At 38.0% G+C, this 52,303-nt stretch overlaps 5 protein-coding genes across 7 annotated transcripts; 3 read left to right on the top strand and 2 right to left on the bottom strand.

Annotated features, from left to right (window-relative positions):
- Positions 1-8,288: 8,288 nt before the first annotated feature.
- On the bottom strand, positions 8,289-8,804 carry LOC138902138 (uncharacterized). The gene is made up of 2 exons (XM_070189960.1): positions 8,697-8,804; positions 8,289-8,516 (listed from the first exon to the last, which is right to left on the bottom strand). Exons 1-2 carry the CDS (start codon positions 8,802-8,804, stop codon positions 8,289-8,291), a joined length of 336 nt encoding a protein of 111 aa, XP_070046061.1.
- A 5,762-nt stretch (positions 8,805-14,566) lies between these two features.
- LOC138902139 (uncharacterized) lies at positions 14,567-18,131 on the bottom strand. The gene is made up of 2 exons (XM_070189961.1): positions 18,050-18,131; positions 14,567-15,105 (listed from the first exon to the last, which is right to left on the bottom strand). The coding sequence occupies exons 1-2, from the start codon at positions 18,129-18,131 to the stop codon at positions 14,567-14,569; spliced, it is 621 nt and encodes a 206-aa protein (XP_070046062.1).
- Positions 18,132-22,667: 4,536 nt separating this feature from the next.
- LOC104107350 (uncharacterized) lies at positions 22,668-32,629 on the top strand. Of its 2 annotated transcripts, XM_009616122.4 has the most exons (20): positions 22,668-23,915; positions 24,153-24,353; positions 24,861-24,965; positions 25,067-25,132; positions 25,219-25,383; positions 25,752-25,829; positions 25,907-26,013; positions 27,959-28,070; positions 28,168-28,234; positions 28,327-28,454; positions 28,579-28,635; positions 29,471-29,659; positions 29,775-29,867; positions 29,962-30,047; positions 30,120-30,186; positions 30,266-30,332; positions 30,443-30,579; positions 30,917-31,008; positions 31,620-31,686; positions 32,096-32,629. In XM_009616122.4, exons 1-20 carry the CDS (start codon positions 22,734-22,736, stop codon positions 32,288-32,290), a joined length of 3,261 nt encoding a protein of 1,086 aa, XP_009614417.1. In that variant the 5' UTR covers positions 22,668-22,733; the 3' UTR covers positions 32,291-32,629. The 2 variants fall into 2 exon arrangements, with proteins under 2 accessions (XP_009614417.1, XP_033514865.1); XM_033658974.2 differs by lacking the exon at positions 24,861-24,965.
- Positions 32,630-34,384: 1,755 nt separating this feature from the next.
- LOC104107351 (ethylene-responsive transcription factor ERN1-like) lies at positions 34,385-35,633 on the top strand. Its single transcript, XM_009616123.4, has one exon. The coding sequence runs from the start codon at positions 34,595-34,597 to the stop codon at positions 35,411-35,413; it is 819 nt and encodes a 272-aa protein (XP_009614418.1). The 5' UTR covers positions 34,385-34,594; the 3' UTR covers positions 35,414-35,633.
- Positions 35,634-36,932: 1,299 nt separating this feature from the next.
- LOC104107352 (uncharacterized) lies at positions 36,933-48,014 on the top strand. 2 transcript variants are annotated; one of them, XM_009616125.4, is made up of 8 exons: positions 36,933-37,023; positions 38,192-38,371; positions 38,928-39,033; positions 40,898-41,077; positions 43,526-44,014; positions 44,162-44,230; positions 44,311-44,385; positions 47,715-48,014. In XM_009616125.4, the coding sequence occupies exons 2-7, from the start codon at positions 38,324-38,326 to the stop codon at positions 44,373-44,375; spliced, it is 957 nt and encodes a 318-aa protein (XP_009614420.1). In that variant the 5' UTR covers positions 36,933-37,023; positions 38,192-38,323; the 3' UTR covers positions 44,376-44,385; positions 47,715-48,014. The 2 variants fall into 2 exon arrangements, with proteins under 2 accessions (XP_009614420.1, XP_033514866.1); XM_033658975.2 differs by lacking the exons at positions 36,933-37,023; positions 43,526-44,014; positions 44,162-44,230; positions 44,311-44,385; positions 47,715-48,014 and adding an exon at positions 42,089-42,728 and having other exon boundaries at positions 38,193-38,371.
- Positions 48,015-52,303: the final 4,289 nt, after the last annotated feature.

Genomic DNA, 52,303 nt, shown 5'->3' on the forward strand with positions numbered 1-52,303 from the left:
GTTAGGACATAATTGGAAAGAAAAATAGGAAACAATCACACCACATCAAATCGGTTGTTTCAAAAATAAGACTTTTAATTGTTCTGAAACAATGGATTTAACAATACAATACAACCAATTTTAATGAAACAATCAAAACAAACATTATTTTGGGATAACAAAATAATACGACACAATGAGTAACAACCATCCAAACAAGCTGTTAGCGAAGAACTGTCTCTCTTGTTGTCTCTCTATCGCTAGTATTATATACTATATAGTAATTAATAATTTTGAAGGAGGTGCAAATACCGATTTCAATATTCATGGTCCATGTCAGAGTCAGATATTATAGTACTGAACTGCTCCAAAAATGGTGGTGCCTGCGGCTCTCTCCATGTTTAGCCCACATGATGCGGTCAGAGGCGGAGCCGTGATTTGAAATTTATGGGTTGGGGAATCTAATCGGCAAGTTACTGAGCTCTAAATTAATAAATCGTACTTATTCGATGAATTTCTTAAAATAAATATACGGTTTGGACAAAAGTTACTGGGTTCGGCAGAACCCGTGCACCGCTCCGCCGCCACACCTATTAATATTCCGCAATTCCAGCGACAACGTGACTTACCCGAGCCCAAATCTTGGGCAGCCATCAGTGGAAAAATACTTGGGGCCTCACAAAAATCATGAGATGCCATCAAAAGGCACCTTTGGCAGAAAGTTAGCAGACTAAGGGACAAGTAGCCGAAAGTGGGAGAATATTTTTGACATTCTGGGCCATGGTTGACAACAGGGTCCCTCTAGGCTGCCTTTCCAGCTTTGCCATGCTGGAATGCACCAGGCTGCTGGACAGCCTTGCCAGCCCTACCAACCATCCCCTTTGTATAGCCATTTTGACTTGTATAAATAGGCTTTAGACTCATTCTTTGTAATCAACAGATAATTGATAATTAAAAAGGGCACTTGCCTCCCAAATCTTGGTCTCTTTCTTTCATAGCTTTCTTACTTGTTTCGTGTGATTGTCATCGCTTTAGCACGATTGTGTTGTTTATTGTTTAGGACTGAAACTAAGTAGCAGTCAAGCTAACTTCGTTGTCCTCACAGAACCCTCAGAAAAACGGTTTCGTGACAATTGGCATCAGAGCCTAGGTTCTTGCATGGCTAAGAACTCACATCACAACATAGAAAAAACCCATATTGAAGAAAACCTATAAGCACAGAGAGGTATGGGCCGAAAGCGCGACAAAATTAGGGCCAGAGACGCATCTCCTGCTGATAGCGAGTTGCTGCCCTATGTGGAACCTGAAACTTCTGAAGCTAGAACTCTCGATGAGAGGCTTTGTCTGCCCTACAGGCAGAAGTTGAGGCATTAAAACTACGTATAGAGAAGACCGCAGAACCCAGTGGGCGTGGTCTCGTCACTGTCCGAGAAACACGTATTGAGGCTCCTAAACCCAAAAACTTCCGGGGTGAAAGAAACGCTCAAGACATGGAAAACTTCTTGTGGCAACTAGATGCTTATTTTGAATATATGAGCATAGCCAGCGATGCTGCCAAAATCCGAATGGCAGCCATGTACCTGGCTGAGACCGCCATACTTTGGTGGCGCAGGAAGAAGGCAGAAATGGAGAAAGGAACATGCTCGATTGACACATGGAAGCAGTTCAAAGAGGAGCTAAAATGGCAGTTTTACCCTCAAAATGTTGTGCACGAGGCTTGCCGGCAGTTGAGGGAGCTTAGGCAAACATCCTCCATCCGTGAGTACATGAAGGATTTCACAAAACTCACCCTTCACTTCCCAACTTGATCAGTGAGGATCTACTGTTCCACTTCTTGGATGGCTTGCAGAATTGGGCCAAACAAGAATTGCAAAGGTGACAAATCAACATCATCGATGAGGCTATTGTAATAGCCGAATCATTGTCAGATTTTCGGACCGGAACGTCTAAGGGAAATAATAATCGAAGCCAAGTTGTTGCTGCTCCAAAGACGGACACCCACCGAGGTAAAGGCAAATTTGTTCCCAACTGGAACAACGAGAATAGAGGCAACCACAACCACTCTTCTCACTTCCGCAAGAATTATGATGAGAAGAGGAAATGAGGTGCTCAACATAATGTTTGCTACCTTTGCGGAGACCCTTCTCATGCTGCTCGATTTTTCCCTACACTGAGCAAACTAGGAGCAATAGTCGCAGCGCACCAGCAGCAAGGACAAACAGTTATGCCAACCAGCAACCAACCCGAGGAGCATGGAGCTCCAACTGATGGTGCAGGACAAGGGAAGAACAAAGTTGTGGGATTGTTCAGTCATATGGCCTTGTTCAACCACATGACCCCTGCCGCTATTGCTGCCCAACTGCTTCGTGTGAGGCCCCGCAAGTCATTATTGGTCGATGCCAAGTTGAACGGCAAAGACGTGTGCATCATGGTAGATACTGGTGCGACACATAATTTTGTGACAGAGGAATGTGCTAGGGAGCTTGGACTTGTCTTTGTATCCAGCGACACACTGTTGAAGACCGTAAATGCCATTCCCACTATCGTTCATGGCTTTGCTCCTAACGTGCATATTGCTTTAGGAGGCTGGCAGGGATTGGCGGACTTCAGCGTTGCCCCCATGGACGTCTTTAACATCATACTGGGATTAGATTTTTGGTACAAGATCAACACACTTATCACGCCACGTATCAACCATCTTCACATAAGCGATCCCGGAGGCTCGTGCATTGTGCCCCTTGTTCGGGTACCACAAAATAGAATGCATCTATCTGCGATGCAACTTGTGAAAGGTTTCAAGAAAGGGGAACCAACATTTCATGCAACCTTGATGGGAATCGTTGAGAATTTCCTTGAGGTAGTAGCATTGCCTCCATGCATTGAGCAAGTCCTTGAAGACAATAAGGACGTGATGCCGGAAGAACTTCCCAAACAATTGCCACCACGAAGGGAAGTTGATCATCAGATCGAGCTTGTTCCAGGGGCAAAGCCACCTTCCATGTCACCTTATCGCATGGCTCCCCCAGAATTAGAGGAATTGATGAAGCAACTCAAGGAGTTGCTAGAGGCTGGCCACATCCGTCCATCCAAAGCACCTTACGGAGCCCCTGTCTTATTTCAAAATAAGAAGGAGGGAACCATGAGCTTATGTATTGATTATCGATCCCTTAACAAGGTCACTGTGAAGAACAAGTACCCAATCCCTCTGATTGATGATTTATTTGACCGCCTGGGGCAGGCCAAGGTATTCACCAAGATGGACCTGAGGAAATGCTACTATCAAGTGCGGATTGCCGACGGAGACAAGCCCAAAACAACTTGTGTTACACGCTTTGGGGCTTTTGAGTGGTTGGTCATGCCATTTGGATTGATCAACGCTCCTGCAACATTCTGCACATTGATGAACAAATTGTTCCATCCCTTTTTGGATCAGTTTGTTGCCATCTATTTAGATGACATTGTGGTTTACAGCAACAACCTAGATGACCATACGAAGCACCTTCTAAAGGTATTCAAGGTACTAAGGGAGAATGATTTATGCATAAAACATGAAAAATGCAGCTTCGCACAGCCCATAGTATAGTTCCTCGGGCATACAATCAGCCATGGAGAAATCCGGATTGATAGGGACAAGGTGGAAGCTATCCAGAACTAGGAAGCTCTAACGAAGGTATCGGAACTTCAGTCCTTCCTAGGCTTAGCCAACTATTATCGGAGATTCATCTTTGGTTACTCAGCTATTGTATCCCCACTCACCGACTTGTTGAAGAAGGACATGCAGTGGAAATGGAGCGACATATGCCAGGAGGCATTTGAGAAACTCAAGGCAGCAATCACCATGGAACCTGTATTGGCCCTGCCTGATTTCTCTAAAGTTTTTGAATTCAGACTGATGCGTCTGACCTTGTTATAGGAGGCGTATTGATGTAAGAGGGTCATCCTACAACCTTTGAGAGTCAAAAGCTGAATGACGCCGAGAGGCGTTACACTGTCCAGGAAAAGGAAATGACGGTTATAGTCCACTGCCTAAGGACATGACGTCATTACTTGTTGGGGGCTCATTTTGTTGTCAAGACTGACAACATCGTAATAAGCTACTTCCAGACCCAAAATAAGTTATCTGCCAAGAAGGCCTGTTGGCAAGATTTCCTGGCCGAGTTCGACTACACCCTGGAATACAAACCAGGGAAAGCTAATGTGGTAGCCGACGCTTTAAGTCGCACAACTGTACTTGCAACCATTGTTAGCTCAGCAAGCAGTGGAATTATCGAGACCATCAAAGAGGGCATGTAACATGACCCCGTGGCAAAGCAACTTCTTGTCTTGGCCAGTCAAGGTAAGACCCAAAGATTTTGAGAGGAAGACGGTCTCCTATACACCACTGGAAAAAGAGTGTATGTACCCAAGTGGGCAAATCTCAGGCGTACACTGCTGAAAGAGGGTCATGACACTGCCTGGGCATGTCATCCAGGGCAAAAGAGCACATTGGCCCTAATTGAGTCTTTATATTACTGGCCTCGGATGCGGGACAACATCGAGGTATACGTGCGCACTTGTCTAGTTTGTCAACAAGACAAGGTGGAATCCAAACTCCCTGGGGGTTTACTTGAGCCGCTGCCAGTTGCGGAAAAGCCATGGGATAGCATCACCACGGACTTCATTACATGTCTGCCAAATTCAGAAGGGTTCAAAACTATCATGGTTGTTGTCGACAGATTCACCAAGTATGCAACATTTTCGGCCACCGCGGCCAGTTGCAAGGCTAAAGAGGTAGCGCATCTATTCTTGAGGGACATCGTGAAACATTGGGGTGTGCCGAGGCACATCATTAGCGATAGAGACCCTCGATTTACGGGCGCATTCTGGAAGGAGTTGTTCAGCTTGCTGGGAACTGAACTGCACTTCTCAACAAGTTTCCATCCGCAAACCGATGGACAAACTGAAAGGATTAATGCCCTCCTCGAGTGCTATCTGAGACATTATGTCAGCGCCAATCAAAGAGACTGGGCTAAGCTACATGATATAGCCTAATTCTCTTACAATTTGCAACGCAGCGAAGCGACCGGGAAGAGTCCCTTTGAGCTTGCAACTGGGTAACAGCCCAACACTCCTCAATCATTTCCCGCCAACGTCGGATTAAAGAATCAGGGTGCTTATCACATGGCCAAATTTTTGGAGGAACAAGCTTATCTAGCCAGGTCGTATCTTGACAAGGTTGCCCGCAAAATGAAGAAATTTGCGGACCGGAAGCGTCGTCCAGTCAACTATAGGATTGCCAAGGTGGGTACAATCCCTTACTTACTGAACTTGCCGCTTCATCTGAAAATCTACCATGTCTTCCATGCTAGCCAACTGAAACCATATTTCTAAGACATGGAAGACAAGGATCAGGTGCAGTCCAGCCGAAGTCAGGTTTTTATTTCTCCACCAGTAACAGACAGGCAAGTATAGGCCATCATAGATCATCAGTTGGTCCGTGGGAAAGGATGGGGAAATTCGAGTGCACAATTCCTTGTTCACTGGAAAGGAACTTTACCAGAGGAGGCATCATGGGAGAAAGTCAGCAGACCAAGTATCACACCCCAAAATCGAGGAGCGCGACCTGCGCTCAACCGAGTGAACCCGACCGAGCAAGCCTATTAGACTTCCTTTTACCCAAACTCATCCACGAATGGAGATAATACATATTTTTATTAATTAGACAAAACATGACCATGTCTACAATACCAGTTCATTACCAATAGTTTTCATCATTTTTAAAGTCTCAAATGGGATAAGTAATACAACCACAACATAACATAGTTTGTCTTTCCCAACACCAATACACAACCCACACTATGTCTACGGAGCCTCTATAGATAAAGAAAAGTACAATGATAATGCCGATAACAAGGTCCCGGCTATATCTCAAACAGAATATACAAAGAACAAAAGATACATGACCCCGGAATGAAGTGGGGCTCACCAAGTCAGCTGGGAAGAAGGCGTGCTGCTATCACTGATCAATACCTCCTGCTGTGGAACCACCTGTATCTATTTAAAGATACAGCACCCCCGGAAAAAGGGACGTTAGTACCGTCGAATAGTACTAGTATGAAAACCAATCACCAATTTAAGAATATAGAAACACAATATAAATATGATGAATTAGGGCGACAATAGAATAATATAGATAACCGTTTATACCAGATCAAGCTTATTAAGATCTATCAAAAACATTTATAGGATTTAAGATGAGATCCTCTATAACCATCTTCACACAAAGAGGCCCCGCCGCCTCACCCAATGTATGTAGGTGGAGGTGTAAGTACAATACCACAAGTCTACTCAAGCGCCCCCGCAGCCTCACCCCAATGTATGCGGGTGGATGTATAACCACAGTACCAAGAAACTACAAAAAGCGACTATGCCGCCTCACCCCAATGTATGCGGGTGGAAATGTATCAACGATACCAATACTAACACAAAGCGGCTATGCCGCCTCACCCCAATGTATGCAGGTGGAAATGCGTCAACGATACCAATACCAACATAAAGCGTCTATGCTGCCTCACCCTAATATATATATATATATGGGTGGTGGTGCCACAACAATACCAAAACTATACACAAAGCGGCCATCCCACCTCGCCCCAATATATGCGTGTGGAGGTGCAATCCCACAATATCATAATCCCCACACAAAGCGGTCATGCCGCCTCACCCCAATATATACAGGTGGAGGTGTATCACAATCACAATCTCTACACAACTTGGCATAATAACCTTCACATAATTCACGACTTGAAATTATAACATGTGGATACACAATCCATAGTTTGGGACACATCCTCAATTTATAATGCAATATGATAAGAGCATTCGAAATACGAATTGAACATATATCTTCATCACAAAACTTATCGGAATACTTGATTTGTAATCAACATCTTGGAACTTACAAGGATAATGGGAATTCCAATTCTTAAAGAAGAGTTTAGCCAACATACCTCACTTGAGTTTCCTTATACTCTAAATGTTCCGAAATTCTTAGCAACTTTAATCTATTTTAGAAATATAACAAATTGAACCAAAATTAGAAAGATGATCATGGTTCTAGCTCATTTGAGCATTTTATCAAACACTAGGTGTGCACAAGGTTTCAAGGTCCTTTTATGGAGGATTCCATCATCCCACAACCCGATCTTTACCATGATTAGTTCAAAAATCTTCCTACACCCCTTGATATCACATGCATGTAAAATAAATAGCTCTCATGCCCAACAATTATCTTGTTAATTACCCATTTCTAGACAAAATTCGAAATTGAGGGTTAGGGTATAGAATCTTACCTCTAGGATGAAGACCTAGTGAGTTTCCCTTCTTAATCTTCCAAAACTTGAGCAAGAATTGAAGAATCAATTATTGAGGAACACCTTTTCACTCTAGGACACTCTCTCTCACTCTAAAATATCAGATTATAGCTCAAAAATGGCCCAAAATGTGTATTTAACAAAGTAGGGTCTGCTTTTAAAAACCTAAAAATGAAGCTTCGGAACAAGTTCTGCGGTCGCATATGCGACTGCAAAAAGGTTATGCAGACAGCATATCGGTCGCATAATCGGTGCCCAAAATGACCAAAAATTTGTCTGTGTCTGCGGTCATTATGTGGTCCGCATAACTATTATGCGGTCGCCTAGTTGACCACATAATTGCTTCCAGACTGAACCTCTCCTGCCTCACTTCTGCGGCCATTATGCGGCCCGCAGAGTGATTCTGCGGTCGCATAATGGACCGCAGAAACACACTTTTCTACCAAAATTTTTCCTTTACTTTCTGATGCATTGTTTAACCCAAAAAGTCTGAGCTACAGATTTATACAATCCTCATACACGTAAGCCTAGTCCGGCACCATGAAACATTATTTTTATTTTCCTTTGCAAAAATTCACGAGGCCTTACATGCTCCCCCACTTAGGATCATTTGTCCTCGAATGAGGGTCAAAATCTGTTATTAGCATCTTATGTAACTCAGTTTTTCATACCACTCACCAGCAACCCCAAATTTGACTAACTCCCTAAATTTCCAAAACTTTCGGCTGAGTATCCCTTGTAACTAGGCCTATCCACCTGTCAGAGAGCCCCAGAAACACATCCTAACAACATATACATAATCCAACGATGTAACATAATACAAAACAACACCAATTATGGCCTCACAAGCAATGTATTACCAGAAAGGAACACCTTAACATCAAATGTACAAATCATACATAATTTATGGAAAGTATCTCTTAGAATTTTCATAAGGCACAATTCATAAATACATGGTCATTCAAACAAATAAGGATACTTTTTCTTCATTTCTTCCTCGGCCTCCCAAGTAGCCTCTTCAATCTTTTGGTTTCGCCATAGAACTTTCACAGATACAATTTCCTTGTTTCTCAACTTTCTGACTTGCCAATCAATAATAGAAACTGGAATCTCTTCATAAGTCAATTCTTCATTAACCTCAATAGTCTCAACGGGAACAATGACTGTCGGGTCTCCAACTACTTTCTTTAACATAGACACACGAAACATCGGGTGTACTAATGACATCTCAGGTGGTAGCTCGAGCCTGTACGCCACCTCACCGATCCTCTGAATGATTTTGTACGGTCCGACATACCTCATACTCAATTTCCCTTTCTTACCAAATCGTATTACACCCTTCATGGGGGAAACTTTCAAGAATACCCAATCATCTTCTTTGAACTCCAAATCCCTACGACGAACATCTAAATAGGATTTCTGATGATTCTGAGCAGTATTCAACCGCTCCTTAATGATTTTAACTTTTTCCATAGCCTGATGTACGAGGTATGACCCTATCAACTCTACCTCCCCAATTTCGAACCACCCAATGGGAGATCTACATCTCCTACCATATAAAGCCTCGAACAGTGCCATCCGAATGCTAGCATGATAGCTATTGTTATATGCAAATTCTATGAGTGGTAAATGATCATCCCAGCTACCTTTGAAGTCTAGTACATAAGCACGCAACATATCCTTAAGCATTTGAATAGTTCGCTCTGCCTGCCCGTCAGTTTGCGGGTGAAAGGTTGTACTAAGATTCACCTGAGTACCTAAACCTTGCTGAAATTTCTACTAACAATTAACAGTGAATTGTGCTCCCCGATCAGAAATGATGGAAACTGGGGTGCCATGCAACTTGACTATTTCTTTGATATACAACAGAGCATATTGTTCTACTGTGTCGGTAGACTTAACCGGCAAAAAGTGTGCTGATTTCGTGAGTCGATCCACAATCACCCAAATCGAGTAAAACTTACGCGGAGTGCGTGGTAATCCTACCACAAAGTCCATATTAATCATTTCCCACTTCCACATTGGAATTTCTATGTTTTGTGCCAACCCACCGGGCCGTTGGTGTTCGGCCTTCACTTGTTGACAATTCGGACATCTTGCCACAAAGTCCGTCACATTCCTCTTCATATCATTCCACGAATAGACTTTCTTAAGATCATAATACATTTTTGTAGAACCTGGGTGCACGGAATACCTAGATGTGTGAGCTTCAGTCATAATTCTTTCATGGAGACTATCCACGTTTGGAACACATAGTCGCCATTGGTACCTTAGTGTACCATCATCCATGCCAAGAGAAAAGGCTGTGGTCTTATGTTTATGAATCCCCTCTTTCAATTACACCAACAATGGATCATTGTATTGCTTCTCTTTGACTTCCATTACAAGCGATGATTCAGCCCTATTTTGCACAATTACCCCTCCTTCACTATAGTCCGCAAGACAAACTTCCAGACTAGTCAATTGGTGGACTTCTTTGGCCAACGTCCTTTGATATGCCTCCGAGTGAGCCAAACTACCCATAAATTTCCGGCTAAGAGCATCTGCCACAACATTGGCCTTTCCCAGATGATATAGAATATCAATGTTATAGTCCTTGAGTAACTCAAGCCATCTTCTCTGCCTCAGGTTCAATTCCTTCTGCTTGAAATTATATTGAAGGCTCTTATGGTCCGTGAATATATCCACATGGACCCCATATAAATAATTACGCCAAATTTTCAATGCAAATACCACTGCCGCAAGTTCTAAATTATGTGTTGGATAGTTCTTTTCATGATTCTTGAGTTGCCTAAAAGCATAAGCTATAACCTTGCCATGTTGCATTAATACACATCTAAGCCCGATTATCGAAGCATCACAATATACCACAAATCCATCTACACCCTCTGGTAGAGTCAACACCGATGCCGTAGTCAATCTTGCTTTCAATTCCTAGAAACTCTTTTCACAAACATCTGACCATTGGAACTTAATTCCCTTTTGCATCAATTTAGTCAATGGAAAGGCAAGAGTAGAAAACCCCTCCACAAACTTTCTGTAATATCTAGCTAAGCCTAAGAAACTGCGAATCTCTGTTGGAGTTGTAGGCCTTGGCCAATTCCTCACAGCTGAAATTTTCTGAGGATCAACCTTAATTCCCTCACTAGAGACTACATGGCCCAAGAATGTAACAGATTCAAGCCAAAATTCACATTTCAAAAATTTTGCATATAACTCGTGCTGATATAGGGTTTATAGAACTACCTTGAGATGATCAGCATGGTCCTCCCGACTCCGCAAATAAACAAGAATATCGTCAATAAACACTATCACAAAGGAGTCGAGGAAAGGTTTGAAAACCTGATTCATAAGATCCATAAAAGCTTCTGGGGCATTTGTTAGCCCAAAAGATATCACTAGAAACTCAAAATGCCCATACCGGGTCCTGAAAGCCTTTTCGAAATATCCCACTCCCTGATCTTCAATTGGTGATACCCGAATCTTAAATCAATCTTGGAGAGCTACCTGGCACCTTACAATTGATCAAACAAGTCATCTATCCTTGGCAGTGGGTACTTATTCTTGATTGTGACCTTATTAAGCGGCCGATAGTCAATACACATTCTCAGTGACCCATCTTTCTTTCTTACAAAAAGGACTGGTGCGCCCAAAAGCGACACACTCGGCCGGATAAAACTGTCATACCCCAAAATCGAGGAGTACGACCGGCGCTCAACCGAGTGAACTTGACCGAGCAAGCCTATTAGATTTTCTTCTACCCAAACTCATCCACGAATGGAGATAATACATATTTTCATTAATTAGACAAAACGGTGTTCACGTCTACAATACCAATTCATTTTCAATAGTTTCATCATTTTTAAAGTCTCAAATGGACAAGTAATACAACCACAACATAATATATTTTGACTTTCTCATCACCAATACACAACCCACACTATGTCTACGGAGTCTCTATAGATAAAGAAGAGTACAATGATAATATCGGTAATAAGGCCTCGGCTATACCTCAAACAGAATACACAAAAAACAAAATATACATGACCCCGGAATGAAGTGGGGCTCACCAAGTCAGCTGGGAAGAAGATATACTGCTATCACTGATCAATATCTCCTGTTGTGGAACCACCTGCATCCATTTAAAGATACAGTGCCCCCGGCAAAAGGGACGTTAGTACTGTCAAATAGCACTAGTATGTATAACTAAACACCCTCTTAATAGAATGACAAATAATACAAACAAGATTATCATAATATCAATGGAAGCCTTAATCAACATCAAACCTCAATTTAGGATCAAGACAGTGTTCAAATTAATTTCCATATCTCACGTTGGGAGATTTTTAATATCGATATACCATTGTCCACAATACCATTATTCACAAAACCAGTACCACCGTACTCTCAGCACGGAGTCCGATCATGACCCGATCGGCTAGGCTATCTCATTAGTGACATCAACCATAATTACTCTCAATATCAATACCACCGTCTTTAACACGGAGTCCGATCATGACCCGATCGACTAGGCTATCCATTAGGGACATCGACTATAATCACAATTTCAATTATAAATTCCAGCACAATCACCACTGTGTGCGGCATGGTGTCCGATCACGACCCGATCGGCTAAGTTGTCTTATTCGAGACATCAACCTTTTTATATCAATCATCGCATTTCATATTACTTTCACATCTTTCCATTGGCCATAATTATAAGAATATTCTTGGCACATTGGCCATAATCAGTATTTCATGCTCACCTTTTCAATTTCAAATATCATCATCATCATCAACAACAAATACAATTCAAATCAAGGTGTGTGGTACACATGTGAGCAATTTAGAGTCTAAGGCATATAGAGATATTTCACAAAATTTGGCATAATAGCCTTCGTTTGAACTTGACTTGAAGTCGAACATTTCTAATGCCGAACCCATATTGTTTTACACATCCTCAATTGATAACTTAACACAAATAAAGCATTTGGAATACTTGTTGAACATATATCTTTCAACCCAATCTTACTCAGAATAGCCAATTTTTATATTGACCACTCGGGACTTACACAATTTTCATGAATATCATGGGATCCAATTCTTAAGAGAAGAGTTTAGCTAACATACCTCACTTGAGTTTTCTTACACTCTAAATGTTCCGGAATTCTTAGCAACTTTAATCTATTGTAGAAATATAACAAATTGAATCAAATTTAGGATGATGATCATAGTTCTAGCTCATTTGAGCATTTTATTAAACACTAGGTGTGCATAAGGTTTTCAAGGTCCTTTTATGGAGAATTCCATCATCCCACAACCCAATCTTTACCATGCTTTGTTCAACAATCTTCCTACACCCCTTGATATCATATGCATGTAAAATAAACAACTCTCATGCCCAACAATTATCTTGCTAATTACCCATTTCTAGACAAAATTCAAAATTGAGGGTTAGGGTGTAGAATCTTACCTCTAGGATGAAGACCTAGTGAGTTTCCCTTCTTAATCTTCCAAAACTTGAGCAAGAATTGAAGAATCAATTATTGAGGAACACCTTCTCACTCTAGGTCACTCTCTCTCACTCTAAAATATCATATTATATCTCAAAAATGGCCCAAACGTGTATTTAATGAAGTAGGGTCGGGTTTTAAAAACCCAAAAATAAAGCTCAGGAACAGGTTCTGTGGTCGCATGTGCGACCGCATAATGGTTATACGGACCGCATATCTGTCGCATAATTGGTGGCCAAAACGACCAAAAATCTGCCTGTGTCTGCGGTCACTATGCGGTCCGCATACCTGTTCTACGGTCGCATAGTGCACCGCATAACAGTTATGTAGTCGCATAGTCAATCGCATAATTGCTTCCAACTGTCTCAATTAACTGCCTCAATCTGCTGCCATAATACGGTCCGCAGAGTGATTCTGCAGTCGCATAATGGACCGAAGAAACGCATTTCATTGCCAAATATTTTTTTTTACTTTCCGGTGCATTGTTCAACCCAAAAGGTCCAAGTCGCGGCTCACAAGCTCGCCAAGAAGAATTTATAAAATCCTCAAACACGTAAGCCTATTTCGGCACCATGAAACATTATTTTCTTTTGCAAATTTTACCGGGCTTTACACTTAAGTACTTCAAAATTTTTCGGGGTGTTACAAAAATCCTTTTCTAACAAATCTCTCAATTGTTCCTTTAGCTCTTTCAATTCTGCCGATGCCATTCGGTAAGGTGGAATAGATATAGCATGTGTGTCTGGCATCACATCAATCCCAAAATAAATCTTTCTGTCTAGTGGGATCCCAAGGAGTTCATCCGGAAAGACTCCCGGAAATTCTTTCACAACAAACACAGACTCAAGTGTAGGTGCCTCAGCATCGGTGTCTGTAATATGGACCAAATGGTAAATACACCCTTTGTATCATCTTTGTGGCCTTAAGGTAGGAAATAAACCTACCATTTGGCACCACATCATCACCCTTCCACTCAATAACTGGCTCATTTGGAAATTCGAACCTAACAGTTCTAGTTCGGCAATCCAGATTGGAAAAATAAGAATAAAGCCAGTCCATCCCCATTATCACATCAAAATTGGACATTCTCAATTCAATAAGATCGGCCATGGTATCCCGGCCATGCAACATGACAACACAACCCCTATAAACTCGCACGACCAAAATAGACTCACCAACCGGAGTAGATACAGAGAACGGCTCATGAAGCTGTTCTGGTTCTATCCCAAATTTCATAGCAACATAAGGTGTGACATATGACAAAGTGGAACCGGGATCAATAAGAGCATACACGTCATGATATTGGACATACAATATACCCGTGACAACATCTGGAGAAGTCTCTGATAACTGACGCCTCCGCATAGCATAAAATCTGTTGGGTCCTCCTGAATTCTGTGCACCACCCCTAGCTGCATCATGCCCTGCGGGCGCTGGGGTGCCTCGAGCTGGAGGTACTGTGGATATAGTAGCTGCAGAATTAGCTGGTTGCGCCGCACCTCTGCCCATGTTTCGGCGGGACGAGCGGCAATCCGTCTGAATGTGACCCCTCACACCACACCCATAGCATACTGGTAGGTCCATGAAGTAGGACCCAAAGTGTATCCTCCCACACTTAGGGCATGGAAGTCTCCGCTGCTGAAACCTTCTATCGGGCCGATCCTACTGGTTGGGTCCCCTGTTGCCCTTACTGGATCTAGATGACTATGCACCCATCGAAGACTAGGCGAATGATTGGGATGGTCCTGATGACCCTCCCCTGAATATCGACCTACCACCACCACCACAGGAAGAACCACCAAAGTTGCCCGTGGATCGGGCCTTGCTGCTACTCTTACGCTCCATTTTATTCTTCAATTTGCGGGTCTCTGTGGCTTGAGCAAATGCCACCATCTTACCATAGCTCATATCGGAATTTAAGGCAGCTATAGAGGCCTCATTAATAACCAAGGGGCTAAGGCCTTGTACAAAACGATGCACTCTAACCTCCATAGTGGGCAACATATGAATAGAATACTTGGACAAGCGCGCAAACTCCATATGATACTCCCACATATTCATACTACCCTGCTTCAGGCTTTTAAACTCAACGGCACGGGCTGCCTTAGTTTCGGCAGGCAAGAAATGATCCATAAAAGCATTTGTGAATTCACTCCACCTTGCCGGAGGGCTTCTCTCCTCACAGGATTCCTCCCATAACTCAAACCAAGAATAAGCCACCCCTTTCAGGCGGTAGGAGGCCAACTCTACTCCCTCTGTCTCTGTAGCATGCATAACCCGGAGAGTTTTGTGCATCTCATCAATGAAGTCCTGGGGGTCCTCTTCGGGATCAGTACCCGTAAACACTGGAGGGTCTAACTTAAGAAAATTGTTCACCCTGGAACTAGCAGATTCCCCTGGTTGACTAGAAGAAATAGGTCCAACACTCGATATCTGGGCCTGAGAAGCCACTATCTATGTCAACATCTGTATGGCTCCCCTAATATCAACATCAAGCACACCAGAATCGGAAGCTGGGGCTGGAGGTGGAACTGGAATATCAGTTGGAGGAACTATTGCACCTTCAGTAGGTGTAGGGACATGTGCGGTCTAATCAATTATAATAGAGTCAGACAGTGTAGTAACTGGTAGAATATTCTCACTCCTCGGGTTCTCACCCGTATCATCAATTATAGGATCAACTGTCACTCCTGGGGTGACATTGGCTCTTTAGCCAGTTCTTGCCTTCTTCTTAGGTGTCATGTACTGAAAATTAGAGCAACTTAGGAGTTAAAAGAGGAACAATCTTACAACCAGCTTTATCGTACGATTAAGAACATGAAAGAAGGGTATTATTCCTAAATCCCAATGTAGCATCCTAATTATAGATGTGGTCGACAACACACAGATAATAAGGACTCTACTAGACACGGTTCCGAGACATCCTAGGATACTTTAAAACCTTAGGCTTTGATACCAAGTTTGTCACACCCCAAAACCGAAGAGCGCGATCGACGCTCAACCGAGTGAACCCGACCGAGCAAGCCTGTTAGATTTCCTTCTACCCAAACTCATCCACGAATGGAGATAATACATATTTTCATTAATTAGACAAAACATGACCATGTCTATAATACCAATTCATTACCAATAGTTTTTATCATATTTAAAGTCTCAAATAGGACAAGTAATATAACTACAACATAACATAATTTGTCTTTCCCAGCACCAATACACAACCTACACTATGTCTACGGAGCCTCTATAGATAAAGTAGAGTACAATGATAATGCCAGCAATAAGGCCCAGGCTATACCTCAAACAGAATACACAAAGAACAAAAGATACATGACCTCGGAATGAAGTGGGGCTCACCAAGTCAGCTGGGAAGAAGGTGTGCTGCTATCACTGATCAATACCTCCTGCTGTGGAACCACCTACATTCATTTAAAGATGTAGCGCCCCCGGCAAAAGGGACGTTAGTGCCGTCGAATAGTACTAGTATGAAAACCAATCACCAATTTAAGAATTTAGAAACACAATATGAATATAATGAATCATGGAGACAATAGAATAATATAGATAACCGTTTAAACCAGAGCAAGCTTATTAAGAGCTATCAAAAATATTTATAGGATTTAAGATGAGATCCTCTATAACCATCTTCACACAAAGCGGCCCCGCCACCTCACCCGATGTATGTAGGTGGAGGTGTAAGTACAATACCACAACTCTACTCAAGCGCCCCTACCGCCCCACCCTAATGTATGCGGGTGGATGTATAACCACAGTACCAAGAAACTACAAAAAGCGACTATGCCGCCTCACCCCAATGTATGCGGGTGGAAATGTATCAACGATACCAATACTAACACAAAGCGCCTATGCCGCCTCACCCCAATGTATGCAGGTGGAAATGCATCAACGATACCAATACCAACATAAAGCGTCTATGCTGCCTCACCCTAATATATATATATGGGTGGTGGTGCCACAACAATACCAAAACTATACACAAAGCGGTCATCCCACCTCGCCCCAATATATGCGTGTGGAGGTGCAATCCCACAATATCATAATCCCCACACAAAGCGGCCATGCCGCCTCACCCCAATATATGCAGGTGGAGGTGTATCACAATCACAATCTCTACACAACTTGGCATAATAACCTTCACATAATTCACGACTTGAAATTATAACATGTGGATACACAATCCATAGTTTGGGACACATCCTCAATTTATAATGCAATATGATAAGAGCATTCGAAATACGAATTGAACATATATCTTCATCAAAAAACTTATCGGAATACTTGATTTGTAATCAACATCTTGGAACTTACAAGGATAATGGGAATTTCAATTCTTAAAGAAGAGTTTAGCCAACATACCTCACTTGAGTTTCCTTACACTCTACATGTTCTGAAATTCTTAGTAACTTCAATCTATTTTAGAAATATAACAAATTGAACCAAAATTAGAAAGATGATCATGGTTCTAGCTCATTTGAGCATTTTATCAAACACTAGGTGTGCACAAGGTTTCAAGTTCCTTTTATGGAGGATTCCATCATCCCACAACCCGATCTTTACCATGCTTAGTTCAAAAATCTTCCTACACCCCTTGATATCACATGCATGTAAAATAAACAGCTCTCATGCCAAACAATTATCTTGCTAATTACCCATTTCTAGACAAAATTCGAAATTGAGGGTTAGGGTGTAGAATCTTATCTCTAGGATGAAGATCACATTTAACGCCGCCTGGGCACTCACCTCGTAGGCTAAAACTCAATATTTTCCTCACAATTATGGATAAATATGTACTGAAACACATAAAAGAATTATCAAATAAGCCTAACAGGCATGACTCCTTATTAATACTATAGTTCAAATTTTAATTTCACAAAAGGAGAATTTAAACTCATAAGTTTTTCACCACAAGGACCTCGTCCTTATATAATTTCCACCGGCTTATAGCCCAGTTTAAATATTTCACACAATATAAAAAAAAATGCAAGGATCTCGTCCTCAACTCCGAATCACAAGTATTTTGCACATTGTGCCAACTGAAATTTTCAATTTTCTTTCTTTCTTCTTTTCAATAAATTTCGTAAATAATTTTCACAACACATAATGAACCCCCATACCGGTAGGGCATATAATTCATAAAGACAGCAGGTTCCCTTTAGGCTACCTTTCCAGCTTTGCCATGAAATGTACCAGGCAGCTTTCCAAGCTGGAATGCACCAGGCTGCTGGATAGCCTTGCCAGCCTTGCCAACTACCCCCTTTTGTGTAGCCATTTTGATTTCTATAAATAGGCTTTAGACTCATTCTTTGTAATCAGCAGATAATTGATAATACAATAGAAAAGGGCGCTTGCCTCCCAAATCTTGATCTCTTTCTTTCATAGCTTTCTTACTTATTTCGTGTGATTGTCATCGCTTTAGAACGATTGTACTGTTTATTGTTTAGGACTGAAGCTAAGTAGCAGTCAAGCTAACTTCTCTGTCCTCACAGAACCCTCAGAAAAACAGGGTCGAGTTTAGAGAACAAGTCTACAATTATCTTCAGTTGTGCGGCGTCGGGGTCGTCGCCATTTTAAGTGGGGGAGAGTGCAACACCCGCCGTCACACCTATTAATTTTCCGTAATTCCAGCAATGGCGTGGCTTACCCGAGCCCAAATCTCGGATAACCATCAGTGGGAAAACACTTGGGGCCTCACATAAATTATGAGATACCATCAAAAGGCACCTTTGGCAGAAAGTCAGCAGACCAAGGGACAAGCAGCCGAAAGTGGGAGAGCATCTTTAACATTCTGGGCCATGGTTGACAACAGGGTCCCTCTAGGCTGCCTTTCCAGCTTTGCCATGCTGGAATGCACTAGGCAACTTTCCAAGTTGGAATTCTAGCTCCGCCCCTGACTGCAGTGGACATGGCTATTAATGAATATCCCACATCGTTCAGGATGAAAGTATTAGACTCCTGATCTTGGTCAGCCTCATAAATTAACTTTTGGGATTGAGCTAGCAAATGATTCTTCTTCCATGTGAAAAACAGATCTTAGGCTACATTTTTTTATTTTCAATCATTTACATTTGGTCGGCCATGTGAAGTTTATCAATTTATTAGACTTCTTTCATCACAAAAAGAATTTGCTTTTACAAGACTTTTTCTAATAGTCAAGATTTAGAACCATATAGTATTGGAACTAAATAATTGAGGAAGAAAACCACTATTAACCAAGATTTGGACACGATTATATTTTTCATATATTGGATCCAAAGATGCGTGTAATTAAAATATGACTTTTGTATGACTATGGAGTCACCTAGGGTGTCAAATAGACGGGTTGGGTTAATTTTGGATGGGTCAAAACGGATAGAATCAATAAATAAGCGTGTCTATGACTCGCCCAAAAGTAACTTGGGCCGAGATAGGCTAGGTCAAGTTAGGCTAAAATTTGGGTCATAGCACAACCTGCCCAACTCTTACTAAGTTTAATTAATATATATTGTTTTCTTATGAATTGTTTAATTATCGAATACGACTTTTTTTCTGTTTTTATTGGAAACAGAAAAATCTATATTTCTCTACCCCGATATCGTATGAATAAATGGGTTAGACCATTGGAAACTAGGTTCAAATACCTTTATTTTAGTATGATATATGTCCCAAAATGACATCATAAAGCTTACGAAATAATTTCTTAAAATGGCTCGTTACAAGACAAATCTTAGCTCGATTTTTTCGCAACTTAAATCCGATTTTTCCCAAACTTTATATTTCACATCCAAACATCATACATAGTCATATCATGATTTTAAACTCATTTAAATCATGATTAATAAGTCTCACATTCATCTTAACTTACTTAAGACTTCGTTAAACCTTTCTTATCCTTGTAGAAGGATTTCGTCCTTTTTGAGCTTACATTAGATAATCCTATAATGACAGTGACGTCTGAAATACGGGGTGTAACAACATGTACCCTTAGAAACATTTGTCCCTGAATGATAACTCTTAAAGGCTTACGAAAATGGGTCGTAACATTATTAAATCACTTTATATACTTTCAAAGAGGATCTCATTTTCAAGCTTATATCAATTGACTTACGACGTACTTTCACGTATAAAAACATGGGGTATAACATATATTCATAAATGCTCGTTCCGTATTGAGCACCAAACTCAGCTCTAAGGGTTGCCATAGCGTGTGGACAAGGTATTTCGTCTAGGTCGAACTCTCTACAATAACATGTTCTATTGCGTAGATCAACCTTTGCAACTGCACCATGACCAGTGATGTTGAACACATGTTGCCTTATTGGATGGACCAATAGCATGTTGTCCAAAGTTGTATTTTTATTAATCTTCTTTTCAAATAAAGAGACACAAATGGTTGGAGTGTCGAGGAATTGTATACGCCTCCCATGGAATTTTTGGGCAAACCTCCTATTAATAGCATCGAATAAGACAGTGATAGGGAATTCTCTTTCAAGTAGAAACATTAAGTTAACAGACTCGGCAATATTTGTGGTCAATACTTCATGCCTGAAATAATAATATATAAGACTTTTTTAGAATCTGGAATATAAGCAACAAGGTTCAAACATCTTGCAGACGTTTCAAACGTCATGAGAGATAGATGTTGGGAACAGTACTGTGTAAATATTAAGGACATGATGTCCTTAACTTCATAAATACTGTGTAAATATTAAGGACAAAGTGTCTTGTATTTGTACATTCCATTGTTAAACTTTAGGACATCATGTCCTTAACTTCATATGTTCAGTGTAAATATTAAGGACACGACGTCCTTAACTTCATGTGTGCAATATAAATATTAAGGACATAATGTCCTTAACTTGTATTTGCACCTTCTGTTGTTAAACTTTAGGATCTCATGCCCTTAACTTCATATGTATAGTATAAATATTAAGGACATAGTGTCCTTAACTTTATGAGTGTTGTATAAATATTAAGGGCATGATGTCCTTAACTTCATAAATGCTATGTAAATATTAAGGACAAAGTGTCTTGTATTTGCACCTTCCGTTGTTAAACTTTAGGACATCATGTCCTTAACTTCATATGTTCAGCGTAAATGTTAAGGACGCGACGTCCTTAACTTCATGTGTGTAGTGTAAATATTAAGGACATAATGTCCTTAACTTGTATTTGCACCTTCTGTTGTAAAACTTTAGCATCTCATGTCCTTAACTTCATATGTGGAGTATAAATATTAAGGACATGGTGTCCTTAACTTCATGTGTGCAGTGTAAATATTAAGGACATAATGTCCTTAACTTTATGAGTGTTGTGTAAATATTAAGGACATGATGTCCTTAACTTCATAAATACTATGTAAATATTAAGGACAAAGTGTCTTGTATTTGCATATTCCGTTGTTAAACTTTAGGACATCATGTCCTTAACTTCAAATATTCAGTGTAAATGTTAAGGACACGACGTCCTTAACTTCATGTGTGCAGTGTAAATGTTAAGGACATAATGTCCTTAACTTGTATTTGCACCTTCTGTTGTTAAACTTTAGGACCTCATGTCCTTAACTTCATATGTGTAGTGTAAATGTTAAGGACATGGTATCCTTAACTTCATATGTGCAGTGTAAATGTTAAGGACATAGTGTCCTTAATTTTATGAGTGTTGTGTAAATATTAAGGACATGATGTCCTTAACTTCATAAATACTATGTAAATATTAAGGACAAAGTGTCTTGTATTTGCATATTCCGTTGTTAAACTTAAGGATAGCATGTCCTTAACTTCATATGTTCAGTAAATGTTAAGGACACGACGTCCTTAACTTCATGTGTGCAGTGTAAATGTTAAGGACATAATGTCCTTAACTTGTATTTGCACCTTATGTTGTTAAACTTTAGGATCTCATGTCCTTAACTTCATATGTATAGTGTAAATGTTAAGGACATAGTGTCTTTAACTTTATGAGTGTTGTGTAAATATTAAGGGCATGATGTCCTTAACTTCATATGTGTAGTGTAAATGTTAAGGACACGGCGTCCTTAACTTTATGTGTGTAGTGTAAAATGTTAAGGACACTATGTTCTTAATATTTACACAACACTCATGAAGAAAGGGTAACAACGTCTTTTCGTATTAATTTTAATAGAGTAGTGGCTATTTGTGCTCAGTATTAAAAATACTGGATAAAAACTAAATACCATGTTAAAAAGTGGTTATCCCACGCCATTTCTTCACTTTTGTATGACTATGGAGTCACATCGGGTGTAAAATGGGCGAGTTGGGTTAATTTTGGACGTGTCAAAATGGGTTGAGTCAATAAATAAGTGTGTCTATGAGTCGCGCAAAAGTAACTTGGGCCGAGATAGAATAAGACAAATTTGACTAAAATTTGGGTCATAGCCCAACTTGACCAACTCTTACCAAGCTTTAGTTAATATGTATTGTTTTCTTATGAATTGTTTAATTATCGAATACGATTTTTTTTTGTTATGGTGATATATAAGGTATCAAACAAAAAAAAGTTATTTTAAAGATATTTTATTTAAGTTACTCATGAATCAATTTGAGCTAAAAAATAATCCAATTTTAAATATGCTAAAATGGTTTAAGTCAAGATGGTCTGAATTCAACAAATGAACCAGCTCAATCTTGCACGGGTCAAATGAGTTTTGGATCAAATTGACACCTCTAGAGTCACTTATGAATTTTAGGCCAAAAATCCTTTAAAATAAAATAGGAATTTGATGCTTGTTGAAATATGAGTATTTAAAAACAATATTAAGTTTTCTGTCATATATAAATTTCATTCATGACACATACTGAATGAAATCTCTAGAGTTAATTAATAAACACAACATCGTCTCTCCCAACTCTCTCAGTCTCTCTCTCTCTCTCTCATGGATACGGAATCGACTGAGTTCCAGAGGGCCGAAATGGAGGCAATTCTCGTGACCGACTCAGAAGAGGCATTTGAAACTTTAATTTCCGATGAAATGTGGAACTCAGAGGAAAAACATCTGGAGGCTAAGTCAATGTTCAACCTGATGAAGCACAAGGATCCTGAGTCTCTTGCTAATAATCTTATTGACTTTCTCTGCTATTCCGATAACCTTGATTCCCCTCTAAGGTGCGCTGTACTCCTCTGCGAGTTTCTTAGTGATCAGGATGATGACATTGACTGGTCCACTTGGGGCAATCTAAGTGAGGGGACTCAATCAAGCATTAAGCATGTTCTTCTTAGTCATATGAAGATTGAAGAATCACAATCTGTTATATTAAAGCTTTGCGACACCGTTTCAAAGTTGGCTGCTTCACTTCTCCCTGATAACAACTGGCCTGGTTTCTTTTTTAACCTTGCAGTTGTCGGGAACGAACCAATATTCCGCTGGGTGACAAATATGCACTCGTTATTCCTAAGTTTACTAAATGATGATACTTTTAATGTTGAATTGAGGATGGATGCCCTGAGTGCTGTGACTAGCCTCATTCAGTTCATACCGAATTCAAATGAAAAACAGCGTTTTCAGGATCTATTACCAGGTATGATGAGGACGCTGACGTTGGCTGACGCATCGAGCAACGGTGAGGCAGCCCGGAAAACGCTTGAATCCCTTTTAGAATTGGCCAAGTATGACCCTGGTTTTTTCAGGCTGCAACTAGTTGTTGTTGTGGGTTCAATATTGGAGATAGCTGAGGAGGAGAAATTGGAACAAGGGACAAGGTACTTAGCAATTGAATTTTTGATAACTTTGGTTGAGACGAGAAAGAGGGCCCCAGGAATGATGAAGAGGCTGCCGTTGTTCATTAACAGATGCTTTGCTATGTTATTAAAGTTAACACTAGATACTAAGGATGACCCAGCTTGGCATACTGCCGAGACTGTGTATGATGAGACAGGGGCAACAATTAACTACCACGTTGGTATGAAGTGTTTAAATCGGTTTTCTGCTGCATTAGGAGGTAACGCTGTTGCTCATATTGCTATAGAGCAGATATCTGCTTACTTGGCTGCCCCAGAGTGGGAGAAACGACATGCAGCTCTCATTGCACTTGCTCATATTGCCAAAGGTTGCTTAAAGGTACACCAGTGTTGTCTAGTTAGTTGTGTATTTAATAATTATGGCTGTATTTGGTTTTATTATAACACATACTATTATTTTAACTCATAGCATTTAAGAGGGACTTTTTGCTGGCAAACTGCTTAAATTTATAAGATAGTTTGCCCCCATGCGCACATTACTATACCAGAATGCTGTATACTACTCTGTCTTCTCTTAGGTGATTACCTTGGAATCATGGCTTCTTTGCTATTACAGGTGATGATTAAGAATCTGGAGCAAGTGGTCGATATGGTCCTAAATTGTTTCCAAGATCCTCATCCTCGAGTCAGATATGCCGCTTGCTATGCAATTGGCCAGTTGTTGGCTGAGTTCTCTCCACATTTGCAAGAACAATTCCATACCCAAGTATTGCTTGCATTGTCAGCAGCTCTGGATGATTTTCATTCACGAGTGCAGGTTTGTCCTATGTGATATATCCTGTACTGTGGGAGTTGGCTCTTCATGTGATATCTTGACATAATCTTTGGGATACTCTGAGAAGTCTCTTGGCTATATATGTTTTCATTTGTTTAGTCACACAGTCACTTGTGCTTTTCTGCAGCATGAGGCAAATGAAGGATGTATCGTGTAACATCCCTTCTAGAACCTTTCAAAATTAGTATTATAATTTTATCTAATTTATTAGATTCAACGTGTGTGTTTCTGGAAAATTTTATGTTACAACTTTATTTTGGTTGCATTAATAGCTCTCTTGCTGACTTACAAGAACGTTAAGTGATTGTAATTTATTGGATTATAGAGGAAGTAATAATTGCTAAATGTCTGGGGAGGTGTCTAAAGTATACCCTTAAATAAAGTTTCCAGAACAATCATAAGCCTAAACTTTTTGTAGATGTGCTACACCTCCATTCAGTTGTTGATGCCAACTAATCTGGTCCTTTCTTCTTTCGGCAATTTTCATAGGCATGTGCAATGACAGCTCTCGTGGACTTCGGTGTGCCTGACAAGCCAGAAACTTTGATACCTTACCTAGATGATTTTGTTAACAAACTGCTTGTACTAATGCAGGTGTGGAAATATAGAGGCCGACAAATTACAAAAGTATGTCACTGCTGACAAGTGCAAGAGACTAATGATGGTTTTTCGCCTTTTTGTTGCTTGAAATGTAGAATGGCAAGCAACTAGTCCAACAAGAAGCATTAAGGGCATTGGCTTCTATAGCTGAATCTGTTGAGGTATTAACTGGTTCATTTTTTCGTGACTCAGTTTTATTTCCACTTATATTATGAATCATGAAGGCTAATATATTCTACGTCAACAGGGGCACTTCCGAACGTACTATGACACTGTTATGCCGCACTTGAAAACTGTCCTGAGAAACACAGATCTTAAATCTAATCTCATTCTTCGTGCCAGAGCAATAAAGTGCATAAGCTCTGTTGGGCTTGCTGGTGGAAAAGAGAAATTTAGAGATGATGAAAAACAGGTCTTCTATCAATTATGCCCAGTGGATCCACTACATTCTTTTTCAGTTCCATACTCATGGGATGCTTAACACTATATTGATCCCATTGATTGGGATGGCTTCTTTCTTTTTCCGTTTGTTATGCTTTGTCAAATGACTGTACCATAGTCAAACCGTAGTGTAGATTACTCTTGTTTGAGTTACTACTACTTTCAATAATAATGAGCAACAAAATAATGACAGGGATATCTTTCCTCTTACCAATTCCATTTTGGCTTCCCTCCTTTCTGCTTGTCTTGGCATTCTCATTCTTGTCTTATTTTCCCATGGCCATTTCTCAACATGGAGCTCACTTTTTATGTGTTTCCTTTTTGTTGTTGTCATTGAAGGTTATGGAAGAGCTTATGTCATTACTAGGAATATTACAAATGAAGGCGGTTGATCCTGTTACTTATTACATGCTAAGCGTATGTTTATCACTTGATTTTAAGATTAATATTTCTGTCTAGATTGGCATGTCTTTATTTTCTTTATTACATTGCAGGCATGTAGTAACATTTGCAAGTGCCTGGAGCAGGAGTTTCTTCCGTATATGAATGTAGTCATGCCCTTTTGTATTCAATGTGCTCAACTTAAATTAGATAATAAAAGGTACTAAGATTTTATCATCCAGGTTTGACTTTCTCCCTTATTTGTGAAGTTCATTTAGATTTTTTTTGCTTTTTATTGAGTTATATGACCTACATGCCTGTGAAAGCGCATCCAAAGGTCTTACAAAAATCTTGGGCCTCTCCACCTGTTGCTTGAGGTTTTAAGCTGGATTAGATTCATTCAAATAATATCAGAACCAAATTCTAACCAATAGAAATCGGACAAGCAAACCAGTAGTATAAAAGATGAAATATCTTGGTGTATAATATGTGCTGATGATGCAATGATAATTGACAAAACTATTAAGAGAGGCAACCAAAAGCTTGAACTATGAGAAAACACTCTGGAGAGAGGGTTTTACAAGTAACAATTAGGTATATGCATTGCAAGTTTATCCTACATAAGAAGAAGAAAGTTGAGGTGAGACTAAAAGGAATTGATGTGCCAGATGTAGACAGTTCAGATATCAAGGCTTAGTCTTTCTCGAGAATGTCATGATAGATTTTTAATATATATATTAAAAATAGAATAAGAGTGTTACATTTTCCGTCTTCCTGAGCCGAGGGTCTATCGGAAACAGCCTCTCTGCCCCATCGGGGTAGGGGTAAGGTCTGCGTACACACTACCCTCCCCAGACCCCACTTTGTGGGATGTTACTGGTTCGTTGTTGTTGTTGTAGAATAAGAGTGTTACATGATAGGAAGACACTGTTGCAGTAAAAGGCAAGTACTATAGAATATCTGTGAGACCATCAATGTTATACGAATAAGTGTTAGTTCTCTATGACCACGCATAGCCACAAGATGAATGTCTTAGAAACGCAATGTTAAGTCGGATGTACCATCAAATTAACAAGACTGGACAAGTTTAGAAATAACCACATAAGAGAGAAGGTGCAAGTAGTATATATAGAGGATAACTTGAAACAAGAAGTAGTATATAGAGGATAAAATAAGAGAAGTAGCCTGAGATAATTTCACTTGTCCTATGTAAACCTTCTATGAACTGGTTCATAGGTGTGACACTACTATGATTGAGGATATTAAACAGAATAAGGTAGACGTCATACACATAGGCAGAAGTTGTCCCAGAAGACTTACAATCTGTTGGAATAAGTATTGGTTTAACGAAGATCAAACTACAATGAAAGAAGTATCCATATAGGCGGCCTAAACTAGTTGGATTATAGTTTTAGTTATTGTTGTGACACTTACAATAGGTGCAGTGTTTGACAGAAGTCTAGTTTGGTTAGAGATCTCTATGACAGTATAAGATAAATGTCATAATAGTTAATCTAATTGAGAATCCTTAGGTTGTCCTAAAGATAAATTATTTAGTATTGAAATGAAACATGCTTAAATAGAGTGGAATCAAGATTAAGGATTCATATTACAATTCCAAACAGTTTGGGATCAAGGCGTAGTGGTTGTTGTTTATTGATAAGCAAGATGCTTTGTTTAAAATTTAACGCCTATCGATAGATTGTGACAAGCGGAACCATGGCACAAGGTGAACATACTTTTGATAGATGAATCTGATCATGGTAAGTGGAACCGCGACATAAGGTGTACATTTTCTGTGTAATTTTTTCTATTGAGTTGCTGTAAATCTATGTTGCACTATTTAAACCTAAAAGTCCGTCGTCAAGGCTCTTCTCATTGTGTTCTGCGCACATTTACTGACTCATAGTCTGAATTGGTTGCCAAATCCTGTAGTCAAATTAATCTAAAGATGTGTAGTCGCCACATCTATAGGAGTACCTGTTTTTGCCTTACTCAACAACCGTATTTGTTTTTTGAGATGGGTAGTTAATTAAATAAAGACTTCTTTCGAATATGATTGATTTCTAGCTAGTTCTTACTTTAGATTTAACAAGTACTAAGACTTCTGCGAGAGGTGGTTGTTAAGGGTACCTAGGATCTCACTTACACTTCACATTTTGCAGTATAGAGAAAGTCAAGAAAAGAGATGTCCTAGAGGTGAAAACTAAAGCCTGTAATTTGCTATGCTACTATGCTGATATATTGAAGGAAGATTTCTACCCATGGATTTCCCAGGTTGGCATGAAAACCTGTGCTTTTTCTTTTCTTTTCATGTGCTGTTGAATGAAGTCAAATTAAACAAGTGATATCAATGGGTTAATGCATAAAACAGGCTGTTTCAATCTTTGTTCCGCTTCTTGACTTCTATACCCGCGAGATCAGGGCATCTGCTGCAAAAAGTGAGAATTCTCATGATTTCATATTTTTTTTTTTTTGTTTTCATTTAATCTTTCTCGTTGCTGATGCAATTTTATAATTTATGCTGTTTAAGCCATGCCCATCTTGTTGCGTTCTGCTAAACTGGCTGTTAAGAAAGGGATTGCTAAAGGTGAAAGTGAGTCATCCACGAAGAACTTGTCAGACCATATAATACTGTCTTTGCTACACGCTATACACACGGTTGTCCTTAACATCAGTACTTATGTTCTTTTTGTTCCTTGTTTTTTTGGTGGGTTAAATGATTAAGTTGGGTCTAGTTGGATACTGCAAAATTTACACTTGATATGTTTTCTCATGTACACAGGAGTACGTGACAGAAACATGTGCAATCATGCTAGATAAATTGAACGACTGCCTGCAGGTTGGTTATATTCCAACATGATCAAACTGTTGGCCTTTACATCTCACACAGTAAATAACTTATTTTAGTGCTTGTACCTCAAGGTTTTGTATATACATGTCCCTAAGTTCATCAAACATGTTCAACTATTAATCAAGGAGATACCTCCCTGACCCTATTCAGTTGCCAAAGACGACCCCTCGTCTTGAGCTACGTATAGATTTTATGATACACAAAATACCTTCTGGTTATTATCAAGTTATTAAAGAGGCTGATACGTTGGGATTCTTCTAGTGGCGGATTTAGACTAAACAAAGAATTAATTGCGATTAATTTGAACTATGTATATTTGTGTAAAAAAGATCCTCAAAATTTTTGCAGTCACTCTAGATATATGACCCGATTTCTTATCCTTCTCTAGAGATCTAAACGAGACACTCGCCAAACTCTTACCAGTTATATTCTCTAGAAGCAAAAGAAAGCTTATAGTACAGCTCTTATGCAGAGGAAGACATGGGGAAAATGAGCAATGACTTGCACGCTAATATGTTCAGGGGATCAAGTAAAGGAGGACCTCTTTATTTGATTCTTACTATGTGTGGGAACACATGTAGATTTCATACCTACAAATACATGGTTAAACCATAATAAAATGTTTAAACATTGACAGATAGCGTAAATACAAAACTCCTCTCGGCGTATTGACTTTGTGATAGATTGGCTCCATAAGCCAACTAATGGATATTATTTTTAATATTTTCATAGTAGTGTCAAATTAAGAGTAACAGTGGCAGAAGGCAAGCTAGAACGCAAAGGAATATTTCTGCTATTGTGGTCTTTTTGTATCTTCTTTCAGATTTGTGGACCACTTCTCAGTGAAAGTCAGGTTCGTAGCATCGTGGATGAAATAAAGCATGCCATTACAAAAAGTTCAGATAGAAAACAAGAACTCACGGAGAGAGCGAAAACAGAAGACTTTGATGCTGAGGAAGCTGAATTGTTGAGGGAGGCCGAAATAAAGCAAGAAAGCGTAGTTTTCGGCAATGTATGTTCTATATAAGAATGGAGTTCAGGCATTATAAGAACACAATGTTGTCTTTCTATAAGTTTTTCACTTCGAATCTACCAGTATTTTTGAATCATACTAACGTTCTTAATAGGTTGGTGAAATATTGTGCACATTCATCAAATCTTTCAAGTCTTCTTTCTTGCCTTTCCTTGACGAGTTGTCATCATATTTACTACCTATGTGGGTAAGTTATAACCAATGTCATCTTAACCTCTAGCTGTTTTTTCCATTTTAAATCTTATTGTTTTCCACGTCCAATATTTCTTGCTTGTGTGAAGGCCAAGGAGAAAACACCTAGTGAAAGATGTACATCTATTTGTATCTTTGATGCTCTTATGGAGGAGTGCCCTGAAGCAGCTCTAAAGTAGGTCTATTTGTATGGGTATTTTTCAAATATGGGTTCCAAAATCTGATTGTTACTTCCTGTCAAAATTAGGTACTATGATGTATGTCTTCCTTTAGTTTTGGACGCAAGCAATGATGAAGACCCAGATGTTAGACAGGTTTGTACATCTTACTGGTTGTAATAGCTTTAAGTCAAGTTGCATTCGCTACTTGTGCTTGCTCTGATGTCATGTTCAGGCTGCTCTTTATGGACTTGGAGTTTGGGCGGAATATGATCGTACTTCTTTCAAACACATTGTTGAAGGTATGACATTGTTGAATGTGATATTGAGACCGTTTTCATCATGGATGAGGGGAAAAGAAGTCATATGATTTTCTTTTGTATTCACTTAGTCTTATGACCTGAACCTGCAGAAGCTTTGTCGAGCATCAATGTAGTGATAATGCATAAAAATGCTCTTAAACCTGAGAATGTATGTGCATATGATAATGCTGTTTCTGCACTTGGTAAGATATGCCAGTTTCATGGTGAAAGTATCGACTCAGCCCAGGTATGTTTTTTTTATCTGTTGATGCATTCATATACCTTCAGCTCATATATGTTTGAGTTAGCATTCCAAAATTTCAGTTATAAATTTTGGGTACTTCATTGCATGCATCAAAAAGTTTAAGTAATGTCATAACGTTTGGATCAGATAATTGTCTTTTCAATATTAGTCTAATAAAATCTAGAAGTCAGTAAGTCAATTGAATCATCCCGAGAAACAATTGCTAACGACCATGGATATAGTCGTGTGATGCTTGTTTTATGCCTGCATATAGAGATTTACAAGAGTAGTCTACTATGCTTGTAATTTCCCCTAATTCTTATTCCAAGGCATTTGGCAGATTATTCCAGCTTGGTTGAATTGCCTGCCTATAAAAGCTGACTTGGATGACGCCAAACATGTTCATGAACTGTTGTGTTCAATGGTCGAAAGGTACTGGATTGGTTTGCTCTAGTCTTTATGCTCATTTACTCTGGATTGGTTTTGCTATCTTAGCATTGGTCATTACGGCTGTTTACAGGGGTAACAATGAAACTCAGTTCTTAGTAATTAATGCAATTATATTGCTTTTGGAAATTGTTTTTCGTTATGTTGTTGTGAACCACAAAAGAGAATATCAAAATTCACAAATGGCAACGTGTTATTAGAAATCTTTTCTGTAGAAGAGATTGTAAATTGTATTAGTTCTTAACAAAAGAACGTATCTGTCTTAAATGAATTCTGTAATTTTAGATTTAGGGAAAACTATAAAAACATCTGTCAGACGAAATTATTGAAGCAATATATTAATACTGTAGTAACTAGTTTACAAGTTAATGACAGTGCATCTGCAACAGTTTTGATATTTTTGGTATAACAAAATTTCATTAGGCGATGAAACCTTTAAATACAGATGAATCTGATTGTTGGTGGTTGTTAATGAGATTTATCTAGGTTTTGAACTAACAAACTAAACATTAACATGAAGTGCAAACTCTAATATGTGATCTCATATATCAACGCCTTTTAGTCTTTTACTGTTTACTGAATTTTCTCACTTGCAGGTCCGACAGAGAACTTTTAGGTCCCAATTATGAATACCTTCCAAAAGTTATTTCAGTTTTTGCAGAGGTCAGTGTGAAATCAAAGCCTCGACTGAGTTGTTCATTTGTGATAGATATGAAGATTTTGCAACTGTGTTTCTTTTATTTATTCTTGTAAGAAAAGCATTAAAACCTCATGAAATTCTATAAATTGCATTCTGTATTTCTTGTTTGTGTTATGTTTTTTAAGTATCAATTTGACTATCAGCTCTCTGTAGCTGCAAATATCTGATAAAAAAACAAGGTAAAATATTATCAAGAGTAGAGTAGAAAAAAACAACTATGTAGCAATACTGTTCAAGGATCTAACTTTAAATAGCATCCACTTATTTACTTCCCTTGTCCTTTAAATTAATTTGCCAATATGATTGTCTCACTGTATCGTGGAATGTGGCCTTTATCAAACTAAATTTTACGTTTATGGAAACAATCTGTAGGTTTTGTGTTCTGAAAAGGAACTTGCTACAGAAGAAACTGCAAATCGTATGATTGATGCATTGAGGCATCTTCAGCAAACACTACCAGTAGTCACCATGGAATCAGCATGGTCATATATTTTGCCTCGGGAGGAGATGGAATTGAAATCCATTATGTCACCTGAAGAAGATGCTAACTTTTTACCTATTCAATGAAACTACTATTACTGTAGTTTTTGTTGGAGCAAACATTTTGATGATCGATAATTCTCCAATGTAATATCCTAGCTTATCTTGTGTGATCACTCCAGGGGGATGGTTCAGATGTTGGGTCTGTTATATTTAACAATCTTCGCACTCCCCAACTCCAGCACGCATACTACTATGTAAGTTGTAACATTGTGTCATTTCTTCTGCTAAAAGAGTCAAGAGTGTATCAGTTGTTAGCACAAAGGATTGAAGATATTCTGCAACATCCACATGTATTATATACTTCTTAAAAGCACTACTCCTACAAACATCATTGAAGCAATAATTGGATTATGTTCGTTGGTAGTTTTGATGCTTTGTTCGATAAATACTCCCCACTTATCTTTTCAATTCTCAGTTTGAGTACTCTACTTAGCATGTAACTTGGAGCTCATCATATTATCATTCTTTTTATCTTTCTGTGATGCGACAATAGTAACTTTTTCATGTCAAAGGCAATACTCTTACAGCTTGTTTGGATGGTTGTTGTCATACCCTATTTTCAAACTAGCGTATAACATTTTGTTAATTTCAGAGTTTTATTATTTAAGAGAGTCGGCACCTAATATATTAAGGATTCATACAAGCTTATGTCATCTTGTTTTAGAATTATGACGTATAAGTAGATATTTGTATTTGCTCCTGGAAACGCTGTTACCTTATTATTCCGGTTTTAGATTTATGTTTAAGCATGTATCAAGCCTTTTAGTGCACCAGCTATCTAGCAAGACTTATGCATCAAACTAATCAATCTTACATATCCATGAAATATGGATGTGACATTTCTCCATTTCAGGGCATCTTTCAGCTAAAACAGATCACCAATTCAGTACTATTCCAACTAACAAAAAAAGCTCCCCTATGTTAAAGTTTATAAAATGCAGCGTGCAACCATAAGATTCTCTTGTACCTACTATAGTCTACATGAAACTAACTTTATATTTGTTGGATGATATCTTGCTTTCTTAATTTTAATTATGTATCCAAATGGCAGATTTTAGGAGGGAAGAAGTACAACAAATAGTTAAGAAAATGATGAAAGAGTAAAACTAAAAGGGCAGGCTAGCTTCGTGATTGCAACTTAGTTTTATGGTTGACCAAGTACAAGGTGTCCTAATCCACCAAATATTATGCTATTTTTGTCAAGACTAGACCACATTTGACTTTTGTTTCTTTTTATATTTTTTGAACTTCATTTGTATTTTAATAACATCCTATCTAGAATCTTATATGTACTGGCTAGCATGTCTTAGTCATTTTTAAACTTTCTCTTTCTCCCTTTCTTGTGAAGTTGTTAAAATGTTAATTCTAGAAATGATTTTATAATTTTTGTTAGTATTAAGTTTTACCATCTTTGAGATGAACTCACCTTCTTTATTTCGAAAACTTTTTTGGTTTCCACCGGCCGTTCGGTACTTTTTTGGGTCCGATTAATTCAGATTCACGCCAGAAAATTTTACTTTGGGAGTAAAGTACTCCCTACCGAAAATGACTCTAGTTTCAAGGTTCGAACCGAAACCTCTTGCTAACGATGAATGAATACTTATCATTCTACCATAACTTTCGGTGGTACAATAATTTGTCAAATTAAGGCCCCTCTTTGTCAAGACAAGCATAATACATCATTTTTGTGCATTTTGCGGGCACCAATAATGATTCGTGGTCTGTAAAAATGACAAAATGTGCCTTTTTAGGATCGGATGATGAACAATGCCACCACTTAATGATACTTAAAAATACAATACAATGCAATCATCACTAATACTTGAAAATTGAGATAAAGAAGAGAATTTCCAAGAGACCCTTTATTAATTAGACATATAGTTGATATGTTAGGTATTTTGATCATCCAAAATACATATTTAAAAGAAAGAATCTAGAAGAGATGAAGGCCAGAAACTAAGGCATCATTTCCCACCACTTTAACCAAAAAGACAAAGAACGTGCATAAGTGTGAGACTTAGAGCATGCCTTGCAAAACATGCAGCAAACATAACAAACTAACAATACATATTCTTAGATAATTGTGTTTGGTTTGATCATTCATGTTAAACAAGTCATTGCCTTCATGACATATTATCACATCTTTTCTCCCTAGCATAAACATTGATATTTCAATCAACTAAAGAAAGAACAAGTAAATGAAGACAAGGCTCCCATAAAATTCAAAGAATTATATAAAGAACCTTAACATTGTCTCTTTTGTTTAAAGAACTCTCTCATTCCTCTCCTCTTACTTTCCTTTAAACATATATCTTTGCCTTAGCTTCAATGGAACAAGAACAAGTATATGATTCCACCAAAGAGTGGAGTGCTAAAGTTCCAAAACAAAAGAAATTTGTTGGAGTAAGACAACGGCCTTCAGGAAAATGGGTTGCAGAGATCAAGAACACAACTCAGAAGATCAGAATGTGGCTCGGAACGTTTGATACAGCTGAGGAAGCTGCACAGGCTTATGATGAGGCTGCTTGTCTTCTCCGAGGATCAAATACTCGAACGAATTTCCATAACCATGCCCCTGTCAATCCTGCTCTTTCTATTAAAATTAGAAACCTCCTCAACCATAAGAAAAGCCTCAACAAGATCAAGTCCAAAACTACTCCTAGAAATCCCACTATTACTACAACTACTGCTACAACAAGTACTACTATTTCTTCTTGTACAAGTTCTTTTAGTGTTAGCAATAGTTTTAGTTCTAATACTGATACAAGTGACTCAAGAAGTCATCAAGAAACTCAGATATTTGGTGATGCATATAAACCAGATTTGAGTTTTTTTATGGGTGGATTTGATCAAATGGGGTCCTCTAATTTTGATCATTCTTCAACGTTTTCGACTGATTTTGATAGGATTTTTTTGGATGAAAAAGTTGGTAATTTTCAGGTGCCAAAAGGAGGGGTTGTTCATGAGATAGGAAATGTTGAAGATCAGATTCCTGAATTTGAACACATGAAAGTTGAGAGGCAAATATCAGCATCACTATATGCTATGAATGGAGTGAATGAGTATTGGGAGAATATTCATGATTGTAATATTGATGCTGCTTTTTGGGATCTTCCTATGCTCTACCAAATGTTTTGTCCTAGTTAGGAATTGTGTTAGGCCTTTTCTCAATCTCTTATGTTAACAATTGAAGTTAATCATCAAATTCAAGGTACTCAATGAGTTTCAAAGATTTATTGAGAGCCTTTTTAGATTCTAGAGATTTGGATCAAATTAAACTTTAAGGCTTCATAATGAAAGTTGTAGGTGTAGTTTCTTGGGCCTTTTGTGAGTTACTAATTTTTTATATTGTAGGTGGGAATAGTTGGGAGGGAAAAATGCGGGATTGACAGGTATCCCACACCTCGCATTCATGATATCTATATTCAACTGTGCTTTGAAGACTAAATGTTGAAATCATATGATTTGATAATTCTTTCCGGAAAAAAAAAGAACCAAGATTGAAATCTGGAATTTTAATTGACTTACTCACAATTAACTTGGAAAAGATTCAGAAGCCAACTTCTTATTTTATAACTTAAACATAAATTTTAATATAATATTTATGCGATTTACAAAAAAATTGCACATCGAAATAAGGTATACACGCAACACATTTAGGGGAATAGTTGTCTAGTTTCTTCGCTTGGTATCCTTCACCTAGCGTTCATGATATCTATATTCAATTGTGCTTTAAAGACTACATAGGCTACATGTTGAAATCATATGATTTGATAATTCTTTCCCAAAAAAAAAAAAGAAAAAAAAAGAAGAAGAACCAAGATTGAAATCTGGCATTTTGATTGACTTACTCACAAATAACTTGAAAAAGATTCACAAGCCAACTTCTTATTTTATAACTCAAACATAATTTTTAATATAATATTTATGTGATTTACAAAAATTGCACATCAAAATAAGGTATACACGCAACACATTTACGTTAAAACTAGTTAGATAACAATTTAAATAGAGGGGTGAAGGGATTATATTAGCTTCAATAGTATTTGACAAATTGGACCGAATTCGCCATAAAATTAGCAGCCCAATTACAATTTACTCGGTTCAAAACTCATACAAAATATTCTCCCATATTGTTTTTTTATTTTTTCAAATTACTAAGTAATCACATCGCCGCATTTATTTTTTTAAAACTATATTCTCATTCATAGAGGTAGATTTTACTTTTTGAAGATGCAGATTTCTTTTGACAACCACTCTTCTTTCCCCTCTGTAAAATAATAATAACAAAATAGATTTACAAAAATAGAAACCAAATCATCAAAATTATAATTATTAATAAGGGTTTTTTTCACTTTAGCTTGCGCAAGAAACTATTTTACATTCGACAACCGAAAAAGTGTATAAATTTTGTATTTTACACTTTAAATAATATGAAAAGAAGTACTCCTATGTATTTTCCATTTTTAGCCCATCAAGAAATAAAGGCAGTCAAAATTTCCAAAAAGCTCCAATAATAATTAAAGAAAAGGATAAAAAAAAAATGAGAGTGGAATTACACGAGAGAAAAGCAGAAAGAAGGTCATGTAATGGCCAAATAGCCACGTCATCAGTCTCTTACCTTTCCCTTTCTTCAATAAAAAGACTCCTCTTTTGAATCAAATAACACTTAGCTCTTATTATTATACTTACAACTCTTCATTCAGACTCCTTTGCTCAAACACTTTCTCTCAATTTCTGAATATCTACGCTCTCAAGTAGGTATGCTCTGCTCTTTTTTTTGTATTTATTTATTTGATGCATTTTCATTGGTTCTTGAATCTTGATACTATTATGTATTCAATTGATCTCTGTTTCTTTTTGTCTTTAAGATTTCTGGGTTTTGTGTATTTTTGTAGAGTTATTGTGCTTTTAATTGTGATGATCGTGACATGGAGTTGGCATATGACCATGGAGTGGTTTTATATTTAGTGTGTGTGCATATACAGAAAGACGACTAATTTATTCTTTTTGTGTTTTGATTTTTCAACCCCTCTGCGCTAAATTGTGCACTTGTGTAGTTATAGGAAGTTGGATATGACCATAATGTGGTTTTATACTACGTGTGTATGTTGTTGGTTGTATTATGTATGCAGAAATGTAGTTCTTTCTGGTTAATTTTACTATCTGGGTCCTTTGGCTTTGTAGCTCAAGAATTGTAAGGTTTCTTGGAAGTAGAAGAATAGTGGACTAAGTGGAATTTCAGGAGGAAAGAAGTTCGAGATAAAGTATTTGATGCTTTTTTGCAATGACCTTTTTTTCGTGTAACTGTATGTTAGCTTTTGTTTTATCGCGAAGACTGAGTAGTTGAATGAGTCCTTGTAGCTCATGCTTATGAAAGTCATCGGATTATAGGGATTTGGCAACAAATTGCATCACCGAAAACCTTAAGGTTGGATTGTGTCTGGAGGTTTACTTTGTTACTAGGGATGAGATGGATTGTATTCGTTTGCAGTTATACATATTCTTCCTTCCCCAATAGGGCGATTTTCTACTGACTCGTAAGATATTAGTTATTGGAAACAGCCTCTCTCTATCTACACGAGGTAGGGTTAATGTCTGCGTACACACTACCCTCCCCGGACCCCACTATGTGGGATTACACTGGGTTTTTTGTTGTTGTTGTCGTAAGATATTAGTTGAGCTTCATCCTTGCTGGCAATAAGGACACCGAAGATCCTTTCATATCACTCCACATTCTTTTTCTTTGTTTTTTATTGTACTTGTCATCATTTAAGTCATCACGACTTTTCCAATGACCTGTTGCTGCAGGGACATTAATTTGAATGCCTTGGTGAATCTTGTCAGTCCCTGCATCCTCATATAAATTTCTCTTATTGAGCCTTGATATGTGATTTGCTAATAGTAATGTTTTTTTCAATGAAGCTGGACAATAGGTGTAAGTGACTACCTTTTACAATATACTCATTGATGGTGCGCATAAGCTGGGTGTACACTTCTACTGAAATATTGGCATAGAGCTTTATTGCAATAGGTCCAAGTGTTGGAGCCTCAAAAATGTCGAGCGGAGATGGAAGAAAAGTCTCTTGTGAAGATATACAAATGGTATGCTTTCAATCTTTCTGTAGATGAGTTGTGATCTCCTACTGTTACTTTGTCTCTTTGCTTAGTCTTATTCTCGGTTGTAATCATTCTTTAAGAAACACAATTGTCGAAAAGGTTCCTCTTCCCCATTAACATGGAAGAATGTTTTGCTGGCTCGTTGATGATGTATATGAAGATAATTACGACTAATAAAATCCCTGAGCCTGTCTCCTTATCAATATTTAACAACTAATAGCATCTTTTTGGGGACAAAGAGCGATTTAGTTCATTGGTTGAAGGAGAAATAGTTTTATTTTTAATTTATATTTCAGTTGTCCCTTTATGGAATGTTATCAGTAATGACGTATACTTCAACCAACACTGCGTAAACTAGTGTTGCATTTTAATATTATTCTCTGAAGCTTAACCCCCTCACTCTCCCAATGAAACCAAACCTAAAAGAAAGCTTGGGTATCCTAGTTAGATGAGTTTTCACAATCACCAGCTGTTCTAAATTGAATAATCATGCGATGTGCGCAATGCGCGTGAAAAAGCTGATGGTTTTTTTGAGTTTCAGGTGCAAAATCGGATAGAGCAGTGTCTTCGGCAATACATGAGTCGGAAAGAAGTTGTGAACACTCTCTTCATCCAGGACAACATAGAGCCTAGATTTACTGAACTCGGTATGTTATATATTTTTCAAGGCATAACTCACTTCCTCCATGTGGTGTCAAATGGAGATGAACCTAAGAATTCATACAACACGGATAGTCCGAAAGAGATTTGAATAAGGATCAGAAAGCTCCCTATGGTTAACAGAGGAGTATTCCTCATACTTCTTGAAAATACTAGATACATTATCAAAAAATACAATATACATGGAAAGTGTCAATCATAACTTATAAAAAGAGTTTCTTTTGCCCATGTCTTTTTAGCTCTTTTTCACACATGCTGATGTTCTGTGCCTTTTTAACCAAAAAACACCTTTTCGTTCTGTTACAGTCGAGTTTATTACCGCTTGTTATAAGCTTTATATCTTACTAGTTGAATGACCACCTTTGTTTGAGTGCTGTCTTTAGCTGTTCTGTGTTGTTGTCTATTTTTTATCTCTAATATTACAGTGGAATGTTTCCTCTGTGTTTAACAAGTGTCCGAGGAAAACAAGTGTATGAATGCATGAGTATGTAAATATCCTTGAGCAGAGCCAGCTAACCTCCAACGCTAGTGTCGTTGCTTCTTTCCCCCCTTAATTATGGATTCATTCTTTAAATTCTTAGAACTCAAATAAGTAAAACTTGATTTTTTTGCTAAACACGGCTACAGAGGTAGTTGTTCTAAGGATTCAAAGGTAGAAGCAATCTGAGTCATACCTTAAACTCTCTCTGTATTAGTTTTATTTTTTGGTGCTTGATTGGGCACAATTTAAGATATTAGTTTGACTTGTGTATTGAGAGTGGAAGAAAAATATTAAAGGATTGGTTGAGAAATTAGTTTGATAGAGAAAATGTCACATCAAAGTTTAAAAGTTGAATAGTTTAATATGATTGAGTTCTTGAAAGTTGTGAAAGTTGCATAAAAATGAAATGGTGTCAAATATTTTGGAACATCCAAAATTAAAAGAGTCAGAAAATTGGAACAGAGTGAGGATTTAAATTTCTTCATAAAACCTTGTGTTAACAATTGTTTAAGCGAGTAAATGGAATTGAGAGCTTCCTAGATCAAACTTCCTTGGCCTATAAGAAAGAGATAGCTTCCTAGATCAAACTTCTGCGGCTCATAAGGAATTGGTTCTTACCAATTGGCATCCATTTTGGGAAAAGATCTAGCAAAATATTAGTATCTTGTTTCAACTTAACAATAGACTGTTGCATTTTTATCCGTACGAATTTCTATGTTATCCAACCATATGTTATAGTTTCTCACTTCTAATTTTTCATTTGCGTTTGGTTAATAGGCAAGAGGAACTGCATAACAGCCAGTAGCGAAGTAACATAAGATTAACTATTTTTTTCACAATTATATCTTCTAGAAAGCAATACAGGGGGACATGGATGGATGTGTCACAGAGCTGAACTTCTTGTTTGGGGTAACCCTGACTATCGACCTTTTTGGTAACTGGAAAAGATTGGGAACCCTGCACAGTAGGGGTTAGCTTATCTGCATCATATTCGATAGCATATTGTGGAATTTTTACAGAATTCTCTGACACTTCTGTCAACTTGGCTACTTTTAATCATTTGAACTCATCAGTGGGTGTAAAGCTGCTACATGTACTATACACCTGTGTCATTCGAGAAGCAATCAGAGAGATTTTTGTGCTGTCCTCTATTTATGAATGTAAGATGATATTAATACTAATGTGAAGCTACTAATGCCTCTAATGAGCTGTTTTTTATAGCACACAAATATACTTACTGACTATTCTCTGTGCTGTTTATTTTTGTGTCTTTGTTTCAGTATTTCTTTTATGCATGTAGCAATTCAAATCTTTTATGTGATTCTAGTCTCTTAACTCTTTAGCATGACGATGTTCTCCCTGTTTTCCAGTTTGGCAGAAACTAGAAGAAGAAAATCAGGATTTTTTTCAAGCATATTACCTGAAGCTGATGGTGAAAGAGCAAATAATTGAGTTCAACAGGTTGCTTGCAGAACAGGTGAAGATGACGCAGCAAGTTCCAAGTGCAATTGGTTCTCTACCTATGTCTAATGGGTGTAATATTTCCCCATGTAAGATAGATATTTAGTGAAGCTTTCTGCATTTTAGTTGTCATGCATCAATGAGTATCTTGTCACTGAGTAGCTCTAAAAGCAGTCATCTAACTGGCTCAATTCATGCTCAGTTTGTGCATATACCAAAGTAGTGTATAACTTTTTAACCATGTGACTTTACCTCAAAGCACAGCATACACCATAGCTGCACTTAAACGTAATTGGTTGGCAGACTCTTCCATTAGGTCGGCAATCGAAGCCTGTGTTTGCTCATTATGATTGTATGCTGCTGATCAAGTTGCCCTCATTTACGCTCAATTTCTGCCATTGCCTGAACACATCTATAAGCCTCTAGTTTTAGCCTTCTTTATAGATATTTTGACCAATGCCTAAAGTTTTTTTTCTTGGTTGATTATTTTCTAATCCCTGTTGTGGTTAATGTGTCCTCCGGAAGGGTTGTATTGGGGAAGGGGCAAGTATATTGATATTGGTAAAGCCAGCAAGAACCAGTTTATCTTATGCTGTAAGAACTCATAAAAGTTAGCACTTTTCTTTTTAGCTGGAGGATCCAAATATGAAATTGTGATTCTTTGTTTTTATTTTTTATTTTTGTTGAAAAAGCTATGCATATAGTGGTTTCGTCTCTAATCTGTTCCCACATGTACGAGTGTTCATTCTCCTTCAACTCCCCTTACAATGTAGTATCACGAGGTTAAGAAAACAGATTTTTACATGTTGGGGTCAGTGTTAGGTGTTAATGTAGTATGCCATATGTCAAGTGTTAGCATTAGAATAGCGTTGAAGAGAGAAATTATTAATTAGATATTGTCCCTCATGGTACAAATATCAAGCAAGTCTTGTATTTGACACCAATAAATAGGTGTCTTATATTCCATTATCATTAAGTCTTCAATATCTATTTTTATTCTTTATTTTTTCACATGGTATCAAAGCCTCTATGTTCTTGTAGAGATTCAAGTAGCTCGTCTAAGACTGCCCACCCAGAAATACTTTTCTTTCTTTTTGCAGCAATCGTCTCCAGCACCACTCCTCACTCCAGTGACCAGCATCCTTCTCTCTTTAACATCACTCCTCTCTGCTTCAACCGTTTCTTCCTGCAACGGCTCTGGCGGCATCTTGCCTATTTAGGCAGCAATGTGTTCCTTTCTGGCAACCATTGGAATCACTGCACCTTTTTCCAAGTGAATGTTCTGGCGATGCTGCACCTCTATATGGTGACTGTTCCGGTAGCGCCATGTCATTTCAGCATAACCATTGCAAGGGCGCCATGTTTCTATCTGCTGGACATTTCTTGCTTTTGCACCTTTCTAGCCATTGTTTCAGCAACAACTTTTGCAGCGAGATTACAGCGACCAGAGCTGTTTCATCCAGCTTTTTTAGTCGTTTCTGGCGTTATTTATTTAGTTTGCATGTTTGCAAATAAACAAGCTCAAGTTGTTTTCCCCATTTTGAGTTTTGGGGGGCATGTTAGAATGATAAGTATTAGTATTAGAATAGTGTTAGCAGAGTTATGCTATTAGTTGGATATTATGTCACGTGGAACAAACATCATATGAGTCTTGGGTTTGGCACCTTAAGTAGGTGTATTTTGTATTCCATTATCATTAAGTCTTCAACGTATCTCTTTCCTCTCTCTTTTTTTTTTTTTTTTTTTTTTAACAAGGTTAGGTTGAACTCAGGAATATAGAGTTTCCTTTTTAAGGATAGATCTCAATGTTTCTAATCCCATTAAAAAAAAACAAGACAAGCATTGCTCTGATTTTCTTGTCCTGCATTAAGTTTTTGATTTTCAGATTCTCTGAGCTCTTCTCAGCTTCCCAATCAAGAGATTCATTTGTGGCACTCTTTGTCAATGAGCTTTACAGTGTCTTAATCTATAAGTATTGACTTCTTTAAGTGTTGTGACTTGTGAGCAGGTTTTCCCAAGATGTGAAGTAGATAGTATATGTGGTGTGCGTATATTGAGTTCATTTGTTGGAGGAGAAACTTATAATTTACACTTCCCATACTTGGGAGAAATTGTTCCCAGTCCTACTCCTTTATCTTTAAGATTGTGTCTAGAGACGAACTTTTTCCTGGTAAATAGTAGCCCTAATTCACCAAGCACGGAAATTTGGCTAGGAAATAATCGTTTAGCATGTAGCATCTGAAAATTTTTAGCTTATTAATTTCTAATTTGAATCCATTGAATCAACTAGTTTTCAATATCTTGAAATTAACGTGTAAAATTTGATGAGCCATTTGCTTTTAGTTTGTGTGATCTTATCTGCAACAAGCATGAAGAGTACTGTGTTCAGTTTGGAGCCAGCCACTAAATATCTTGTCCAGACTTATCTTAAGTCAATGCCCTCTATTTGCTTTATTTTATCTGTGTTCTTGCTAAAACCTGCATTTAAGAAACTGTGTTGTCTCTACTTAATGTTATGTTTGCTTGCCTTACTACAGTGCATCAAAACTCAACTTGCCATCCTGCAGAAAATGTTGGAACTGCTGCAAAGCCTAATGGCATGCATGAGCCTATACATGCAGATAGACCCAATGCATTCAGTAATTGCAGCTCGTCTGTTCTCCCTTGCATGCAAACAGTAACTGAAATTCCTGCCCATAGCAGGAAGATTGATGTTCCTCCTGATGTGTTTTTGGGCCAGCACTCTAACATGGGGATGAGACAAACAATGGATGGGAGGATTATTAAGACAGAACCTGTTTATGGTGGCAATTCTCCGTTTGCCTTTGGTCCTCATAGCAGTTACTTGGAGTCACGTGCTGCAATGGGCGATGCATCTGTTTCGTCATTTAGTAGTGTGGAGTCGAACACGCAGCCCCTTACTGAACCTCTTCTGGATGCTGACACCACTTCATTTGGATTTTTAGGGGAAATACCTCAAAATTTTGGTTTCTCAGACTTGACTGCTGATTTCACTAATAGTTCTGGTATATGTCTTCCTCTAGCCGTTTTCTCTGTAATTTCACCGATCATCTCTGGATTCTTTGCTTTTCCATTTTCAAAGTCTTAGGCATTCAGATGAGCTGGTATGATACTAATCATGCATGCTTTACATCCGTTTTGACCATGTTCAGATATACTGGAGAGCTATGCTAGGACTCCCTTTCTAGCAACAGATACAGACAACTTGCTTGATTCAAATGGTAGGGTATAGAACCAAGGCAAGACTTTTGTACTTTTTGTTATTCTCATTTGATAACCAACTTTGTGTCTTGACTTTCAGGAGGCATTGAGAGATTAACCAATGCATCAGAAAACTTGAGATACAATGGGTTCACTGGAGATTGATTGTGTATAGGTACTTTCTCCATCTTATAAAATTCATTAAATTTGCAGTATTTACTCTTACTCCAATGCATCAGAATACTTGAGATACAATGGTTTCGCTAGAGATTGGTTGTTTAGGTACTTCTCCCGTCTCATAAAAATTCATTAGACATGAAAGGCTCTGGTGATCATATTATTGTTACTCCCCTGGTTCCATTTTATATGATGATTTTGAGTGGACATGAAGTCTAAGATATTAATTTTGATTTATGGTGCACGTATCACATATAGAAGATTAAACTAGAGATCGTCATTTGAGATAGTTAGCCATGTCCTGTGTGGATCTTCACGTGTCGGTTAATAAGCGTGACATTATGATTATGGAAGGCGTTAACTATGTATCAAATAAGTCAAATATCACATGGGAGTGAAGTTATTTCAAAAGTTTTAGAATTTCTTGGAATCAATATAGAACTAATTAAGAATAATACACAATTGCATATAATTCTTTTTGGTTTGTTAGGAACTTGTATGTCAGTCTGGAAATACCTGTGAGACTTAGAGAACTGAACGTCTGGTTTTACAAAACTTCTTATTTGTCTTAACAAACAAATTATTTAAAATTGAGTTTGATGTGCCGAAATATAGCATAATGGTTATAGAGATCGAAACTAGTTTGGAGTTGAGGCATATTTAATTGATTGAATGAGGTGGAGGGGGATGAATTTTTGAAATTTGATTAGGTAGTAAGTTGCAGTGTTATCAAAGGCAAAAAGCACAAAAAATTTGTAAGGTCTGTTGGGGCTTTAAGCGCAAAGCGCAAATAAAGCGTGGGCTTTAATGAAAAAAGGCGCAACTGGAGAAAAAGTAAAAATATGTATATGTAGTCTAAGACTAATAATTATAAGCATGAATAACAAATATATGGACAAAGAAATTGGAAAAAAATTACGATAAAGTGAAATATCAATAGTTTAATGATGCCTTTTCAGGATTACACTCATTGGCAAGTAAAAGTATGCCTAAGAGCCTTGATGCGATACTAAAGCGCCCATAATGCGAGGCGAAGCGCTCAACATGTTTTGAGCCTCGCTTCAGGGCTTAAGTGCGTTTTAAGCGCGCCTTTGACAACACTGGTAAGTTGATAGGATTCTTGTTCGAACCTGCTGAGAAATGCTTTTCTTGAGCCAAGGGTCTATACGAAACAACCTCTCTACCTCCACAAGGTAGGGATAAGGTATGTGTACACATTCCTTTCTAGACCTCACACTCTGGGAATGCACCAGGTATGTTGTTGTTGTTGTAGTAAGTTGATAGGGAGAAAAAATAGGTAAGTTAATTGAAATCTTGAAGTTGTTGTATTACAGTAATTATGTTAAATATTTAGAACATCCCAAAGTGAAGAGAGTATCATATACATTCAAGCAAAGTTGAGGGAGTATTTCTGGAGTATCTCAGCTTGAACATCCCATATGGGAAGACTTTGTTCTCAGCTTGGAAAAAATACTACGAGAATTATATTGTTCTTTCTTCATCTTTTCTCTGTTCTCCTTCGAGTAGGACTTTGTTTTGGTAACTTAGTATTGGTCGAAGTAGGTCTGGTTTTTGTGCCATGGGGCCAATTGATGTTTCTTTGGGAAATAATTTTCCAGCTTCCACAAGTCAAAATCAGGTGTAACGATTTACCTCTCACCAAGTATTCAAACAAATAACTCAAAAAGTCAAGAATCCTAGGAGGTTGGTTGAGTTAGCAAGCATCTTTTCATCAACTAGAAGGTCCTAAAACTAATCCCAGTCGGATGATGTGTGCTTGCTATGGAAGTCTTGTTATTATTTGTTTAGTGTAAGTTTATATGATTCTTTTTTCCTTTTAAGAGGATTCACAGTCTAAAATAATAGAAATAATTGATCTATCTACATAGATTTTTGAAAAAATTCGGACGAGTAAAAAGGAAGAAAAAAGAATCATGAGAGTAAAAATAATTGTGTTACATATCTCAAAATAATAGATTAACATAAGAACAACAACAAATCCAGTATAATCCCACAAGTGAGGTTTGGGGAGGGTAGTGTGTACGCAGACCTTACCCATACCTGAAGTTGGAGAGACTGTTTCCAATAGACCCTCGGCTCAAGGAAAGATGAAAAGAAAGCAGGAGCATAAGCATTAACAACAAGATATAAAAAAATGAAGCAAAAGGAACAACACGTAATAATAGAAATCTACCAATAATAGAACACCAGACTAACACTAATACTACTGGTATGGGAAGAAACACTCTTGACTATGTACTAACCTTTTACCTTAATTATCGACCTCCATACCTCTCTATCAAGAGTTATATCCTCGGTAAGCTGAAGCAACGCCATACCCTTCCTAATTACCTCTCCCTTGTAAATATTTGGCCTACTTTTACCTCTCCTCAAACCACCAAGTTCAACCTCTTGCATCTCCTTACTGGGGCATCTGCGCTCCTCTTTTTTTTGAGAAGGTAACAAGTTTTATAAATTAAGTAGAAAAACCTTTAGCATAAAGATTATACTATAGGTTAAAGATAGTTTACAAGACCCCCGAAAAAAAAGCAAAATGCAAACCCAGACTTGTGATAGTTACAAAGACCCAATAATATCCACTATAGACTCTACATCCTTTACCAGAGCTTCTTTACACCAAAAGTGAAACAAAATATACAATTCGTCTTGATCTTCTGTTCAGTGTTAGCTCTATCTTCAAAGCACCTTGAATTTCTCTCCAACCAAATTGTCCACCAAATACATGCTGTGATCAACCTCCACCAATGCTTCTGCCTCAGTAGAATACCTGAGTCATTCCAGCAAGCTAATATTTCTGCAGTTGTCCTAGGTAATCTGCGCTCCTCCTCTATATGCCCAAACCATCTAAGCGTCGCTTCTTGCGTCTTGTCCTCCACCAAAGCCACTCCCACCCCGGCCCGAATATCTTCATTCCTAGTCTTATCAATCTTGTTAGGCTCGCACATCCATAACAACATCCTCATTTTAGCTACGTTTATCTTCCGAGTTCTTGACTAACCAACACTCTGCCCCATACAACATTGTCGGTCTAATAACCACTTTGTAGATTAGCATATGGTAATTAATTATCAGAGAAAGACAGGTATTTGAATTTATTCAATTGAATGAATAAAAAGATCGTCAAAGTAATTTAGAGGTGTGTTTAAATTGACTTTGCTGAAATTGTACAGTACAATTTGAACACATCTTGGCAGTTGTGGGTTGGAGGAGGGTGATTTCTATTTGCTCTATTGTCTAAATTCTTTCCCCTTCTTTTGGTTATGATTGTTCAATGTAATTGACTCATTGTTGATGTTCTCACTGCAGATTCGGTCAAACAAATACACGACAGTAGGTTTTGTATATGCCGCTCAAATGGTTTAGGATATTTGGATTCTCTGGTATTGTAGGTTGAGGTTTTCTTGGAGAATAATGCAAACATGATAGATTTCAGTAAAGATCTTGTACAAAGAATTGAATGTGACTTAGAATATTGTTACTTTAGCAGCCACGCACAGCAGACTGTCTGATTTGTAGTACAACTATGGAACAGTGATGAAGTTTAGTGTATATTGGACCAGGAAATTGCAGCTTCTCCTTTTGTTGTTGGATGATTTTTAATTTTTATGTGTACTCTCTCTCTCTCTCTCTCTCTCTCTCTCTCTCTCTCTCTCTCTCATACGAGCATATTTGAAAGCAAGACGTATTTGATCAATCAATCCACCACGCTTAAATCCCATGTTCTGAATCCCATGCAAATGATACAAATTGATCAACTTGATTCTTGAACGGCAAATGATTAATGAGTTACATTTTGATTTATTAGGTGCAAACAATAGTCACTAAAGGAATACAGTCATTGTAAAAATAGTAGTTTGTCTTATTGCTTTATATCAAGAGGGAGCAGCAATAAATCTCTTCATCAACGAATATTAGCTGCCAACGAACACTATTGCCGTTTGCTCTTTGTATTCTTTTATTAAGCCGCTTCAAATTACTAAATAATACAACGCAAATGAATAAAACAAATATTAACAAAAAAAGAATATTGGCTTGAATATTTTTCCTGCTGTCCCAAAATTAGAATGAATCAACGTTGAATATGCTCTTAAATGCTCTGCGAGTGATGGCTATAATAATTAAAAGGTTAAATGGACCATTTTTCTTACCAATCTGTTGCAGATGCTGTGAGCAAGAACACCAAATTAAAAGAATAATCATCTTTTGATGAGCAAAAAAAAAAATTCCCAACTTGATAATGTTGGATAGAAAACAGGAAGGGAGTAAAAATATAAATTTAAGTGTCAACACAAATTGTGCACTTTCATAATGTGATACAAAGAACTGCAAACGACCATACAAGAATCTTATCACTTGTAAAAGGTGAAAAAAGGTATAAAAAAATAAGTAAGATAACTTACATAAAATGTGAACATGCCTACACGATAGGAAAAATGAGTTTAACAAAATAAAACTGACATGTCAAAGTGGTTCAGATTAAGTAGCGTAACATATATTAACCAAGGCGCATGAGAAAGACTCCAAGAGTAATGAAGATAAGTTTTATTCCTACTTCCAATACGATTAATTTTAGAGTTATATTTCTTATTGCTTTGACTATACCTCTAAATTCTACTACTGTTCTTTATTTCCACGAGGCTATTTATTTTAGCGAAATGGTAAAGAAAAGTATCTATAAAATTAACTTCCGCGTCCCAAGCATAGACGGAAGAAATGAGTGAAATAGGTTTTGGTATTCCTTCTCGAGCTTCTATTTGAGTCTTGAGAAAAGGAGTTTCGCTTGAAAACCAGCAAGTTTCTAGTTTCCAAATAAGTGGTACCCTTTCTTTAGAGACCTACCAAAAAATATGGCCATTTATCCTTTTTATGATGATTTCACATGGCCTCATTCAATATTCTTTTTTCGGTATAAAAATATAAAGGATTATATTCACATGATTGATGAAGGGCAAAAAGTGTAAGGGGGAAATGAAAATTAAGAAGAGCATCAAGGAAGATAACTTATGCTATACAACCTCTTTAAGGAATGGTGATAGGCACAATAAAATTAATTAACATACGTTTCATTTTTTTCGGCATTCCATTTAATACCTACACATTAAATATTGCAATCCCTTCGGATTGTGGAATAACTTCTCGAATTCTCCAAAACAAAGAGAGGTTTGATTGGATAAATTAATTTTTTTGAGGTATAAAGGTATTCCCATTAAGTAGAAGACAGATATTAAATAGTGCAAAAAAAATCATTTAATAAGAGATAATTTTACTTTTAGGTAAAGGACAAAATGATCATTTAACTTTTAAAGGGTATTTTAGTAAATCAATTTTCAACTAAGGAGTTTCCCACTTTTAGTATTACTAGTTTTAGTATACGTGCGTTGCACGTGTATCTCATATTATTATGTATAATATTTTTTAAAATTGTATAAATATTATCAAACGATGTGTTTGGGTTATAAAGTAAAATTAAAGAAAGTAAATTCTTAAAGATGATATTTAAATTATGTATGAGATTATTATGGTTGAATACGGATTTTGTAATAAAACTATTCTTACAGTGTTAATGGATTTCTATATCTTTTTTTAAAAAATAAAATAATATTTTAATGTGAAATTTATAAATAAAAATGCAATAAAAAGAGAGAAAATATGAGAAATTAAATTTAGACATGATTCACTATAGTTATCAATCGTAAGTGTAACGACCCGGCCGATCGTTTCGGGAGTTATAGCTCCATTTTCTCCATTTTTGTTTCCTTTATGCTCTTAAGCTATATTATGATATACCAGGTTAGTTGGTTCGGGTCCAGAGTGGTTTTGGAGTGGAATGAGACACTTAGTCTCTTATTTAGAACCTTAAGTTGGAAAAGTCAACCGGATGTTGACCTATGTGTAAAAGATCTCGGATTTGAATTTTGATGGTCCCGTTAGCTCTGTTAGGTGATTTTGGACTTAGGAGTGCGTCCGGAATGTGATTTGGAGGTTCGTATTAGAATTAGGCTTGAATTAGCGAAATTGAAAATTTGGCAATTTTTGGTCGGTAGTGAAAAATTTGATATCGGGGTCGGAATAAAATTTCGTAAGTTGGAGTAGGTTCGTAGTGTCATTTGTGACGTGTGTGCAAAATTTGAGGTCATTCGGACGTGGTTTGGTTGGTTTCGGCATCGGTTGCCGAATTTAGAAATTTAGAAGTTCTTAGGCTTGAATCCGAGGGTAATTTGGTGTTTGGATGTTGTTTTGAGTGATTTGAAGGTTCGACTAAGTTTGTATGTTGATATATGACTTGTTGGTATTTTTGGTTGAGGTCCCGAGGGCCTCGGGGTGATTCCGGGTGGTTAACGAATTTGTCAAAGTTGGAAAATGCAGCTGAAGCTGCTGAAGCTGCTGCTACTGCTATTTCCGCACCTGCGGAAGGAGGAGCGCAGGTGCGAGGTCGCTGGTGCATTTGGGGAAGCCGCAGATGCAGAAATGGAAGGCCAAGGCTAGGAACGCAAGTGCGAAGAATTGGCCGCATCTACGAGCCCGTAGGTGCGAGGCTTGAGCGTAGATGTGGAAAGGAAGAGTTGGGCCGGCTCCGCAGAAGCGGAAGTGTTACGCAAGTGCGCGACCGCAGGTGCGGAACCTGGGGTCGCAGGTGCGGAATTGAGGGCTTAAGTAGTTCTCGCAGGTGCGAGAATTCGACCGCAGGTGCGGTTCCGCAAGAGCGGACATATGGCCGCAAGTGCGAATGTGCTGGGTAGAAAAGCCCCAGCTCGTGTGTTTTGTCTTCATTTTCTATTTTTGGATTTGAGAAACTCGAGAGAGAGGCGATTTTTCGAAGGTTTTCAAGGAGAAACATTGGGGTAAGTGATTCTAACCCATAATAGTAAAAATTTCGTGAATCTATGGCCTTGTTCATCATTAATTAGTAGGATTTTGGAGTGAAAGTAGGGGGTTGGGGCTTGGAATTTTTAAGAGTTTAATTTAAGGATTTGAGGGACCAAATGATGTCGGATTTAGATAAATTTTGTATGTATGGACTCGTGAGTTAATGAGCTTTCTAGTTTTGTAAATTTTTTTGAATTTTGAGACGTGGGCCCGGGGGCGGGGTTTGAGCTAATTTTGGTCTAATTTGATAGTTTTTCTTGTAGAATTTATTCCATTAGCATATATTGATGGTATTGTACTGATTGTGAATAGATTTAGAGCATTTGGAGGCCGAGTCCATAGGCAAGAGCATTGCGGGGTAGAGATTTGACCGGTTTGAGGTAAGTAACGATTGTAAATCTAGTCCCGAGGGTATGAAACCCTGGATTTTTGTATCATTCTAGTATTTTGAAATGACGCACATGCTAGGTGACGAGTGTGTAGGCGTTCACTGTTGGGGATTGTGACTTGGTCCGTCCCATAGCAACTGTAAAGTTGCATATTCTGTTGAAATTATATGATACTTATATGTTTTAGAAAAAGTTTCTGTAAATTGGGCTGAATGCCATGTTTGGGCCTTGTGCAAGTGCTGTTTGGACCCTTAGGGGCCTTTTCTTACTATCCTCTCAATGTTTTCGATTGAAAATCTATACTCAATCATGGTTATACTTGTTTACAGCATAACTCACTTTTATGACTTTATTTCGTTGCATATAAATGTTATTTTGGGCCGAATGCCCTGGTTTTACTGAAATACCCGAGTGGCTTGAGAGGTTTATGACTGAGTGAGACCGAGGTCCTGATTTGTGAGGATATTTATGGGATCGGGCTGCACGCCGCAACATGTTTGATATAGGCCGAGGGCCTGAGTAATTTATGCCATCATTTGGCTTGATATAGCGCTTGGGCTGAAGGAGCCCCTCTGGAGTCTGTACACACCCCAGTGAGCACAGGTATCTACTGAGTGCGAGTGCCGAGTGCTGAGTGAT

Source organism: Nicotiana tomentosiformis, chromosome 11, assembly GCF_000390325.3.
Source record: "Nicotiana tomentosiformis chromosome 11, ASM39032v3, whole genome shotgun sequence".
Taxonomy (NCBI): domain Eukaryota; kingdom Viridiplantae; phylum Streptophyta; class Magnoliopsida; order Solanales; family Solanaceae; genus Nicotiana; species Nicotiana tomentosiformis.

What these genes read in the sequence shown, in the direction of transcription:
- LOC104107351 (XM_009616123.4), top strand. Translation starts at nt 34,595, where the DNA reads ATGGAACAAGAACAAGTATATGATTCCACCAAAGAGTGGAGTGCTAAA.
- LOC138902138 (XM_070189960.1), bottom strand. Translation starts at nt 8,804, where the DNA reads ATGGAAAAAGTTAAAATCATTAAGGAGCGGTTGAATACTGCTCAGAAT. An exon ending in AGTTCAAAGAAGATGATTGG is followed by an intron (nt 8,517 to 8,696) that starts GTATTCTTGAAA and finishes TCTATGTTAAAG; the next exon opens with AAAGTAGTTGGAGACCCGAC.
- LOC104107352 (XM_009616125.4), top strand. Translation starts at nt 38,324, where the DNA reads ATGTCGAGCGGAGATGGAAGAAAAGTCTCTTGTGAAGATATACAAATG. An exon ending in GCCTAGATTTACTGAACTCG is followed by an intron (nt 39,034 to 40,897) that starts GTATGTTATATA and finishes CCTGTTTTCCAG; the next exon opens with TTTGGCAGAAACTAGAAGAA. An exon ending in CAACTTGCTTGATTCAAATG is followed by an intron (nt 44,231 to 44,310) that starts GTAGGGTATAGA and finishes CTTGACTTTCAG; the next exon opens with GAGGCATTGAGAGATTAACC.
- LOC104107350 (XM_009616122.4), top strand. Translation starts at nt 22,734, where the DNA reads ATGGATACGGAATCGACTGAGTTCCAGAGGGCCGAAATGGAGGCAATT. An exon ending in AACTGCTTGTACTAATGCAG is followed by an intron (nt 24,966 to 25,066) that starts GTGTGGAAATAT and finishes CTTGAAATGTAG; the next exon opens with AATGGCAAGCAACTAGTCCA. An exon ending in TTTCAAACACATTGTTGAAG is followed by an intron (nt 30,333 to 30,442) that starts GTATGACATTGT and finishes CTGAACCTGCAG; the next exon opens with AAGCTTTGTCGAGCATCAAT.
- LOC138902139 (XM_070189961.1), bottom strand. Translation starts at nt 18,131, where the DNA reads ATGGCTACACAAAAGGGGGTAGTTGGCAAGGCTGGCAAGGCTATCCAG. An exon ending in CCAGCTTGGAAAGCTGCCTG is followed by an intron (nt 15,106 to 18,049) that starts GTACATTTCATG and finishes TGCATGCTACAG; the next exon opens with AGACAGAGGGAGTAGAGTTG.